The 72,089-nt window shown below is 42.7% G+C and overlaps 3 protein-coding genes and 3 non-coding genes across 6 annotated transcripts; all 6 read right to left on the bottom strand.

The window, feature by feature from the left end:
• Positions 1-17,799: 17,799 nt before the first annotated feature.
• Positions 17,800-24,164, bottom strand: LOC112214505 (40S ribosomal protein S4). Its single transcript, XM_024373294.2, has 7 exons — positions 24,082-24,164; positions 23,484-23,561; positions 22,851-23,031; positions 21,007-21,104; positions 20,341-20,512; positions 19,546-19,703; positions 17,800-17,968 (listed from the first exon to the last, which is right to left on the bottom strand). Exons 1-7 carry the CDS (start codon positions 24,082-24,084, stop codon positions 17,867-17,869), a joined length of 792 nt encoding a protein of 263 aa, XP_024229062.1. The 5' UTR covers positions 24,085-24,164; the 3' UTR covers positions 17,800-17,866.
• LOC112215102 lies at positions 19,320-19,454 on the bottom strand. The gene has a single exon (XR_002948203.1). It is a non-coding gene; the product is annotated as a small nucleolar RNA SNORA57 (small nucleolar RNA).
• Positions 20,825-20,900, bottom strand: LOC112215086. Its single transcript, XR_002948188.1, has one exon. It is a non-coding gene; the product is annotated as a small nucleolar RNA SNORD61 (small nucleolar RNA).
• On the bottom strand, positions 22,534-22,609 carry LOC112215085. The gene has a single exon (XR_002948187.1). It is a non-coding gene; the product is annotated as a small nucleolar RNA SNORD61 (small nucleolar RNA).
• A 921-nt stretch (positions 24,165-25,085) lies between the features above and the next one.
• On the bottom strand, positions 25,086-32,793 carry cited1 (Cbp/p300-interacting transactivator, with Glu/Asp-rich carboxy-terminal domain, 1). Its single transcript, XM_024373293.2, has 2 exons — positions 29,943-32,793; positions 25,086-27,612 (listed from the first exon to the last, which is right to left on the bottom strand). The coding sequence occupies exon 2, from the start codon at positions 27,597-27,599 to the stop codon at positions 27,036-27,038; it is 564 nt and encodes a 187-aa protein (XP_024229061.1). The 5' UTR covers positions 27,600-27,612; positions 29,943-32,793; the 3' UTR covers positions 25,086-27,035.
• Positions 32,794-34,619: 1,826 nt separating this feature from the next.
• Positions 34,620-71,577, bottom strand: hdac8 (histone deacetylase 8). The gene is made up of 11 exons (XM_024373292.2): positions 71,323-71,577; positions 71,161-71,213; positions 70,463-70,593; positions 62,600-62,741; positions 62,258-62,370; positions 61,999-62,076; positions 61,555-61,663; positions 61,015-61,187; positions 59,045-59,139; positions 50,961-51,066; positions 34,620-34,781 (listed from the first exon to the last, which is right to left on the bottom strand). The coding sequence occupies exons 1-11, from the start codon at positions 71,431-71,433 to the stop codon at positions 34,759-34,761; spliced, it is 1,134 nt and encodes a 377-aa protein (XP_024229060.1). The 5' UTR covers positions 71,434-71,577; the 3' UTR covers positions 34,620-34,758.
• Between the last annotated feature and the right edge of the window lie 512 nt (positions 71,578-72,089).

The following is a 72,089-nucleotide window of genomic DNA, read 5'->3' as shown; positions in this document are numbered from 1 at the left end:
GATTGGAAAGCTGCCGCGGTCATCCCCCTCTTCAAAGGGGGTGACACCCTAGACCCAAACTGTTACAGACCTATATCCATCCTGCTCTGCCTATCTAAAGTCTTCGAAAGCCATGTTAATAAACAGATGACTGACCATTTTGAATCCCACCGTACCTTCTCTGCTGTGCAATCTGGCTTCCGAGCCGGTCACGGGTGCACCTCAACCACGCTCAAGGTACTAAACAATATCATAACCGCCAGCCGTCCTCATCGACCTGGCCAAGTCTTTCGAATCTGTCAATCATCGTATTCTTATCGGCAGACTCAATAGCCTTGGTTTTTCTAATGACTGCCTTGTCTGGTTCACCAACTCCTTTGCAGACAGAGTTCAGTGTGTCAAATCGGAGGGCATGTTGTCCGGACCTCTGGCAGTCCCTATGGGGGTACCACAGGGTTCAATTCTAGGGCCGACTCTTTTCTCTGTATATATCAATGATGTCGCTCTTGCTGCGGGCAAATCCCTGATCCACCTCTACGCAGACAACATCATTCTGTATACTTCTGGCCCTTCCTTGGATACTGTGCTAACTAACCTCCAAACGAGCTTCAATGCCATACAACACTCCTTCCGTGGCCTCCAACTACTCTTAACCGCTAGTAAAACCAAATGCATGCTTTTCAATCATTCGCTGCCCGCACCTGCCCGTCCGACTAGCATCACCACTCTGGACGGTTCCGACCTAGAATATGTGGACAACTATAAATACCTAGGTGTCTGGCTAGACTGTACACTCTCCTTCCAGACTCATATTAATCATCTCCAATCAAAAATCACATCTAGAATCGACTTTCTATTTCGCAAACAAAGCCTCCTTCAATCATGCCACCAAACTTACCCTAGCAAAACTGACTATCCTACCGATCCTCGACTTTGGTCATCTACAAAATAGCTTCCAACACTCTACTCAGCAAACTGGATGCAGTCTATCACAGTGCCATCTGTTTTGTACCAAATCACCTTGTACCACCCACCACTGCGACCTGTATGCACTAGTCGGCTGGCCCTCGCTACATATTCGTCGCCAGACCCACTGGCTCCAGGTCATCTATAAGTCTATGCTAGGTATCTCAGCTAACTGGTCACGATAACAACACCCACCCGTAGCACACGTTCCAGAAGGTATATCTCACTGATCATCCCCAAAGCCAACACCTCATTTGGCCGCCTTTCCTTCCAGTTCTCTGCTGCCAGTGACTGGAACGATTTGCAAAAATCGCTGAAGTTGGAGACTTTTATTTCCCTCACCAACTTTAAACATCAACTATCGGAGCAGCTAAGCGATCGCTGCAGCTGGGCATAGCCCATCTGTAAATAGCCCACCCAATCTATCTACCTCATCCCCATACTCTTTTTATTTGATTTACTTTTCTGCTCTTTTGCACACCAGTATCTCTACTTGCACATCATCATCTGCTCATTTATCACTCCAGTGTTAATCTGCTAAATTGTAACTATTTGCTCCTATAGCCTATTTATTGCCTACCTGCTCATGCCTTTTGCACACACTGTACATAGACTTTCTTTTTTCTACTGTGTCATTGGCTTGTTTATTGTTTACTCCATGTGTAACTCTGTGTTGTTGTCTGTGTCACACTGCTTTGCTTTATCTTGGCCAGGTCGCAATTGCAAATGAGAACTTGTTCTCAACTAGCCTACCTGGTTAAATAAAGGTGAAATAAAATAAAAAATAAAAAATATATATGGGGGATACAACCATCCCAGCTCTGCAGATTTTGCTGAAAAGAGACAGAACCATTATTTCATTTGTTTTTGTACTGTACTATGTAGCTTGTTTTTGGTCACAGGTTCAGGAATAGTTGAAGAATGGCAACATTTACCTGGAGCTAACTCTGTAAATAGCTGGGTGATTTGAAAAGTCATAGTCAATCAATCGATCCCTAATATAATAATACTCTTAGCAACAACAACAAAAACATGTATTTTACAATCTTTAGAAACGATGAGAATGGAAAGGTTCAGAAAATATATGGAAGATGTGATGGGTTGAGTGGAGCTGAAGGATGGGACTAAAAATAACAAGATGTACGGGTGCATCTGGAAACTATTCAAACCCCTTGACTTTTTCCACATGTTGTTACATTACAGCACTATTCTAAAATTGATTCAATTCCTCATCCATCTAAACACAATACCCCATAATGACAAAGCAAAAGCAAGTTTTTAAAAATGTTGGCAAATTATCTTTTTTTTAAATATGTGGAATATGTCATTTACATAAGTATTCAGACACTTTACTCAGCACTTTGTTGAAGCACCTTTGGCAGTGATTACAGCATCGAATCTTCTTGGGTATGGTGCTACAAGCTTGGCACAGCTGTATTTGGAGAGTTTCTCCTATTGTTCTTTGTAGATCCTCTCAAGCTCTTTCAGGTTGGATGGGGAGCGTTGCTGCACAGCTATTTTCAGGTCTCTCCAGAGATGTTCGATCGGGTTCAAGTCTGGGCTTTGGCTGGGCCACTCAAGAACATTCAGAGACTTGTCCCGAAGCCACTCCTGCGTTGTCTTGGCTGTGTGCTTAGGGTCATTGTCCTGTTGGAAGGGGAACCTTTTCCCTTTTCTGAGGTTCTGAGTGATCTGGAGCAGGTTTATATAAAGGATCTCTTTGTACTTTGCTAAGTTAATCTTTGTCTCGATCCTGACTAGTCTCCCAGTCCCTGCTGCTGAAAAACATCACCACAGTATGATGCTTTCACCACCATTCTTCACCGTAGGGATGGTGCCAGGTTTCCCCAGATGTGACACTTGGCATTCAGGTCAAATCTTGTTTTCATCAGACCAGAGAATCTTGTTCCTCATGGTCTGAGAGTCTTTAGGTGCCTTTTGGCAAACTTCAAGTGGGCTGTCATGTGCCTTTTACTGAGGAGTGGCTTCTGTCTGGCCATTCCACCATAAAGGCCTGATTGGTGGAGTGCTGCAGAGATGGTTGTCCTTCTGGAAGGTTCTCCCATCTCCACTGAGGAACTCTAGAGCTCTGTCAGAGTGACCATCGGGTTCTTGGTCACCTCTCTGACCAACGCCCTTCTCCCCTGATTGCTCAGTTTGGCCTTGCGGCCAGCTCTAGGAAGAGTCTTGGTGGTTCAAAACTTCTTCCATTTAAGAATGATGGAGGCCACTGTGTTCTTGGGGACCATCAATGCTGCAGAATATTTTTGGTACCCTTCCCCAGATTGTGCCTCAACACAATCCAGTCTCGGAGCTCTACGGACAATTCCTTCAACCTCATGGCTTGGATTTTGCTCTGATATGCACCGTGAACTGTGGGACCTTAAATAGACATGTGTGTGTCTTTCCAAATCATGTCCAATCAATTGAATTTACCACAGCTGGACTCCAATCACGTTGTAGAAGCATCGAAAGGATGATCAATGGATCAATTTTGAGTCTCATAGCAAAGGGTCTGAATACTTATGTAAATAAGGTACTTCTGCTTTTTATTTTTAATAAATATGCTTTGTCATTATGGGGTATTGTGTGTAGATTACTGAGGAATTGTTTTTATTTAATCAATTTTAGAATAAGACTTTAACGTAACAAAATGTGCGAAAAGTCAAGGGGTCTGAATACTTTCCGAAGGCACTTTTGTAAAACAGTACAGTTGGAAAATATATGGCAAGTAAATATCAAAACTGAATGGTCATCAGAGATAGATGGGAGGGGTTGAGGGTAGCTGAAGGATAAACAAAAGAATAAAAAAAGATAACTATTGTAAAATATACTGTGTCCGTAAAATGTATATAGTACGCCTGTGCTGGAAGTAGAAGCCTAAGTGTTGTTCTCCATTAGTTTACTCCAATTAGGGGAGGAGTGGTAGGGTTAGGGGAAAATGATAAAGGAAAATAGATTAAAATATATTTAATTTTTTTTTTACAAATATTTATATATATTTACAAAAAAACATATATGGGGGATTGGAAGTGACGCAGAAAATTACATTGATGGAAACCAAAATCTATCTGCAATATTAAAGCTGATCTACCCCTCTAATGCGATGCCTTGCCAGTTGGCCACATGGTGGCGCTATAACAAGCGATTAAAAAATGCTAACTTTGAAAGCTCACGCCCCTCACCCCGTGTGCCCTAGAGTCATGAAATTCAGTTCATAGTTACCTCTCCTCACAAGGAACAAATGCACCTCAAGGACCTATAAGGTCCGCCATGACGGAATTTGTGAAAAATACTTAAAAAACACAGAATGACCGATTGTCATGGAACTTGATATTTAGCATCTATGGACCAAGGTCTCTCAACGCAATATTTTCCAGGCTAGTACCTCAAACAATATGGCTGCTATGGTCCAATAAGCATTCAAGTGGGCTTGAGCTTAGAAATAAATGCATGTACAATAAATCAGACAGTTATTTGCATCATAACAAAACTTGATGTGCATGTTCAAAACATTGTCAAGACTCAAGAAATGCAAGAAAAGTCATATCTACCACATGGTGGCGTTATAATGGACACATATTCATATCTTTTGATCTGTTTGACCCAGATCAATGGTTCTGTTTGGCTGCATGGGGCTGTGTTGGACAGGAAAAAAACTTAATGTGGGCAGCAGGTAGCCTAGCGGTTAAGAGCGTTGGGCCAGTAACTGAAAGATCGCTGGTTCAAATCTCTCAGCCGACTAGGTGAGAAATCTGTCGATGTCCCCTTGAGCAAGACATTAACCCTAATTGCTCCTGTATGTCGCTTTGGATAAGAGCGTCTGCTAAATGACTAAAATGTAAATGTAATATTGTTTCAGTTTGAAAATGTTTGTTTATACATGCTACATACCAAATTTGGTGCAGCGGTTCTGGAGAAGAAGAAGAAGGTTAAAGTAGACAACATCATTAACCCTAAAAGGGCCAACAGGTATAATTTGTTTAGCCCAAATTGGAAGTGATGTCCAAAAAAAAACACTTTCTGTCAAACAATAATTGGTTTAGCATATTTGAAAAATAGATTTAGCAAGCAGTAGGCATTTAAATGATAATACCCGAGAAGCTGGTGTTTGGAGGATATATTGGCATGGGTATTGTTCGGTCAGAGACAAAGTCGAGGGCTGGTAAACCGTGCCAATATATCCTCCAAACACTAGCACACAAATCTACCCAAGCCAGCTGGTCGTTCATTCTATCGGTTCGGTTGCCAGAGATAAGTATTTTTGTTCTGTATCTATGGACGCGACCCAGTCGTTCATTCTAAATATTCTATTGCCATACTGGCTGGCAATGTTTTTATCCCTTGCTAGCTAGTTAGCCAACTACAGCAAATTTACAGTCACGTCAAACAGTGCAGCCAGAATAACAACAAAGTATCATCATATGCATTTGTTTAAGCTGTTTCCTAGTGATAATTATTTGGATACATCCATAACAATGAGCTAACGATGAGTGTTTTCACCTGGTACAGAAAATGTGCTCTCTTGTCAGGACACTGTTGTTCAGAATAGCTAGCCAACAACACAGCTAAAACAACAACTTCAAACTGAAGCTGGAAAGACTGCAAACTAGCTGCACGTCGTTAAGTTTGACCTGTTTTCTATTGATATGTCTTCGTATATATCCATAAAAATGTATGCTGATTCATGATTTCGACTGGCTGAGAAAAGCTGCCTGCCTGTCTGTCTCATTCCGACTCCCGACACGTTCATCACTATGTGACAGCTGGAGATCGAATTTGAATATTGAAACAATGTTGCAAATGTCAGAAAGACAGAGAGCAAGGTTATTACAAATATCCGCTGTTGAAAACTAAATGTTAGTCAAATAGAAATGTGAGATAATGTCTAGATGCTTTTTATAGTGGAGATGAAGTTTATAAATTGCTTGGCTGGGCTGATGAGACAGTGGATTGCGCTCAGTGGATTTCGCCTTTCCTTCCAGTTCTCTGCTGCCAATGACTGGAACTGATTGCAAAAATCACCGAAGCTGGAGACTCGTATCTCCCTCACTAGCTTTAAGCACCAGCTGTCAGAGCAGCTCACAGATCACTGCACCTGTACATAGCCCATCTGTAAATATCCTATCCAACTACCTTGTATGTGTCTAACTGCTTTGCTTTATTCTTGGCCAGGTCGCAGTTGTAAATGAGAACTTGTTCTCACCTAGCCGACCTCGTTAAATAATGATGAAATAAAATAAAAGTCAGATGGAAGAGAGTATATGGGCATTTTAACGTCATATATTTAGCCGGTGGTAACTTGTGCAATAGACCCCTGGCTGGAATGCGGTTTTAACTAATCAGCATTCAGGAATAGACCTACCCATTGTATAAATAAGCAATAAGGCACAAGGGGGTATTGTATATGGCCAATATACCATGGCTAAGAGATGTTCTTGTGCACGACGTGCCTGGAAACAGCCCTTAGCTGTGGTATATTGACCATATACCACAAATGTCATGTATTGTCATATTATGTCTTGTTCCTGTTCTTTCTCTTCACTCCGTTTCCCTCTGCTGGTCGTATTAGGTTACCTTCTCTTCCTCTCCTTTTCCCACCTGTTCCCTTTTTCCCTCTGATTTAGGTCTCTATTTCTCTCTCTGTTCCTGCTTCTTTCTTTGTCAGATTCTCGTTTGAGTTTCTCATGCCAGAACCAAACTATCGTCTCGTTTGCTTCACCCTTGTCCCATCCTGTCGGAATCTGCCTGTTCTTCTGATGCTACGTGTGATCAGGTACCTCTGTCCGCTACGACCCGCGCCTACCCAGAGAGACCAGCAGTCTGTCGCCGCAACCCAGCTATTCTCCTCTGCTGCTAAGAAGGGGACTCTTTTGTAAATATCAGAAGGACTTTCTGTTTCATTTGTCGCCCTCTCTGAGGGTTGTCTATTTTGCCATTTTCTACATCTGAAGAGGATCTATGTCTTCCCTGTGTTTTTACATTAAAGGACTCTGTTTTTGTTAAACCGCTTTTGGGTCCTCACTCAAGTGCACAACAGAAGAATCTGACCAAGAATGGACCCAGCGATTTCGGATCCTTTCCACTCAGCCGTCGAGATCCAGGGAGCGATGCTAGGCAGACACGAGCAGGAATTGTCTGTTGCTCGACATGCCGTTGAGACCCTGACCGCCCATGTCTCCGACCTCACAAGACAGGTTCACCATCTCCGCCTCGATCCACCGGCCACTTCCAGGGCTTCCGAATCTCCGGAGCCCAGAATCAATAACCCGCCGTGTTACTCTGGGGAGGCCACTGAATGCCGCTCGTTCCTCACCCAGTGTGATATTGTGTTTTCTCTCCAGCCCAACACTTAATCCAGGAGCACAGCTCGTATCGCCTACGTCATATCTCTCCTTACTGGACGGGCTCGTGAGTGGGGCACGGCTATCTGGGAGGCGAGGGCTGAGTGTACTAACCAGTATCAGGACTTTAAGGAGGAGATGATACGGGTTTTTGATCGTTCTGTTTTTGGGGAGGAAGCTTCCAGGGTCCTGTCTTCCCTATGTCAAGGTAATCGATCCATAACAGATTACTCTATTGAGTTTCGCACTCTTGGAGCTCGCGTTCTCCGTTGCCCCCCTCTCCGCATCACTACCATCTTCCTCCGCTGGCTCGGGTGCTGAGCCTATGCAGCTGGGGGGTATCCGCATCTCGACTAAGGAGAGGGAACGGAGAATCACCAACCGCCTCTGTCTCTATTGTGGTTCCGCTGGTCATTTTGTCACTTCATGTCCAGTAAAAGCCAGAGCTCATCAGTAAGAGGAGGGCTACTGGTGAGCGCTACTACTCTGGTCTCTCCTTCAAGATCCTGCACTACCTTGTCGGCCCATCTACGCTGGACCGGTTCGTCAGCTTCCTGCAGCGCCTTGATAGACTCTGGGGCGGAGGGCTGTTTTATGGACGAGACCTGGGCTCGGGAACATGACATTCCTCTCAGACAGTTAAAGGAGCCCACGGCCTTGTTCGCTCTGGATGGGAGGTCTCTCCCCAGGATTCAGCGTGAAACGCTACCTTTAACCCTCACTGTCTCTGGTAATCATAGCGAAACCATTTCTTTTTTAATTTTTCGTTCACCTTTTACACCTGTTGTTTTGGGTCATCCCTGGCTAGTTTGTCATAATCCTTCTATTAATTGGTCTAGTAATTCTATCCTCTCCTGGAACGTCTCTTGTCATGTGAAATGTTTAATGTCTGCTATCCCTCCTGTTTCCTCTGTCTCTTCTTCACAGGAGGAGCCTGGTGATTTGACGAGGGTGCCGGAGGAATATCACGATCTGCGCACGGTGTTCAGTCGGTCCAGGGCCACCTCTCTTCCTCCGCACCGGTCGTATGATTGTAGTATTGATCTCCTTCCAGGAACCACCCCCCGGGGTAGACTATACTCTCTGTCGGCTCCCGAACGTAAGGCTCTCGAAGATTATTTGTCTGTAGCTCTCGACGCCGGTACCATAGTCCCCTCCTCCTCTCCCGCCGGAGCGGGGTTTTTTTTTGTTAAGAAGAAGGACGGGTCCCTGCGCCCCTGCATAGATTATCGAGGGCTGAATGACAAGTTAAGAATCGTTATCCGCTTCCTCTTATGTCTTCAGCCTTCGAGATCCTGCAGGGAGCCAGGTTTTTCACTAAGTTGGACCTTCGTAACGCTTACCATCTCGTGCGCGTCAGGGAGGGGGACGAGTGGAAAACGGCGTTTAACACTCCGTTAGGGCACTTTGAATACCGGGTTCTTCCTTTCGGCCTCGCAAACGCTCCAGCTGTCTTTCAGGCATTAGTAAATGACGTCCTGAGAGACATGCTGAACATCTTTGTTTTCGTTTACCTTGACGATATCCTGATTTTTTCACCGTCACTCCAGATTCATGTTCAGCACGTTCGACGTGTCCTCCAGCGCCTTTTAGAGAATTGTCTTTATGTGAAGGCTGAGAAGTGCACTTTTCATGCCTCCTCCATCACATTTCTCGGTTCTGTTATTTCCGCTGAAGGCATTAAGATGGATCCCGCTAAGGTCCAAGCTGTCATTGATTGGCCCGTTCCTAAGTCACGCGTCGAGCTGCAGCGCTTTCTCGGCTTCGCGAATTTCTATCGTCGTTTCATCCGTAATTTCGGTCAGGTGGCAGCTCCCCTCACAGCCCTTACTTCTGTCAAGACATGCTTTAAGTGGTCCGATTCCGCCCAGGGAGCTTTTGATCTTCTCAAGAATCGTTTTACATCCGCACCTATCCTTGTTACACCTGACGTCTCTAGACAGTTCGTTGTCGAGGTTGACGCGTCAGAGGTGGGCGTGGGAGCCATTCTTTCTCAGCGCTCCCTCTCTGACGACAAGGTCCACCCTTGCGCGTATTTTTCTCATCGCCTGTCGCCTTCGGAACGTAACTATGATGTGGGAAACCGCGAACTGCTCGCCATCCGCTTAGCCCTAGGCGAATGGCGACAGTGGTTGGAGGGGGCGACCGTTCCTTTTGTCGTTTGGACTGACCATAGGAACCTTGAGTACATCCGTTCTGCCAAACGACTTAATGCGCGTCAGGCTCGTTGGGCGCTGTTTTTCGCTCGTTTCGAGTTCGTAATTTCTTATCGTCCGGGCTCTAAGAACACCAAGCCTGATGCTTTATCTCGTCTCTTCAGTTCTTCAGTAGTCTCCACCGACCCCGAGGGGATTCTCCCTGAGGGACGTGTTGTCGGGTTGACTGTCTGGGGAATTGAGAGGCAGGTAAAGCAAGCACTCACTCACACTCCGTCGCCGCGCGCTTGTCCTAGGAACCTTCTTTTCGTTCCCGTTCCTACTCGTCTGGCCGTTCTTCAGTGGGCTCACTCTGCCAAGTTAGCCGGCCACCCCGGCGTTCGGGGTACGCTTGCTTCCATTCGCCAGCGTTTTCGGTGGCCCACTCGGGAGCGTGACACACGTCGTTTCGTGGCTGCTTGTTCGGTCTGCGCGCAGACTAAGTCCGGTAACTCCCTTCCTGCCGGCCGTCTCAGACCGCTTCCCATTCCCTCTCGACCGTGGTCTCACATCGCCTTAGATTTTATCACCGGACTGCCTTCGTCAGCGGGGAAGACTGTTATTCTTACGGTTGTCGATAGGTTCTCTAAGGCGGCTCATTTTATTCCCCTCGCTAAGCTCCCTTCTGCTAAAGAAACGGCACAAATCATCATCGAGAATGTTTTCAGAATTCATGGCCTTCCGTCAGACGTCGTTTCGGACAGGGGTCCGCAATTCACGTCTCAATTTTGGAGGGAGTTTTACCGTTTGATTGGAGCTTCCGTCAGTCTCTCTTCCGGCTTTCACCCTCAGTCTAACGGTCAAGCAGAATGGGCCAATCAGACTATTGGTCGCATCTTACGCAGTCTTTCTTTTCGTAACCCTGCGTCTTGGTCAGAACAGCTCCCTGGGCAGAATACGCCCACAACTCGCTTCCTTCGTCTGCGACCGGTCTATCTCCTTTTCAGAGTAGCCTCGGGCACCAGCCTCCGCTGTTCTCGTCTCAGCTCGCCGAGTCCTGCGTCCCCTCCGCTCAGGCTTTTGTCCAACGTTGTGAGCGCACCTGGAAGAGGGTCAGGTCTGCACTTTGCCGTTATAGGGCGCAGACTGTGAGAGCCGCTAATAAGCGTAGAACTAAGAGTCCTAGATATTGTCGCGGTCAGAGAGTATGGCTCTCCACTCAAAACCTTCCCCTTAAGACAGCTTCTCGCAAGTTGACCCCGCGGTTCATTGGTCCGTTCCGTATTTCTCAGATCATTAATCCTGTCGTAGTGCGACTTCTTCTCCCGCGATATCTTCGTCGCGTCCACCCGGTCTTCCATGTCTCCTGTGTTAAGCCCGTTCTTCGCGCCCCCGCTCGTCTTTCCCCCCATCCTTGTCGAGGGCGCACCTATCTACAGGGTCCGTAAGATTTTGGACATGCGTCCTCGGGGCCGTGGTCATCAGTACCTAGTAGATTGGGAGGGGTACGGTCCTGAGGAAAGGAGTTGGGTTCCCTCTCGGGACGTGCTGGACCGTTCGCTGATCGATGATTTCCTCCGTTGCCGCCAGGTTTCCTCCTGGAGTGCGCCAGGAGGCGCTCGGTGAGTGGGGGGGTACTGTCATGTATTGTCATATTATGTCTTGTTCCTGTTCTTTCTCTTCACTCCGTTTCCCTCTGCTGGTCGTATTAGGTTACCTTCTCTTCCTCTCCTTTTCCCACCTGTTCCCTTTTTCCCTCTGATTAGGTCTCTATTTCTCTCTCTGTTCCTGCTTCTTTCTTTGTCAGATTCTCGTTTGAGTTTCTCATGCCAGAACCAAACTATCGTCTTGTTTGCTTCACCCTTGTCCCATCCTGTCGGAATCTGCCTGTTCTTCTGATGCTACGTGTGATCAGGTACCTCTGTCCGCTACGACCCGCGCCTACCCAGAGAGACCAGCAGTCTGTCGCCGCAACCCAGCTATTCTCCTCTGCTGCTAAGAAGGGGACTCTTTTGTAAATATCAGAAGGACTTTCTGTTTCATTTGTCGCCCTTTCTGAGGGTTGTCTATTTTGCCATTTTCTACATCTGAAGAGGATCTATGTCTTCCCTGTGTTTTTACATTAAAGGACTCTGTTTTTGTTAAACCGCTTTTGGGTCCTCACTCAAGTGCACAACAACAAACCCCCGAGGTGCCTTATTGCTATTATAAACTGGTTACCAATGTAATTAAAACGGTAAAAATAAATGTTTTGTAATACCCCTGGTATAGGATCTGATATACCACAGCTGTCAGCCAATCAGCATTCAGGGCTGGAACCACACAGTTTATAATTAGAATAAAATGTGGAGTGGAGTTTTATACTTAAGTGATGACATCAGGTGCCCCGTGAACCTTCAAAATGATTCAGCAATCATAACTTAGTTTTTTTTTAAATACCTTTCCGTCATAACATTTTTTTCGCAATAAAGAAAGTTAGGTAAAAGATAAATCCACCCCTGTCAAATGGATAAAAGGTTGTTGATCTTAAGAACATTTCTCCTATAGCTGCCATTTCCATTACACGTGACAATGTTTGTTTTGGCAGCATTTTTTGTTGTTGAATAAACCTGGGTCAGTGGAAACCTGCATATTGACTGCAAGATAAATATTTTTGTTGAGTTAATAGCTAGGTTTCCACTGACCCAGATTTTCATGCGAATATTCTAAAATCTGCATAAAAACAATATGCACATGTTCCCACCAAAGATGTTTCCATCAAATTGACTTGTTGTGGATAAAAGTCTGTGCTTGATGAAATTGTGCACATAAAAATAACTGTTGTTAAATTTCCATGAACCGAATAAAAATACAAATTGGTTTCCATCACATTTTCAAATTTGCTGATGGTTCTTTTAGAAGAAATCATACCTTATATATAGCGTATTTTGTTTTGTCGACATTTGGAAAATGTACCGAAAAATGTTGTTTCCATCAGGCTTGTCATGACATTTTTCATCTGACATTAAATACTTTACTTGCATAAAAAGTTTGGATGGAAACCTGGTTAGTACCTCCATCTAATTTACTTGTTACAGCCGAAAGGCTGTGTGTGATGTATATGGTACATAAAATACATTTTGCGGTTAAATTCCCATAAAATACCCATTGCGATTAAATTCCCATGTACCAACTAAAAAATACAAGTTAAATGGGTTTACATCGCGTTCAATTCTACTGATGGTTTTCTCACAACAAAAAAAGTGTGCGTTATATAGTGCGTGTGCACACTGGTATTGGCATGCATGTGCAGCCTACATGATGACATTATTATTATGGACAAAAGAGCAAGATTATTTTTATTTGTCAAATGTCAGCCAAACATAGATTATCATGTCACCAGAATAAGACCCTCTGTATTTATTTGAAAAGGGGGATCAAGCTCATTATCTTGCACCACCCTGTGAAGTTCATCATAATTTATTTCTTCTGTAGAATAATAAACTGCATGGGGGGCATTTAAACATTTAAAAAAAAATTTAGTGTCCGATCCTTTAGATGGTCAAACTATGGATCATTTAGCTATTTTATTTGGACTTTTAGGACCCTTTAGGTACATACTAAAAATGATAATTTGATCAAATATATCCCAATCCCAGAACAAATATATTTTGGCCTTTACTACTAAAGCCCATTGAAACGCAATGAATAACACATTCACGAATGGCAAACAGGGGAGTCAATAAATAAATCACAAGAAAAAAGGTTTTGAAGTGTCTGTCCTAAATCTAGGAGATAAAAAAACTCAGGAAATATATATTTGTATTTAAACATATTTAACACCATTTTGGGGGTAGGCACAAAACTAACTTCATACTTCTATTCATTTAAAATAAACGGTACCGGTTACCTTCAGAAGATTCCCGTGACAATTGTGGGGGTCATAGAGCAAAACAGAGTCATAATAGTTTGTAGGTCAAACCATTCGGACGCTAATGGAAGTTTACTTTCTTTTCTGGATGTCTTATGGTCTGACAATTACCTATGTAGCTCTGCAACCTTTCACCTTTCACCGCAGTTAAATAAAGGTAAAATCAAAAAGTTCCACGTTCATCTGTACAAACAATAGTACGCAAGTATAAACACCATGGGACCATGCAGCCGTCAGGAAGAAGATGCGTTCTGTCTCCTGGAGATTAAGGTAATTTTGGAGCGAAAAGTGCAAATCAATCCCAGAACGACAGCAAAGGACCTGGAGGAAACAGGTACAAAAGTATCTATATCCACAGGGTTCTATATCGACATAACCTGAAAGGCCGCTCAGCATGTGCATATGGGGACAAAGATTGTACTTTTTACAGAAATGTCCTCTGGTCTGATGAAACAAAAATAGAACTGTTTGGCCATAATGACCATCATTATGTTTGGCGGAAAAGGGGGAATGCTTGCAAGATGAAGAACACCATCCCAACACCGGGGCTGCATGACCCCCACACGGGGGCTGCTTTGCTGCAGGAGGGACTGGTGCACTTCACAAAATAGATGGCGTCATGAGGGAGGAAAATTATGTGGATGTATTGAAGCAACATCTCAAGACATTAGTCAGGAAGTTAAAGCTTGGTCGCAAGTAGGTCTTCCAAATGGACAATGACCCCAAGCATACTTCCAAAGTTGTGGCAAAATGGCTTAAGGACAACAAAGTCAGGGTATTGGAGTGGCCATCACAAAGCCCTGACCTCAATCCTATAGAAAATGTGTGGGCAATCCTATAGAAAACTGAAAAAGCATGTGCGAGCAAGGAGGCCTACAAACCTGATTCAGTGACACCAGCTCTGTCAGGAGGAATGGGCCAAAATTCACCCAACTTGTGAGAAGCTGAGTTTAAATGTATTTGGCTACGGTAACTTTGATTTCCCCCCATCTATCTTCAGAGCTCGTGCTGTTAGGTGACCTAAACTGGGACATGTTTAACACCCCGGCCATCCTACAATCTAAGCAAGATGCCCTCAATCTCACACAAATTTTCAAAGAACCTACCAGGTACAACCCAAAATCCGTAAACACGGGCACCCGCATAGATATCATCCTAACCAACCTGCCCTCCAAATACACCTCTGCTGTCTTCAACCAGGAACTCAGCGATCACTGCCTCATTGCCTGCGTCCGCGGTCAAACGCCACCCCTCATCACTGTCAATCACTGGCCACGGGCAGCGTTCGGTACACTAACACACACACATTCATGGCGCCTCCCTGTTCCGTTATCAGCTACGTTAACAATGTGGGTCGACACACAAGTTAACTTCTTTATCTTAGTACATACATTTCACACTTTATTCTTACATAATGGTATACATGGTATAAAGAATATACAGACAAGCGTTCATGTTTAATTTAAGCAACGTTTATTGTACTTTTCTTTTTTTAACACCCTTTTCTCCCCAATTTCATGGTATCCAATTGTTTTAGTAGGTACTATCTTGTCTCATCGCTACAACTTCCGTACAGGCTCGGGAGAGACAAAGGTTGAAAGTCATGCGTCCTCCGATACACAACCCAACCAAGCCGCACTGCTTCTTAACACAGCGCCATCCAACCCGGAAGCCAGCCGCACCAATGTGTAGGAGGAAACACCGTACACCTGGCAGCCTTGGTTAGCGTGCACTGTGCCCGGCACACCACAGGAGTCGCTGGTGCGCTGATGTGATTTTATTTTTTCCTCCTACACATTGGTGCGGCTGGCTTCCGGGTTGGATGTGCGCTGTGTTAAGAAGCTTAGTTGGGTTGTGTATCGGAGGACGCATGACTTTCAACCTTCGTCTCTCCCGAGCCCGTACGGGAGTTGTAGCGATGAGACAAGATAGTAGCTACTAACAATTGGATACCACAAAATTGGTGAGGAAAAAAGGGGTAAAATTCAACAACAAAAAAAGTTTATAAAAAACAAAATTGGTTCTGCAATGTTGAACATTTTTGTGAGCTAATGAAAAAAACTCCCTTTTTTTACCATTTATGTCCCTGAGCCTCCTTTGAACATTGAAATGCTGTCTGATTGTGTGGGAGTTAGGAAATAAATGTACATACACAGCCTTGATTGGCTGATAGGATGGTCTAGAGCCCACCCCCTTACCAAGATGAACAGTCACTGTCCTATTATAATCAAATCAGATGGTGACGTCATGATCTGGCGCAGAAACTCCCGAACAGGTTGAAATTCCAGTTCTTACACAAAAGGGGCATTATCATTTTCATAATTTCAGTGTGATTTCGATGCTGTAGTGTGGACATATAATTTAAAAAAACATTAACTACACTGCCCCTTTAAGAAAAGTGTAAGGGTGCCAAATTTGGTGCTTTTATCACAACGTTTACTATTGTCTACATTTTCAGTTAAGTATACAAGAGATCATTTTTTTATTCTTCCATATTAACACAGAAATCATGGTATACAGTTTTTTGTCCAGTAAGTAGTTGTTTGACAAACTCCTAAAATTACAGAAGGATCAAAATAATATTTGGACATGGACATTTTTGACCAGTTGGGGTCAAAATGTATTTATTGACACTTAGGGTTAAAAGGGTCCATAATACATCAAAGCATATCGCTCAATCTGTTCGATTTTGAGTTTGAGCATTAGCAACATGTGAAGTATTGGTCCCATGTTTTATGAGCTGAAATAAAAGTTCCTGAGAAATTATCCATACACACAAAAAGCTTATTTCTCTCAAATGTTGTGCCAAATTTGTTTACATCCCTATTAGTGTGCATTTCTCCTTCGCCAAGATATTCCGTCCACCTGACAGGTGTAGCATGATCATTACACAGATGGACCTTGTGCTGGGGACAAAAGTCCACTCTAACATGTGCAGTTTCGTCACACAACGCCACTGCCATTTCAAGATTTGTGGGAGCGTTAATTTGGCATGCTGCCTGCGGGAATATCCAAGAGCTCTTTCCAGAGAATTGAATGTTAATTGTGACTACCATAAGCCGCCTGTAATGTCCTTTTAGAGAATTTGGCAGTACGTCCATCCTGCCTCACAACCGCAGACCACGTGTAACCACGCCAGCCCAGGACCTCCACATTCGGCTTCTTCAGCTGGGAGATAGTTGGAGACCAGGCACTAAGGCACAGCTGAAGTAACTGCAGGTTTGTTCATCTAAAAATGTCTGAACCGGCAGAAACCATATCACCAAAGTTCATCTGTGTGCTCATCGTCCTCACCAGGGTCAACTTCAGTGGCTCACCTTTGTTGGCCACTGGAGAAGTGCACTCTTCACAGATGAATTCCGGTTTCAACTGTACCGGGCAGATGGTATTGTGTGGACATGTCAATGTTGTGAACAGAGTGCCCCCATGAGCTACAGACAACAAACACAATCACATTTTATTGATGGTAATTTAAAATGTAGAGAAAGGTAACGAGACCCTCAGGGCCATTGTCGCACCATTCATCCGCCACCATCACCTCATGTTTCAACATAATGCGCAGCCCCATGTCGCAAGGATCTGTACTCAATTCCTGAAAGCTGAAACTGTCCCTAGTTTTTCCATGACCTTCAAACTCAGACATGTCACCAATTGAGCATGTTTGGGATGCTCTGGATTGACACGCACAACAGCGTTCTAGTTCCTGCCAATACCCAGCAACAGCCCAGCGATTGGAGTGAGTCAACATTCCAGGCTACAATCAACAATCTGATCAACTATAGGAGACGTGTTGTGCAGTGAGGCAGACGGCAACACCAGATACCGACTGCTTTCCTGATCCACAACCCCTACTTCTTTAAGGTATGTGAAATCCATAGATTAGGCCCCAATATACCTTTCAATTGACCAGTGTCTTTATATTAACTAACACAGTAGGATCTTTTAAATTGTTGCGTTTACATTTTTGTTGTGTAGCGTGCCCTAGGGCAATGTGTCCTGATGGTGGCACTGTGGGGCCGTAGCTTGAATCCTACCATCGCTGCTTGCAGCCCTCTTCTCCATGGTCTTCTGCAAGGTGAAAACTGGAAGACATCCCCCTAATGACCAGCAGCAATAACATACCACATCACCCAAACCACACCTTCCAGTGCATGACAATGTTCATAGAAGACTGAGTGCCAATATACACAATGACCCGAATACTGGTTTAAGTGAATGTGAATAGTGTTAAATGGCAATTATCACAACATGCTTAGCACATACTGTAATGTTCAGTGAGATGATCATATAAGCACTAGCCTGTGTAAATAACAGGCCTAATTGTAACAAAATACTCATCCACCTCTCACTAGTTTACAAGAAACCTACATAAACATTTCATCAAAATACATTTCCCTTTCAAATAATTTACAACCCCGATAATTCACATAATCAACAACATGGAAAACAATAGTCAAGTCAGGGGTTGGATTTTGTTGTAAATAACATTGTTTTTATTTCAAAGCCAGGATGCCTAGACCTACATATAGGACTTAGCTGCTACCGGCCTTGGCAGCGATTCTCTTGTCTCTCTCCTCAGCGATTGTGAGACGAATACCCTTTCCACGGGGCAGGGACACCCACGGCTTGTTGCCCTGGAGATGGGGGAGGGAGAGAGTAAACGGAAGATATTACAAAAGAATGCCGGTAAAGAGGGAATCTACAAACATGGCACAGGAAGTGGTCAAAAGTAAGTGGACAAAAGATGATGCAATTTAAAGTGAATGCTGATTCTTAGGAAAAAGGAACATTTCATCTTAGCTGTAACAAATACTGATGTTAGTCTAAAAAGATCAAAACCATCCTTGCGAGTGGCACAGCGGTCTAAGGCAATGCATCGCATGCAGTGCTATAGGTATTACTACAGACCCGGGTTAATTTCTCAGGCTGTGGGAGTCCCATAGCACAGCACACAATTGGCCCAGCATCGTCCGGGTTAGACCGGTAGGGCTTAAATTGGCGCTCTAGCGACTCCTTGTGGCAAGTGGGTGCCGGTGGGCTGACCCCGGTCACCAGCTGAACCGTGTTTCCTCCAACACATTGGTGGGGCTGGCTTCCGGGTTAAGCTGGCGAGTGTTAAGAACATGAGTAGGCGGGTCATGTTTTGGGGGACGCATGACTTGACCTTCACCTCTCCCGAGCTTGTTGGAGTTGCAGCGATGAGACAAGATCGAAAATTGGGGAGGGGATTCAAATGAAAAAACAACCAAAACCTGTCTATAACGCTTGGGACCGATAAATTGACCAGGCTGTAGTATTTACTTGTGTTAAAGGGATAGTTCACCCAAATGACGTTTTCTTACCCTGTCTATGGAAAAGGTATGACTGCAATCCATGCTTTGGTTTAGTTGTCATGGCACAGTTTCCAAATGCTAGCAGGACCGATATTAGCATTTTTCGCTTATCATGTCCAAATCATCTGGCAATATCTAAAAGCATGGGTCTCCAACAGGTAGATCGCGAGCTCATAGCCCACCTAGGAGTAGCTCACAGTATATTACGGACACAGGGAAGAGAACATGGCCATTTGAAAGCTAGAAAAACAACACGCTTCATTTTTTAAAGGAGCTCTCATGCCAGGAAAGGTTGGAGACCATTGATCTAAAATGTATTGTGAAGCTCAAAGTCACTTATAGATGAACTAAAATGTATTGTGAAGCTCAAAGTCACTTACAGATGATTTGAAATGGTGCAAAAATGCTAACATTAAATGGGATTTGTGCCACAAATGCTGAAACATTAGTATGTAGAAACAGTGCCAGGGAAACTAAACCAAAGCATGGATTGCTGTCATAACTTGTCCATAGACTGCTTACATGGTAAGGACCAATTGTGTAATTTGGGTGAACTGTCCCTTGAACAGGTCTGTCTATAGAACATACTTCCTATTAAATCTGAAGTTGTGTCGTTTTGGGATGGTTGGTAAAGCTACTGTTCATCATTGTCAAGTGTGCCAGCGATTGAGGATAGAACCAGCAGACAATAACACGCTGGTACCGAAGACATAGCATTGGCTTTGTTCTACCTCCGTACAATCACACATGAGTACTGAGCAACTACATGAGTGTCAAGAAATGGAGGGGATGAGCAATGTCGTCAGGGTGTAGTATAGCTCATGTTTGTATGCAACGGTATGTGTTTGAGTGCGCATGTATGAGTCTTCTCTACTTACCTTGCCAATGATGAAGATGTTTCCAAGCCTGGTGGCGAAGATGTTTCCAGCGCTATCCTTAACGTGCACAACGTCAAACGAGCCAGGATGCCTCTCCCTGTTGGTGATGATACCAATACGCCCCAAATTGGCACCGCCGGTCACCATGCACAGGTTACCTACAGGGAAAAGAGAGGGGAGACAAAAGGGGAGAGAGCGATGAGGGTAAAGGTGGTACTTCAAAAGTATGCCAAATATGATTGGGTAGTATTTTTGCTTTGCATCAGTCAAGTCTGCAAAAAGTTTCAAAGATGGTGCTTAGTGGATCCAAGGGTCTGTATGAATAGACCACCATTTTTTACAATTCATTTTTCCTACAAAGTGTAAAAATGAGTCAACAATCCAGTTCTACATTCACCGTTGAAGAAAATGTAACCCCTACCATGGGATAAGCAAGACTACACAAAATCTTAATTTAGTTACTCTGCCCGTGTAACAGTGTCTGAGATCAACGGTCCCTGCCAGCCGTGGGATGCAAGATAGACAGGGATAGTAGGAAACTAGTTGATGTGTGCAGGGGGAACAACATAACAACATTGAACAAGCTGCACTGTAACTTATCCTGCTTTTCTAATAATTTTTCAATTTGACTAAATTCAAGACAAGCCAGACATTATTACCACCCCGCACACTTAATAGATTTGATATGTAACACTTCAAAAATCTATCAGGCAAACCTTAAAGACCCCTTTCCTAACAGGTATACATTTCCTTTTCAATCACTTTAAAAGTATATATTTTTAACCGTGATGTTACCTGTGTCGAACTTGATGTGTTCTGTGATCTTGCCGGTCGCGAGGTCGATGCGGACTGTGTCGTTGACCTTGATGAGGGGGTCGGGGTAGCGGATGGTGCGTGCGTCGTGGGTCACCAGGTGGGGGACTCCTTTGGTGCCGATGAGGTTCTTCTTCACCTTGCACAGTTTGTACTAGAGGGAAGAAGAGGGGGAGAGTGAGTGATTATTATGGCATGGCTTCCCAAACCTAGACTCGGAAGTGTAAATGCTTAATTAAAAGGGAAAATCCACTAGAATGTTTCATTAGTCAACTGCTGATAGTACAAAAACATTTTACTGCTGACACGTAAAATGTAAGATATGACTTTAAAAAATGGATTACCCACTTGGTTTTGAAGTCTAAATCCTAATGTGATAAACAGGCATAACTACTCCAAATGAAACCACACAAAAGGTTGAATTTGTAACCCTTTCACATTAGGATTCATCCAATTCTTTTGGTTGGAGCTCAGAACTTCTTAGAGGTATTGGTGAGGGTTTTTTCAGCTCGTTGATCAAAACCAAAGACTGTCTTCATTGCTCCCTCCATACAGAATATCATATTGTACTTGTACTGCTTGGTTTAAAAAGACAGGCTTGAGCTGTGAATAACTAGACTCGCAACCATGTGTGACAACGTGGCATACCTGGGCCTCCTCAGCGGTGATGCGGTGAACAGTGAAACGTCCCTTCACGTCATAGATCAGACGGAAATGCTCTCCAGTTTTCTCAATGCTGATCACATCTAGACAGACATCACGCATTCATATCAATGATCACATCCAGAACAGGCCAACACCAAAATAGGACGCATCAGACCAAATTCAATAAAGTCAGTCAGGATCAAAATCTCATAACTGGGAACAAAATGACACTGCACATTTTAGATACCAGTAGTTAGAATGACAGTCAAACCAACTGAATGACAGTCAACCCAACAATATGTAGTCCGTTCATAATAGTAATAATTAGGTTGGTGCTTACATTCCTCATATTTCACATAGGTACACGTGTATTAATACAGGTGAATTGGAAATTTGTTTTTGCATATCTCACTCCTGCGACACCCCCGGAGAGTGGGGTCATGACCAGGGTCTGCCATTATGAACAGAGCAATTAAGGTCAAGTTCCCTTTTCACCTTGTCGGCTCGGGATTCGAAACAGCAACCTTTTGGTTACTGGCCCATCTACCACCCAGGTCAGATACTAACAAAAAGCACAACACAACCCATTCCATTGTACACCAGCTAGCTAGGCAAAATATCAGACTACTAGAGGGGCACAATACAAATCCTCTAGACTCAATTGTGTATCAGAGGAAAACATCTCACACCATTTTTCCATCAAAGCATGTGATCTAGCCTTGTGGTGCACCAATGCGGGAGGGCATGGTCCAGTGACAAATCCACTCCATTGTACATTAGATGGCTCGGCTAACATCCCACTGTATGTTCTAACAGCAGTGTGTGAGCTAGCCTTAAAGGAGAAGTGTTACATGGTCTGCATTGACATAATGTGAGGTTTCACCTAGCCCGGGAAATTAATCACAACACCATCATAGCTCTCTTGGCAGGAATAAAAGTCGTACAGAAGTGTGTGTGCGTGTGTGCAAGATGGTGTGTGCATGAAAGTCTAATGGGGTACATGTGAAGATGTGTGCCTGAGAAACCGTGTGAATATGAGAGTGAATGTCTACTGGTGTGTGTACAAGTTTGCTTGAGCCCCTAGGAGGATATGGGTGAAGATCCAAAAAGAGATTAAATTCCTTTAAGTGGGTCCACAGATGTCCCTCCATCTGATGTGAGGTGTGTTGTGCACTTATCTAACCAGAAGCCATGAAGACCAAATGAGAAAACAAGTGAGGAATAATTTGACAAACGTGATCAAGACACCACCAAAGCCCAGACTAGCTACAACTAAATGAAACTCACTCCAAACACTAAGCGTGCCATCTACCAAATCAGGCTAAGTGCAAAACTCTTTAGATATTTAAAGAAGAAGTCTTCGGTCAGTTCAGTGCCTTGCATCCAACGTGATATGCTCATCACAACAACATCCCATCCTTAGACTGGGACACACAACGAGAAACATTTACATATGCAATTCCACAGCAACGAGGAGATACGTCATATAACCTGCTCAAATACTACAAAATGCATCCCTACTTTAAGTTAGAGCTCAGAACTTCTTAGAGGTATTGGTGAGATTTTTTTCAGCTCATTGATCAAAACCAAATATTGTCTTCATTGCTCTTATTTCCAGCTCTAGTCACGGGCTAGGTGAAATGAGTGAATGAGTGGAACAGTACCCTCACCCTTCTTCCCTCCAGTCCTTCACTTCATTCTCATTACCCTTCACCCACACCTGTCATCTTCCACCCCTCTCCCCTATGAAATCAATAGGGAAGGTCACATCACTGCAAACTATACTCCTCTCCCTTCCTCAGAACATACTCACCCCTTCCCTTCCTCACTCATTAAACCCAACTCACCCATGAAGCCAGTGGGGTAGGTGATGTCGGTGCGGACCTTGCCATCGATCTTGATGAACCTCTGCATGCAAATCTTTTTGACCTCGTCTCCGGTCAGGGCGTACTTCAGACGGTTCCTGAGGAAGATGATGAGGGGCAGGCACTCCCTCAGCTTGTGGGGACCGGTGGAGGGACGAGGCGCCTACATAGATAAAATTGGGTGTGCTATTTTAACTGCTATATGAGCAGTAAACAATGACAGCTATAGACCACATTGGTTCAGCAGACAAGTATACACAGGAAGACATAACTATGCATTAAAACAGCAATGTGTCAAGTAATTTTCAACAAACATGTTATTGCCTATACTTTCTTTGTGTGTCTTATAAATGTCTGTTCAGTTGCAGGTGGTTCGCCATACACCAGAGAATATTCAGAAAGACTACAATCAACGTTATGCACGGAGTGGAGAGTTAAGTCACCCCACCATTTTAGCTTCTTGACATCTTGCATTTCCCAACATCTTTGCAGGAACTAGTCGTTTCTATGCGACGCGGCCATAGATATGCCCCTCAATTTAGCTAATAATCGGCATGCTAGTCTGCAACTAACATTGTGGTTTTATAATTTAGGTATGAAGTAGCATGTACTTACGAACACTCCGGTGAGCTTGTCAAGCATCCAATGCTTGGGCGCTGCAACGCGCTTCAGGTGCTTCTTCGGTCCTCGTGCCTAGGAACCAGAAAAATAACTTGTCAACCCAACTAATGTAGTTAAACTTCCAGCCTAACAACAGACAACTCAGTTTCATTCGAAACACCATGCGACCTGTCTGGCTAGAGTTCGGCGTACAATATATTCATTTCCAACACGGTCCTTGAATGACAATTCCGACCGTGGCCTACTCGATAAAAACACAACAGGGTTTATGTTGACCCAATTCTCTCTGCAAAAAGGTTGTGCTCAGGTAAACACTTTTGAAATAGACTTTTGAACGTAAAAGTATTGGTAACAGAAACATTTGGTTCAAATGGGCAGCATTGACACTAGCTAACTAGCCGATGGTGAAATAATTCGTCTTTTCGAATATCGTTTCATAGACCAAAACTTAAGTCCTTATTTCAATACAGGGACGAGCCATCGCCAAATGTTTGTCTTTTCAAGTTATCACAGTTATATGTGGGATATTATATTCAGAAAAAGTGATGTTTGACGATGATTCTGGCGAGAATCGTTCGGAAACACAGCTCACCATGTTGGAGTCTGCGGGGAAAAGGACCTCCCACTTTCAGGCCTTAGAAAATAAGACCGAGTATTGGGCTGACGAGGGACAAACAGAGCGGAGTTTATATGTTCCGCTCTCTAGTGTCGCGGAGAGTAAACTGCAACTGGATGTTCCTTGAACTTGTTAGAAATACGGAAGATGGTTATTTTAGCAGGCCAGGTACACATACGTCAGTATTTGTATTGTATTGAATGGTACAAATACTAATATGGCTCTCACTGATTCTTATATAATTGTAAATGTTTTATATATTTCGAATGAATGGCAGTGTAGCGATCCTCGCTATATGAGCCATGTGACAATTCTCACCAAGTGTATTAACACTATTGGCGTGATGTGTAGGATGTTTGCCTAACACACCAGAGATCTGGGTTTGCTTCCCGCTCCCTACATTCATTACTATATTCTCAAATTGTAATATGCCTAAGCAACGCACATACAGGTTAACTTATTTTCCAGTCTAGCCTACATGGCCATTCAGTTTATGCGGCGCGATATAATAAAGCTGTTCTGAGGCGCATGTGTTCCCAATTCCCATGACAAATGTCACTAGTGACGTCCTTCTTTCTGGCAGCTTGCTTTCATATGCTTTAAGTGTATGCTCTATTTATCTTCTCATAGTTACAGAAGTTAAGGACTTACACAAAGACACCGCATTATGCTTGACCCCTGGCCCTCAATAAACATGCAACAGTGTGTCTGTTGTAGCCTATCAATGGTGTGTTTTTATATGTTTGACAAATCTTTCTAAAAAATCATGCCTACGAATATTCTGTTCTGTTTCTGTATAGGCCAACAGCCCATTTTCCTTTCATTATAAGACTTGCGTGACCTGTTGATTTGAGAAGTCACCACTAGATGGCGACATGTCATAAAATGTTAACAGTTCTCAGCAATCAAGAGTTTATGAATGAATTTACTAAAATAATATGTACAAATGTTGCATCTGGTCGGCGAAATGACAAATACGATTCAGTTTGGTATTCTTTATTTTCCACCCCAAATGCAGTGAAGTAACAAAAATACAAGCATTTCAATATGATCTAGTACATATTTTCATAAAGATACAAATGAGATGCAAACGGAGAAAGTGCTAAAACAAAAATCAACATCAGTTATGATTCCATCTGTCATTTCAAAAACAAAAAGAAAAGAGATAAAAGAAATAGGTCCCTCTCCTTTTCTAAAATAAGGCCTCAATTAAAAAAAAGGTGTGATTTAAAGAGAGAAACTTAGGACCATACAATCAGTGCAGTAGCTAGACAAGTGATTCATTTTTTTTTCTCCAACATTTTTTTTTCCATTACAAAATCAATAGCAAGAAGTGTTTTTCAAGCTAAAACAAAAAGAACATGACCACAAAAATATCTGAAATGTCATAAGGAATGTAAAACAAACATTTAATGAAAAGTAAATGTTCTTGCTAGCCTGGAAGCTCAAAGGGTTTCTGATTAGGAAATAAGTTGGTGTAGTTATCTTGCATTTCCGTGGAGTCAAAACTTAAAGGGAAACTTACAGGAATATTTTCCCATGCAAGCAGTCACACACACTCGTGCTCTCTTACGATCAAGTGATCCAGCAACTAAAACTACAAAACAATAAGGACCCTGTTTAGATATGTAGCCTACTCCTGCTTTGGTCTACTGTCGGCCTACTGACTGACTAACTCGAAACGGTAAAAACACCAACATATCACATGGTGAAAGAAGCATGATGATGCCAAGTGACTCACACTTGGAACATGGGAACTTAGTCAATTGGAACATTTCCTCTTTATTAAGAGGTAATCTTGTTTCTGGAGTCTTCTGAACAGGTACTGTTCAAAAAAATATATAATTTACACAATCATTAGTTTATAATTAATTAGCCTTCAGCTCTCACAAGTCAACCCCCCTCCAAAAAATCACCCTTCTTTAACCGCCTCATTACATGTAACCCTCAGGAACTATTGTACATGTCCTATATGGCACCCTATTCTCTCATATATATATATACACACAGCACTACTTTTTAACAGGACACACAGGGCTCTGGTCAAAAGTAGTGCATGGGCCCTGGTCAAAAGTAGTGCCCTATTTGGGGAATTGGGTGCCATTTTGGACATACACATTGACGGTACAACAGCAGAGTAGGTAGTAATGGAGCGTCTTGGCTCTAGGACCACAGTGGACAGATGAAGAGACTTATAATAGACAGACAGAATGATGGGGCAGGAACTATGATTCATTTCACCTACAGAGTTACCAGGACACGAAGACCACGGACGTTAAGACTCATTAATTTATTTAGATACAGACACTGACAGCACCATACAGGTCAGGTTACACCGGTCCACCGAGACTACACAGGCTTCTGATGCCTCCTGTCATGTCTGTCTTATGTCACAGGGACCTGAATAATCACACACACACACACCCTGGTGTTCCATCAAACCCGCTGAACTCTCCTGAATGTTGGGGTAACTGAATAAGTGACAAGTGCCTGTTTCACGGCTGCTACTTCCATTACCGGATCGTAATACCATCCATCCCTCCTTCTGCCGGTGTGTGTGTAGGGGGCCCTTGGGAAGTAGAGTGAAATTGACAGACAGGCCCGAGGCTCAGGTTCCCTCAGTAACATAGTATTTTCTGTGAGACACACAAAAACATTAGACCCTGTGTCTATCCTTTCTCCTTTAAATTTAGAACAGGATACAGAGGAAAAACAAGAGAACAGCATGCTCTTTTTGGGTCAGGTTGTGTCCATAACTTGTCCTTTAGAGAAAAACAGAGGGTGACCCCCAAAAAAATGTCTAATTTCGTGTGTTTGGGTGAGCACCCAGCCGGGACATTAGAGTTTATGTCAATCCAACCTAGAGAGTAATGAAAAGGAAAGAATGAGAGAGCACAAATCTCCTCCTTTCATCCCTCCATTTGTGTGGGTCAGCATCCGGCAGGTACATCCGCTATGAAGTCAAACTCGTTCTGTCCTAGCCAGAGTTCAGGCAGCTCGTTAGCCTGGTCCAACCCCAGCTCTACAACCAACGACATCAGAACCTCCTCGTCCACCGGGTCAGAGTCAATAATCCCCCCACAGCCCTGATTCCTCCCTCCAACACCTCCAGGGGTACCCCCCACCAGCTGCCCCGCCGAGCCCAGTGTTGAGGCCCCAAACCCCCTCTGAGGTCCTGACGTAGGCCCAGAGGCTACGCCGCCACTTATACCTCCAGCCAGACTCTGGTAGTGGGAGTTGAGTTTCTGGAGCTGCATGCTGGCGAGGAGGTGAGGGCCGGTCTGGAGGGACTGCAGGCAGAATGGTGGAGGTTTGGAGAGGGATGGAGAGGTGGAGGTGTGGAGGGTGGTGGAGGAGGAGGGTAAGGGGCCACCCCCGGGTGTCTTGACAGGCACTGCCGTCCCGGTGTAGTGGAGGAGGGTGAGGGAGGATGATGGCAGCTCGCGGTCCTTCATGACAACGTGGGTGGGGCTGGAGAACAGTAGTGAGGTCATCACCTGGGGATGCCTGGGAATGAGGAAAAGATGTTACGATGACGTCATCAAACAGGGACACTACACAAGGCGGAAGAGATAACAGAGAGTACTAAAAACATACAAGGTTCTGATAAGAGATATGACATCATAGCGGCTGGATCACAGAGTGATGATAAGATTCATTTTCTTTGCTTTAACAGCCTGAAGTCAATTGTTTTACTAGGCTACCCGCTAAGTTGAGACTGGAGACTGTGTCCCGGCTAAAAATCATTGTCTAATTTAATTGGTGGGTCACACAAACAAACAAAAAATATATATTTTTTTGCTTTTTACATTACAAAGAGAAAGGCTTGTATCCCAAATGGCACCCTATTCCCTTTATAGTGCACTACTTCTGACCAGAACCAACCAAGGTTTGGGAACTTGGGATACAGACTAAGTCAATTAACCATGAAAATACCATAGGCTCAGAGAGAGGGGACTGACTGACTGTCTGGGGTTCATAATAGGGTTAAAAGACAACAGACCCATTGACGTCTGAGTCACATGATAACATACATACATATTGCCCTGAGAAAAGGAGTGTGTATGTGGGTGCGTGCATGTTTGCGTGAAAGGGACACACACGTCCAGTCATGAGGCTGTCATTTTAGGCAGTTAATCGCTTAATTGTATGTGCTGATCCACTGGAACCCCCTTCCTGAGACACACACTCATCCAACCCCCTTCCTGCCCCAGCCCATATTTAGGGAGAGGATAATTGCTACAGGCATGCATGCAGCTGCACTGGGCCTATAGAACACACACACACCCGTCATCTTCTGTGGCCTGCCATTGACAGCTGTTTGGTATTCACCACTTTGTGTGTGTTCTCTGGTCCTTTGTGTTCATTATTCATTGGATGATTACTGTCAGAGGCAGACTGACTGCACATGGTTCCACAACACAACAGCTTTCTATTAAACTGATGATGCTGACGGGAAGACAGACAGACCGATAGGAGGAAGGAGAGACACTGGGCCATGTTCAAATATCAGTGGTGGAACAAGTACCCAATTGTCATACTTGAGTAAAAGTAAAAAGGTACCTTAATAGAAAATGGCTGAAGTAAAAGTGAAAGTTTACCCAGTAAAATACTACTGGTGTAAAAGTCCAAGTATTTGGTTTTAAACCAGATGGCACAATGTAGTCTATTTTTTATTGGCGGATAGCCAGGGGAACACTTCAACAAAGCATTTGTGTTTAGTGAGTCCGCCAGATCAGAGGCAGTAGGGATGTTCTCTAGATAAGTGTGCGAATTTGACAATTTCTGTCTAAATGTAACAAGTACTTCTGGGTGACAGGGAAAATGTATGGAGTAAAAAGTACATTATTTTCTTGAGGAATGTAGTGCAGTAAAAGTTGTAAAAATTCTAAATAGTAAAGACATCCCAAAAAACTACTTAAGCAGTACTTTAAAGTATTTTTACTTAAGTACTTTAAACCACTGTCAAATATCCTTCCATTTATATCCATGATTATGCCTTCCTCAAGGAGAATGCGTTTTGAAAGTATTCCAACAGAGCCTATTGAAGTGGTATGTGTCTCACTAAACTGCTTCATTAAAACCTATTGCCAAGAAGACAAACTTGATTGAATAGCCTACCTTTGTCAATTAGCAAGGCTAGTATATTTAGCCTATATAAACTAATCACATTATGTCAGACAATCACAATAGAAGTTACTTGGAACAGGTTTTCAGTAATATGGTTAATCATATAGGTCTCCCGGTGGACTTGAGGGTCAGACCTGAAAGAGCATAAAATGCGTCTCATCTCTCCCAACAACGGCGGTGTCAATTACCATGCGTGACGAACAAATTGAAACGTCAATCTGCACACACCTTCACCATATGCTGAGGCTTAACATGGCCACTTGTTTTAATTGAATCAACACATTTAACTATGGGGTGGAGGAAACAACGCAGAAAGGATATTTAATCACCCTACAAAATGCCATTAACGTATAGCCAGCCTACTTTGCATAACACGTATAGGCTAACTCATGTTTGTGACCCCATTTGCAAATTTGGTCAAATTGACTAAATAGCTTATTCAAAACCAGGCTTTTAGGAGATGAAAGTTATTGAGTAGTGTCATAAATCGTTCAAATAGCGCGTAAAATGTATTTCATTTCAGGGTGTAGGCAAACTTCAGAATGCAGATCGGAAAACTGTAAAAAAAAACAAGTGTTTGGCGAATACAAGTGCACACTCTGCCTTATTGCTCTGCGAAAGAAAACAAATAGTAAAGCAAACCATGGGCAATGTCAAATAAACATACAAATAGCATTAACAGAAAATGTATACAGGCAAGAACAAACCTTTTAGAAAAAACGCTCAGCACAGCAGAGAAGGTCCGTGTGTGGAGAGGATTGGTGAGATGTCTAATGAACCCAAATCAACTCGCAAAACCACACCAGTAAGTAAATGTTTTGTCGTCAACTAAAACGTTTGTTAATAGTGGTCTATATTTAGCAAGTCATCCGTTAGGTCCTGTTATTAAACTGTAGCCATAAAGTAAACGGTTGTGGATCAGGACATTGTCCCCGTGCAGCGTCTCGCCTTCACTCTCAATTTCTCTCTAGACTGGACGACTCGGGCAGAGTTCCCTCAATGGTGTTGTTACTGAATCTAAAGGATTATTCATTCGCTCGCTCACTCACTCGACCCTCAAGAAGCGGCGGGCGAAGTGCGTTTGTGGCTGGACAGCATCAAAATCCCGGCCAAGAGTATGAAGAGAATCGGACAGACGCACAAGGGCTATCGCCCAACAAACGGTTCGGTTAATTCCAGTACCTTCGTGATCCAGTTTCCACAGTTTCCGTGTGCCCGTCATGAAAGCGCTCAACTGAGGCAGATGTTCTTTATTCTCAAGAGCGAGCGCCTTTCTCTACAATCACAGATCAAATAGTGTTCTATTCTATTCTCAACAGCCATCTCACTGATTATCATTCATGAGGGAACGCATAGACCCAACACCCCTCAATGCACTTGAAACAATAACTGATGATTTGCACAACATAAAATGTGACACCAAAATGAAAAACAGTGTGGGCCAACACACTCGCACTAGCCTACTTAGACAGACACCGTGGATGCTGTCATCAATTAGGTAGGCCTATTTAATATTTTAAAGTCCTCTGTTTCAAGTATAGGTCAAATAACTCATGTCATCGTGAAATAAAATGACAGACCGAAACATTTCCCAAAATTCGAGGTTGTCCTATCAACCCAGACCCATTGATAACACAGCCTTTTTTCAGATCCTCTTTTCATTCATGCATAGATTTTTAACAATTCGTCTCAATATTGTCAGAGAGAGAAAAGAAAACATGCCAAGGCACCTTCTTTTAAAACACCACGCGCCTTAATTCCTTTTCAGTTAACCACATAAAGGCTTGCGAGCATCTGTCTTTATTGTGGTCAAGTCCCGTCAGTGCGCGGGGACAGTTCTCATGTAGATGAGGCTCAAGCATGATGTATGGAAGTAAGGGGAGTCCTCTTTCTCCCCGGTGAGAAAACGTTATGCAAATGAGACGAACGGTTTTCAATTTCCCTCTTGAATGTAAAACTAGAAAAAAACGGGTAAAAACAGACCGACCCACATAAACGCAAATTAACGTCAGCTTGTAATGTTCAACAACTCTCCTTTGATACATTTTTTTTGCAAGCCTAGTTATATTATAGACTGAGCCCTAAAGCAAACACTTATCTTATGACAAAACAATTCATAATCTAAAAAGGTCAACTGATGTCGTATTCAAATCAAATGATGACATCCTATGGAGGGAAACATGATGTTTTGCATAAAATGTCGTTGGGAAGGCCTGATGCAGTCAGTCTAGTCGTCATACGGGACATGGCAGGCAGGTGTGCTATTCAACAGCATGAATAGAGTTGGGAGTTTGATTTCAGGCTGGGGAGGAGAGTAAACGTTCTTATCTATACACAAGGCTCTGAGTTTCTTTAGTGAAGCTGTCAGGCAGATAGGATGTGTATGGTTAATGTATGGAAGCCATGCCTTTTCTCAATTGGATTTGCGCAACTCCTGCGTCCTCTTTACTCTGCCCTCTCTTGCCTCCCTTTTCCTAAGTCAGCAAAACTTAAGCAGCTGGTTAGGATAATTAAGGTAGTAGGTTAGGAAAAGTGTTAGGGTTAGCTAAAATGATTTCCGACTTGACTTGAATATGTAAACTGACATCACTTTCACATTAGCGGCATCCCTTCTAGACATGACCGCGCTTCATCTGTTGAATTACATTTAGTCGTGGAGCCCAAAATAAGTGAGAAGTGATTAAAAACCAATTAAATTAGTTGTGTAGGTCATTTTAAAAGGCACAATAAGTTCCATATTGTTTTTAAACGTGTGTATGCTTTTCTCAACAAAAAAAGAAGCTAAATCAAAAGGGGGTGTGGCAGATTTCAAAACTTACAAAAATGACAACTTGATGAAAGGTGGCTATCAAGGAGGGAAGGACACTCATCTGTCGCCTACTAACGAATTGTCATCACCACCTGACCACTTATCGGTTTCTGGGTCATGGGAGAGAGAGGTGTGGAGGACGGACTTATCTTCAAATGATTAAAGGCCCAATAAATAAAGTGGATTGAGAAACATTTTTGGTTGGCAAAGGACTGATAATTTGGCCATATTGCCAATCCAAAAATAAAGTGATATGCCATGCAACAGCTCTGTCTTTCAGAAATCTGAGGAATTATCAATGTTTTAAATAGAGAAACAGTATGTCTTAAAGCTCCCTAGGCCCTGAAGTTGTCTTGTTCTGGTCTCCATGCAGTCATATGGGGAGTTTGGGGGAGGAGGTGGAAGACAGAACTACCCTACTCTGTCTAAATTCATCCTTTTTACTGAGTCGTTGCGCAATAGGCTGTCACAGAGCTGTTTACAAGATAGGAGTTTCAATCAGTTTCGTCTTTCCTCCGAACCCATAAACAGACTAATGAGTTTCACATGCACTCTGAGGAAAACCACAACTCTGACCACAGAATCCATAAAGTGTGTGTGTGTTTGTCGCTGAGTGTGGGTACTCTGTGTGTGTGTTCTGGTTGTGGTCATAATGTTTAAATGAAATCCATAAAGATCACACAGAACTTCTGTTCCACACATGGAACCCACTTTGATTCCCCACCTCTAGGCTGCATCCAAAATGGCACTATATTCCCATAGGGCTCCAGTCAAAAGTAAAAGTAGTGCACTATAGCGAACAGTGTCATTTGGGACACAGACCTACATTTGGTGAGTTTCCTATACTGGATGTGATTGAAGCTCATGTTTTAATCAGTTTGTATAAAAAATAAAAAAAATAAATGTTATTTACACCATATAGAAGGCAAAGGTGAACCATAAAAAAAGTTGTACTTTTTTGAAACCAAAAGCAAAATTATTTTTAAAAAACTGTTCTACACTCCTAATGACCTTACAGTTGAAAGTAAAACATGCGGTTTGAACAGGACTGAAATCAAATTTGCTCGATGCTTTCGCGTAAAAGATTTAATTAGACAAGAGATCAGATCATTGACATGCCACTTAAAAACACAGTCTGTACAATATATACTGAACAAAAATAAACATGTGTTGGTCCCATGTTTCATGAGCTGATATAAAAGGTCCCAGAAATGATCCATACGCACAAAAAGCTTTTCTCTCAGATTTTGTGTACAAATTTGTTTACATCCCTGTTACTGAGCATTTCTACTTAGCCAAAATATTCCATCCACCTGACACGTGTGGCATATCAAGAAGCTAATTAAACCGCATGAACATTACACAGGTTCACCTTGTGCTGGGGAAAATAAAAGGCCACTAAAATGTGCAGTTTTGTTACGCAACAATGCCACAGATGTCTCAAGTTGAGGGAGCATGCAATTGGCATGCTGGCTGCAGGAATGTCCACCAGAGCTGTTGTCAGAGAATTGAATGTTCATTTCTCTACCATAAGCCGCCTCCGTCAATTTAGAGAATTTGGCAGTACAGCCAACCTGCCTCACAACCGCAGACCTTGTAACCATGCCAGCCCAGGACCTCCACATAAGACTTATTCAGCGTCTGAAACCAGCCAACCGGACAGCTGATGAAACTGAGGATTATTTATGTCTGTAATAAAGCCCTTTTGTGGGGAAAAACTGATTCTGATTGGCAGGGCCTGGCTCCCCAGTGGGTGGACCAGATTCCCAAGAAGGGTGGGCCAATGCCCTCCCATGGCTGCGCCCCTGCTCAGTCATGTGAAATCCATAGATTAGGGTCCAATTTATTTAAATTGACTGATTTCCTTATGTGAACTGTATCTCAGTAAAATCTTTGAAATAGTTGCGCTTATATTTTTGTTCAGTTAAGAAAAATGCCCATATAAAGCTCTCGAAATATACTGCACTCATGTAGTGAAGATCATCTGTAGCACTAAGATCATAAAACAAAGTTCTTGTCAGGATACTCTATATGGGGTGTAAGATTATCTTAATACTGAAGATTATCTTTGTTTTTGGGAAACTCACCCCAGGGAGGCATGAACATACAGCACCAGGGAAGCAGCTAAAGAGGTAACACGAGCCCCCAACATGTCTGCTTTACTCGTTTAGCACAAATCTTAACATAGCCCATCCTAAATGTTTCCCACGCCTAAATATGTACACATTTAAGTCTAATATTACAACCCACCCATAGCCCAGGTTATAAACTGAAAATTTAGAAGCAAAATATAACAAGGTAGGAATTCTGGGCCATGCAATCTTATTCATTATGATCTAAAAGGCTAAAATCATCTTCAAATTCTGATCCTAGTACAGCATTCATACTCAGACCCTTTGGGAATTCTCAGTCTGGTCCATGGCTAGTCATACCAGAATCTCCTCCCCACAGTAAAAAAAAAAAAAAACTATACAAAGACAAAACGGAAACAGCAAACCGGCAACATCAGCACCCTACCCCCTCCTCGTCCCCTACAATAAAACATCCCCCTGGAAACATTCAAGTCATGTTTTTCCACAATTTTCCTGCTCCCCCCCCAACATCTCCCTCTCCTCCCCGTTGGCAAAGGATGGAGCTCCAACATACGGTCTTCATCAGCCTGGTGTGTGTTCATTACCCCAGGAGGCCCTGATTGGAAACATGAGACTCTGCTCTTAAACCACATTCTTCAAATTCCCTGTAAACAACAGAGGGGAGGGATGGAGGGAGGGAAAAACAGGGTTAAATTAATCATAGATACTTAGAAATAAGCACAATGAAAACTCACGACACAAAGTCAAAACACACAGAAGAAAATGCATTAATTTCTCTCACATTGTGTCCATACAGAGCATGTACCCGCACACACACACCTCAGCCTCGCCATCAGTGACAGCGTTAGCATGCCGCTAAGTGTGGACAGAAGTGTTGTCAGTGATAATTCAGATTTATCTGTAGATGAAAGGAGATGTAACCTCCTATTAGCCTGGTTTAGATAAGGTGTGTATGTGTGTGCGGGAGGAGTAGCCTAGCGGTGACTAAGAGTTCACTTGTCTAAATGTAATGTAAACTCAGCAAAAAAAGAAACTTCCTCTCACTGTAAACTGTGTTTATTTTCAGCAAACTTAATGTGTACATAATTGTATGAACATAAGATTCAACAACAGACAAACTGAACAACTTCCAGACATGTGATTAACAAATGGAATAATGTGTTCCTGAACAAATGGGGGGGGGTCAAAATCAAAAGTAACATTCAGCATCTGGTGTGGCCACCAGTTGCATTAAGTACTGCAGTGCATCTCCTCATGGACTGCAGCAGATTTGCCAGTTCCTGCTGTGAGATGTTACCCCACTCTTCCACCAAGGCACCGGCAAGTTCCCGGACATTTCTTGGGGGGGATGGCCCTAGCCCTCACCCTCCGATCCAACAGGTCCCGGACGTGCTCAATGGGATTGACATACGGGCTCTTCACTGGCCATGGCAGAACACTGACATTCCTTTCTTCTATGAAATTGCGCACAGAACAAGCAGTATGGCTGGTGTCATTGTCATGCTGGAGGTTCATGTCAGGATGAGCCTGCAAGAAGGGTACCCTGCAAAGCACAGCGTTGAGATTACCTACAATGACAAGCTCAGTCCGATGATGCTGTCACACACCGCCCCAGACCATGACGGACCCTCCACTTCCAAATCGATCCCGCTCCAGAGTACAGGCCTTGGTGTAGCACTCATTCCTTTGACAATAAATGCGAATCTGACCATCACCCCTTGTGAGACAAAACCGTGACCCGTCAGTGAAGAGCACTTTTTGCCAGTCCTGTCTGGTTTGTGCCCATAGGCAACGTTGTTGCCCATGATGTCTGGTGAGGACCTGCCTAACAACAGGCCTACAAGCCTGCAGTCCAGCCTCAGCCTATTGCGGACAGTCTGAGCACTGACGGAGGGATTGTGCGTTCCTGGTGTAACTCGGGCAGTTGTTGATGCCATCCTGTACCTGTCCCGCAGGTGTGATGTTCAGATGTACCGATTCTGTGCAGGTGTCGTTATATGTGGTCTGCCACTGCGAGGACGATCAGCTGTCCGTCCTGTCTCCCTGTAGCGCAGTCTTCGGCGTCTCACAGTAAGGACATTGCCATTTATTGCCCTGGCCACATCTGCAGTCCGTGTCCTTGCAGCATGCCTAAGGCATGTTCACGCAGATGAGCAGGGACCCTGGGTATCTTTCTTTTGGTTTTTCAGAGTCAGTAGAAAGGCCTCTTTAGTGTCCTAACTTCTCATAACTGTGACCTTAATTGCATTAAAAGCATGGGAAACCATGTTTAAACCCTTCACAATGAAGATCTGTGAAGTTATTTGTTTTTTACAAATTATCTTTCAAAGACGGTCCTGAAAAAGGGATGTTTCTTTTTTTGCTGAGTTTGTTCGTTCAGCGATTCATTGTCTGTCGTAACGAGGAAGAAAGAGAACGTGGATGCAACATGCAACAATTTCAAAGATTTTACTCAGTTACAGTTCATATAACAAAATAAGTAAATTGAAATAAATGAATTAGGCCCTAATCTATGGATTTTACATGACTGGGAATACAGATATGCATTTATTGGTCACAGATAAAAAGGTAGGGGTGTAGATCAGAAAACCAGTCAGTATCTGGTGTGACCACCATTTCGTAAATTCAGCACGACATCTCCATCGCATAGAGTTGATCAGGCTGTTTATTGTGGTCTGTGGAATGTTGTCCCACTCCTCTTCAATGGATGTGTGAAGTTGCTGGATACTGGCGGGAACTGGAACACGCCGTCTTACACGTTGATCCAGAGCATCCCAAACATGCTCAATGGGTGACATGTCTGGTGAGTAAGCAGGCCATGGAAGAACTGGGACATTTTCAGCTTCCAGGAATTGCGTACAGATCCTGTGACATGGGGCTGTGCATTAGTCATACTGAAACATGAGGTGATGGCGGCAGATGAATGGCATTAAGTGCATTCAAATTGCCATTGACAAAATGCAATTGTTTTCATTGTCCGTAGCTTATGCCTGCCCATACCATAACCCCACCACCATGGGGCACTCTGTTCACGTCAGCAAACCGCTCACCCACACAACGCTATACACGCCGTCTGCCATCTGCCCAGTACAGCTGAAACCGGGATTCATCCGTGAAGATCACACTTCTCCAATGTGCCAGTGGCCATCAAAGGTGAGCATTGGCCACTGAAGTCAGTTACGACCCTGGTGAGGAAGGCAAGCACGCAGATGAGTTTCCTCTGAGACAGTTTGTCAGTTTGTGCAGAAATTCTTTGGTTGTGCAAACCCACAGTTTAATTAGCTGTCCGGGTAGCTGGTCTCCGACGATCCCGGATGTGGAGGTCCTGAGCTGGCGTGGTTATACAGTGCATTCGCAAAGTATTAAGACTTCTTCCACATGTTTTCCCCTCAATCTACACACGATACCCCATAATGACAAAGGGAAAACAGGAATACGTTATCTGCGTAAGAATTCAGAAACTTTGCTATGAGTATAGATTGAGCTCAGGTGCATCGTGCTTTCATTGATCATCCTTGAGATGTTTCTACAAAACTTTGAGTACACCTATGGTAAATTCAAACTAATTGGACACGATATGGAAAGGCACACACCGGTCTATATAAAAGGTCCCACAGTTGACAGTGCATGTCAGAGCAAAAACCAAGCCATGAGGTCGAAGGAATTGTCCATAGAGCTCTGAGACAGGATTGTGTCGAGGCACAGATCTGGGGAAGGGTAAGAAAAACGTCTGCAGCATTGAACGTCCTCAAGAATACAGTGGCCTCCATCATTCTTAAATGGAAGTAGTATGGAACCACCAAGATTCTTCCTAGAGCTGGCCGCCAGGCCAAACTGAGCAATTGGGGGAGAAGGGCCTTGATCATGGAGGTGACCAAGAACCCAATGGTCACAGACAGAGCTCCAGAGTTCCTCTGTGGAGATGGGACAACCTTCCAGAAGGACAACCATCTCTGCAGCACTCCACCAATCAGGCCTTTATGGTAGAATGGCCAGACGGAAGCCAGTCCTCAGTAAGAGGCACATGACAGCCTGCTTGGAGTTTGCCAAAAGGCACCTAAAAGGACTGACCATGAGAAAGAAGATTCTTGTTTGATGAAACCAAGATTGAACTCTTTAGCCTGAATGCATCACGTCTGGAGGAAACCTGGCACCATCCCTACGGTGAAGCATGGTGGTGAAAGCAAAATGCTGGGGGATTTTTTCAGTGGCAGGGTCAGGGAGACTAGTCAGGATTGAGGGAAAGATGAAAGGAGCAAAATATGGAGAGATCCTTGATGAAAATTTGCTCGAGAGCGCTCAGGACCTCAGACTGGGGCGAAGATTCACCTTCTAACAGTACAACGACCCTAAGCACACAGCCAAGACAATGCAGGAGTGGCTTACGGACAAGTCTCTGAATGTCCTTGAGTGGCCCAGCCAGAGCTCGGACATCTCTGGAGAGACCTGAAAATAGCTGTGCAGCGACACTCCCCATCCAACCTCACAAAGCTTGAGAGGATCTGCAGAGAAGGGGAGAAACTCTCCAAATACAAGTTTGTAGCATCATACCAAAGAAGACTCAAGGCTGTAATTGCTGCCAAAGGTGCTTCAACAAAGTACTGAGTAAAGGGTCTGAATACTTAGGTAAATGTGATTAGTTTATTTTAAATACATTTGCAAAAATGTGTAAAAAAATGTTTTGCCTTGTCATTATGGGGCATGGTGTATAGAATAAGGATTTTATCATTTAAAAAAATCAATTTTAGATTAAGGCTGTAACGTCACAAAATGTGGAAAAAGACCAGGGGTCAGAATACCTCCTGAATGTACTGTACGTGGTCTGCAGTTGAGGCCGGTTGGACGTACTGCCAAATTCTCTAAAACGACATTGGAGGCAGCTTATGGTAGAGAAATTAACATTCAATTCTGGCAACAGCTCTGATGGACATTCCTGTAGTCAGCATGCCAATTGCATGCGCCCAAAGAACTTCAGACATCTGTGGCATTGTGTTGTGTGACAAAACTGCACAGTTTAGAGTGGCCTTTTATTGTTCCCAGCACAAGGTGCACCTGTGTAATGATCATGGTGTTTAATCAACTTCTAAATATGCCACACCTGTTAGGTGGGTGGATTATCTTGATAATAAATGCTCAATAACAGGCATGTAAAAAATGTGTGAACAAAATTAGAGAAATACGCTTTCTGGGTGTATGGAAAATATCTGGGATATTTAATTTTAGCTCATTAAAACATGGGACCAACACTTTACATGTTGCGTTTATAAAAAAAAAAAAAGTCAGTATATGTGGAGACTGAGCATCCAGTAACAGGGTTGAAAAAAACTACATTCCAGATGCAACAAATGATTTGTGTTGTCTGTCTACACTGCATTCTCCCTCTGTGATGTGTGTGTGTGTGTATGCGCGCGCAGTTCCCCAGACGGACAGTTATTCAAAATGCAAAACGTATAAGTGATGTACTTCCTCAGCAAGAGCAGATATGCAAATGAGGAAACAGAATAGGTAAATACACAAAGGTAACACTTCACTTGCATAACATGGTGATAAGAGCTTATTTCCAACCAATGAATAACCAGCCACACACTTTACAACCTTTGTCTTGGGTCTCCATCTGTAGCTATCAATATCATGTTTCAGAGCGATGCATGTCTGAATATGGTTAGGTAAACACTGTGATTGCATAGCAATGGTGAATATGTGTTGAATAGAAGGGGCAGGTCAAACACGTCAGTGTCTATACGGACAATGCTGCTTTGATTTCCTATTATTAAACAGGCTGTTTCACGTTTAACCAACAAAAGCTATGAGAATGACAATCATACACTCATACAGTGCCTTCAGAAAGTATTCATACCCCTCTTCTTAATCTACATTTTGTTGTGTTAGAGCCTGAATTCAAAATGGATTAAATAGATTCTCACCCATCTACACAATATCCCAAAGTGAAAACATGGTTTAGAAATGTTAGCACATTTATTGAAAACTAAATACAGAAATCAAATTTATCGAAGTATTCACACCCGAGTCAATACACGTTAGTCACCGTCGGCAGCGATCACAGCTGTGAGTCCCTAAGGCTTCGCACACCTGGATTGTACTACATTTGCACATTATTATTAAAATTATTTAAAAACGGACAAGTTGGTTATTGATCATTGCTAGACAGCAATTTAAGTCTTGCCAAAGATTTAAGACAATTTAAGTGAAAACTAGTCCACTAGTTAACTCCAGTATATATTTATATTTGGCTTTGTGTTTTTAGGTTATTGTCCTGCTGAAAGGTGAATTTGTCCCCCAGTGTCTCTTGGAAAGCAGACAATCAGGTTTTCTTCTAGGATTTTTCTTGTGTTTGCTCTATTCTGTTTCTTTTCATCCTTAACTCCCTAGTCCTTGCTGATGACAAGCATACCCATAACATGATGCAGCCACCACCATGCTTGAAAATATGAAATGTGATACTCAGTGATGTGTTGTATTTGCCCCAAACATAGTGTTTTGTAATCTGGACATAAAGTCCATTTCTTTGCCACATTTTTCAGTTTTACTGCAGTGCCTTATTGCAAAACAGGATGTATGTTTTAGAATATTTTTGATTCTGTACAGGATTCCTTTTTTTTTCTTCTGTCATTTAGGTTAGTATTGGAGTAACTAATGTTGTTGATCTATCCTCAGTTGTCCTATCATAGCCATTAAACTCTGTTTCAAAGTCACCATTGGCCTCATGGTGAAATCCTTGTGGTTTCTTTCCTCTCCAGCAATTTAGTTCAGAAGGACGCCTGCGTCTTTGTACTTACTGGGTGAATTGATACACCCTCCAAAGTGTAATTTGTAACTTCACCATGCTCCAAGGGATATTCAAATGTAAGCTTTATTTTTCTTTTTTACCGGTCTACCAATATGTGCCGTTCTTTGTGAGGCAGTTGAAATCCTCCCTGGTTTTGTGGCGAATCTGTGCTTGAAATTCACTGCTCGGCTGAGGGACCATACTGATAATTGTGTGTGGTGTAGTTATTCAAAAATGTTAAATCACTATTATTGCACAGAGTCCATGTAAGCAAATCTTTACTTGTGGATGTATTTAGGCTTGTGATAACAAAGGGGTTGAATACTTACTGACAAAAGACAAAGCTTTTAATTTTTTAATAATAAGTAAATAAAAATCTAAAAACATAATTCCACTTTGACATTATAGGGTATTGTGTGTAGGTCAGTGACACAAAATCTCAATTTAATCAATGTTAAATGTACCAATATGTGGAAAAAGTTCAGGGGTGCGAATACTTTCTGAAGGCACCGTATAGATTGTTTTTTGGCAAACAACCGTTTTATAGAGGCATGGTTTGGTTTCCTATTTGTTTGCATTGTAGTGTGTGTGGTAAACCCATCATTATAGCAAGTCCTGTTGCATATGCTTAAAAGCCAGCCTGAGCTATCAGACTAGGGGGTTTGCATAGCAGTGTGTGTGCGCGCATACACACACACACTTGCACTGCCCAAGCATCCATTCCAATCAGCGCCTGGCAAAAAGCAACCATGTTTTCTATCCCTCTCTATTTTTAAACAGAGCTCAGAGTCTCGTAAATGTCCCCCAGATGTTGTTTGGAAATTCCGGTAAAGTGACGAGGAGTGAGCAGAGGTATTTACTACTTGTGTGTTAATCAATCGCAGCTCGTATTCGACAACTCTCTGGGAGCGAAGTGTTTGTCATGTTATCTCACACACGTTTATCATCTCCTGCAACATTAATGAGAAAACTGTCGGAGCTCTCACAACATTAAAATATACACTACCGTTCAAAAGTTTGGGATCACTTAGAAATGTTCTTGTTTTTGTCCATTAAAATAACATCAAATTGATCACAAATATAGTGTAGACATTGTTAATATTGTAAATGACTATGGTATCTGGAAAAAGCAGATTTTTTAAATGGAATATCTACATAGGCATACAGAGGCCCATTATCAGCAACCATCACTCCTGTGTTCCAATGGCACGTTGTGTTAGCTAATCCAAGTTCATCATTTTAAAAGACTAATTGATCATTAGAAAACCCTTTTGCAATTATGTTAGCACAGCTGAAAACTGCTGTGCTTATTAAAGAAGTAATAAAACTGGCCTTCTTTAGACTAGTTGAGTATCTGGAGCATCAGAATTTGTGGGTTCGATTACAGGCTCAAAATGGCCAGAAACAAAGCATTTCTTCTGAAACTCGTCAGTCTATTCTTGTTCTGAGAAATGAAGGCTATTCCATAAGAGAAATTGCCAAGAAACTGAAGATCTCGTACAATGCTATGTACTACTCCCTTCACAGAACAGCGCAAGCTGGATCTAACCGGAATAGAAAGAGGAATGGGAGGCCCCGGTGCACAACTGAGCAAGAGGACAAGTACATTTATAGTGTCTAGTTTGAGAAACAGACGCCTCAAGTCCTCAACTTGCAGCTTCATTAAATAGTACCTTTTAGCCACGACTGTTTATGCATGTGTACAAACACCTGCACGACATCAGCCTCAGGCAAACCGGCATTAGTTGTAAAAACACTGCCCCTCAGTGTAATTCAAATGTACATTTTATTATTATTTTCTTACTTTTATCTTTGACCATCTTTCTATCTCCCACACAGCAACTCCACTCCCACTTGTCTCCAGTTCCAAATAACAACCCTTAGCCCATTCCATCTATCTCTGCTGGCCACCCACTTCGGGTTTCTACGCAACACATATCTTTCAACTATGCGATGTTGATGTGATGTGATGTTTAACGTACAATTTCAATCCATCTAATCCACAGATTGCGAGTTGAAGATAAATATTTTTACTAAGAGTATTAGTAATTGACTGACATCTCTCCAGATGTCCTAACAGTACTATTTCTTAGGTCAATTTTAGATCAATGCTATGCATTTTCAGCCATTCCTGAACCGGAGACCAGAAACAGGCTACCCGAGGGCAATACCAAAATACATGGGTCTATTGATTCTGTATCCCCAAAATCTGCAGAGCTTCGATGACTTTATGTCCCAAATATTCAACATTTTGTTGGAGGCAAGAATTCTATATAGTAAGTTTAGCTGAAAAGCACAAAGTCTTGAATCTTGCATAGTTTTATATATCAACTCATACACCCTGTACCATGGAATTGGTACATCAAAAATCTCTTCCCAACTATTTTGCAATCTGTATGGCACAGTTGTCAACATCCTGTCCTCAAATGAAACTGGTATACTTCCCTATTTATGCTATTTTTATTCCTCCGCCAATTTTGATCTTTTGTATTGGGCAGACAGACCAGTTCCCTACCTCCTCCCGTTGCCACCTGCCTCCTCCATTTTTGGGGTAATGCTGTAATCAATTGGTTGTACTCTTGGATTGAGCAGACCTTCCCGTACAATTCTGATAACTCCATGAAGGACATAACTCTACCATTCCAATTTACAATATAATTTACAAACAAAATACCCTTTTCAAACATCTTTCCCATAAATACAGGTATTTTATCAACCAACACATTTGAGTTCAGCCATAATATTTGTTGTATCTTTTCAGGGGGATGAAATTGAACTTGTAGCCAGCTCTGCAATGCTTGTTTGAAAAACTGAGAAAAGTATCATTTTCAATTAAATCGAAAATGAGACATGGCAATCTGCACAAAGGCAAATTTCCCAAATAATGTTTAAACCTTTAACTAGGCAAGTCAGTTTAGAACAAATTCTTATTTTCAATGACGGCCTAGGAACAGTGGGTTAACTGCCTGTTCAGGGGCAGAACGACAGATTTGTACCATGTCAGCTCGGGGGTTTGAACTTGCAACATTCTACTTGAGAACCATTTAGGGTTCAAATAAAAGTTTTGAATGAGTGAGGCTTTTAAAGAGGTTAAGTGTTTTTATATTTAATAATCTCAACCCACCAAATTCATATTCATTATATAGATAGACAAAATAAAACGTGCATGGTTTAGTGTCCCAGATAAAGCTAAATATTTTTTGCTCATATGATTTGAAAAACGAGTCATCAGGAGTAGGCAGCGCCATAAGCAAGTGAGTAAACTGATAGGACTATGGAGTTAAATCAGGGCAATTGTTCCATAAATAGACAGATATTTACCTCTCCATGGTTGAAGGATCTTGTCTATTTTTACAAGTTTTCAACTAAAATTCATTGTGGAGAGCTTATTTATCTCTTTTGTGATATGAACGCTGAGTATGTCTACTTCACCATCAGCCCATTTTATAGGTAAACTGCAGGATAATGTAAAAGTTGTATTTTTTTTAAAAGATCCAATACGCAATATTGTACACTTATCATAATTAGGTTTTAGTCCAGAGAGCACAGAAAAGTTATCTAGATCTTTAAACGAGACATTGCAGGGATCTAGCTTGCGGACTTAATATAAAACTTGAGTCATCGGCATACCTTTGTTTTTAAGCCTTGGATTTCTAATCTTCTAAATGTTGTTATTGGATCTGATTTTAATAGCTAGCATTTCAATGGCCAATAGCTAGCATTTCAATGGCCATTATATGGTGACAGTGGACACCCTTGTTTAACTCCTCTTGACAATTCAAAACTCTGAGAAGTAGCCGTTATTTACTATTTTACACCAGGGGTTGCTATACATTATTTTTACCAATTTCATAAGAGAATTATTGAAATTTTAAAAAATCCATGAATTTATAAATAAAATCCAGTCTTTATGAAATGCCTTTTCAAAATCCGCTATAAATACCATTCCAGGCTTCTTATACATTTCACGATGTTCTATTATTTCTAGTAGTTGTCGTACATAATCTCCAGTGTATTGTCCATGTAAAAAACCTGACTGATCAGGATGAACAATACCTGGTAAAACCCGTTTAATTCTGAGTGCTATGCATTTCACTAGTATTTTCACATCACGAGATTGAAGCGGAAGGGGCCTCCAGTTTTTTTATTTTTTAGATAGACTGGGTCTTTATATTTGCCATCTGGGTCTTGTTTTAATAATAGAGAAATCAGACCTTCCAGCTTAGTACCTGAGACTACCATTTCTATAGGAGTAGTTAAAACAATCAAAAAAATACTTGATATACCTCCACTGGTATGCCATCAATCCCTGAGATTTTTCCAGACTGAAAGTATTTAATAGCCTCAAAAAGTTCTTCCTCTGTAATTTGGCCATCACACTAATCTTTCTGTACATTTGTTAATTTTCCATTTTTTATATTATTTGGAAATAATTCCTAACCATAATCTTCATTCAGTGGGAGGATGAGACAGAAAAGAGAACATCTGCCTAAAATAATTATCCAGAGAATATTGTTTTTCATGGTCTGAGAGTCCTTTAGGTGCCCTTTGGCTAACTCCAAGTGGGCTGTCATGTGCCTTTTACTGAGGAGTGGCTTCTGTCTGGCCACTTGGTTCTTGGTCACCTCCCTGACCAAGGCCCTTCTCCCCCGATTGCTCAGTTTTGCCAGGTGACCAGCTCTAGGAAGAGTCTTGGTGGTTCCAAACTTCTTCCATTTAAGAATGATGGAGGCCACTGTGTTCTTGGGGACCTTCAATGCTGCAGAAAGTTCTTGGTACTGTTCCCCAGATCTGTGCCCCGACACAATCATGTCTCGGAGCTCTACGGACAATTCCTTTGATCTCATGGCTTGGTTTTTTCCTCTGACATGCATTGTCAACTATGGAATCTTACATAGACAGGTGTGTGCTTTTCTAAATCAGGTCCAATCAAGTGAATTTACCACAGGTGGACTCCAAATGAAATTGCAGAAATATCTCAAGGATGATCAATGGAAACAGAATGCAGCCGAGCTCAATTTCGAGTCTCATAGCAAAGGGTCTGAATACGTATACAAATAAGGTATCCGTTTTTACTTTGAATAAATATGCAAACATTTCTAAAAACCCGTTTTCGCTTTGTCATTATGGGGTATTGTGTGTAGATTGAAGAGTGAATTTTTTAAATCCATTTTTAGAATAAGGCTGTAAGGTAACAAAATTTGGAAAAAGTCAAAGGTGTCTGAATACTTTCCAAATGCACTGTATGTCTGCTGCAGAGGGATGAGAGCCATGAGAAAATGAGTTTTGATCAGTTATAAATTCAAATGCTGAAAACAAAATTGGCTCCTGTTTAAAAAGATGGAGAACAAGCTATGAAGGAAAAACAAGTTCTGGTGCAGGTTCAGTCAACTAGTGACAAAATAATATTGCGATATTGTCAAAGAGATCAAGTCAAAAAATAACATACTACTATGCATCTGTATCAATTATTTTTCCACCATCACTACTGCCTGCCAGTCTCCCCAATGTAGGCTACATGTCTGCATCCCAAATACACCTAATCCTTTATATAGTGCACTCCTTTTGACCAGAGCTAAGGGCAATAGTCAAAAGTGATGCACTAGATAGGGAAAAGGGTGGATTGGTTTATCCGTGCCTTGGGAAATACACTACATGACCAAAAGTATGTAGACACCCGCTTGTCGAACATGTCATTACAAAATAATTTGTAAAAATATTTTTATTTTACCTTTACTTAACTAGGCAAGTAAGTTGAGAACAAAATCTTACCTACAATGACGGCCTAGGAACACTGGGTTAACTGCCTTGTTCAGGGGCAGAACGACAGATTTCTACCTTGTAAGCTCGGGGATTCAATCCAGCAACCTTTCAGTTACTGGTCCAACGCTCTAACATCTAGTGGAAAGCCTGCCTGCCGCCCCTCATGGTCATTTCTGGAGTTGGTCCCCCCTTTGCTACTATAACAGCCTCCACTCTTCTGGGAAGGCATTCCACTAGATGTTGGAACATTGCTGCGGGGACATGCTTTCATTCAGCCACAAGAGCATTAGTGAGGTTGGGCACTGATAATGGGTGATTAGGCCTGGCGTGTAGTCAGCGTTCCAATTCATCCCAAAGGTATTCAATGGGGTTGAGGTCAGGGCTCTGTGCAGGCCAGTCAAGTTCTTCCACACCAATTTTGGTAAAACCATTTCTGTATGGACCCCGCTTTATCAAACAGGAAAGGGCCTTTCTCAAACTGTTGCCGCAAAGTTGGAAAAATAGAATTGTCTAGAATGTCATTGTATGCTGTAGCGTTAAGATTTCCCTTCACTTTTCACTAAGTGGCCTAACCATGAAAAACAGCACCAGAGCATTGTTCCTCGCCCACAAAACTTTACAGTTGACACTATGGATTGGGGCAGGTAGTGTTCTCCTGGCACTCACCAAATCCAGATTCATCTGCCGGACTACCAAATGGTGAAGCGTGATTCATCACTCCAGAGAATGCATTTCCACTGCTCCAGAGTCCAATGGAGGGAGCTTTACACCACCGCGGACGCTTGGCATTGCACATGATCTTAGGCTTGTGTGCAGCTGCTCGGCCAGAGGTTTTATGCACTATGCACTTCAGCGGTCCCATTCTGCTACCACTTGACGCCGTAGCCACTGTTGCTCCTAGACGTTTCCACTTCACAATAACAGCACTTACACAGTTGACCGGGCAGCTCTAGCATGAAGGAAATTGACCAACTGACTTGTTGGAAAGGTGACATCCTCTAACAGTGCCCCGTTGCAAGTCACGGAGCTCTTCGGTAAGGGCCATTCTACTGCCAATGTTTGCCTACATAGATTGAACAGACGTACAATCTTATACACCTGTCAGCAATGGGTGTGGCTGAAATAGCCGAATCCACTAATTTGAAGGCTCATAAACATGACTGTGGTAAATAAATCGGAGAGACGGCTCCTGCCGCCGCCATCATGCGGTAGAACTAATGAAAACGCTGCTTAATTAATTAATCTCAGTCGGTAATTTGGCAGTGAGCCCAATAGACGGCAAAGGAAACGGTTTTATTCCCTCCTGACTGTTGAAATCTTTCCAAAATGGCCACCAAGAACATTGGACAGACTTAAAAGTGTGATTTAAAGTTTGGTAATCATCTTCAGAAGGAATCTTCTGCGAGGCAGTCAGTCTCACACACACAAACAAGTCATTTTAATTCAGACTCCCCACGGGGCTCATAACTGCCCCTGGTCGCTCCACATAAAAGCTATTAAAGCAAATCAACCTAAACGGCAAGACATGGTCTCTGTTGATGCTGTGTTAACTACAGCTGTGCAGTGGTGGTGATAGATGCTGGCATGCCATGCCAGGGAAGTAGACCTCATTGTTAGGCCATAGTGTGCATTCGTGTGTCAAGACTCAAGCTCCCGGTTCATGGCGTGATAACCTAAGCCTGTGTGGTGCTGTGCGTCTGTTTCCAGGCCTGACAGACACAGTTCAAATGGTTTCCCTTGTTTGGGACCAATGGTTGTAATCATTGGTTTCCCTAGATTGGAAACTGCGGTAAACATTAGCTTCCAGTCTGCACTCTGGCACAGCTGTTTAGCAACCACATCCTGCTCTCAACTAGTACCACAGTTGTCTGTATGTGGTATGTTTCTCTCACACAACATGGTTGAAGGGGTGTGTGTTTTGTCGTCACATACACTTGGTAAAACCAAGAGCACCTGAACCCCCACAGAAAAAAATAGAAAGAGCGGAGAGAAAAGAAAGGAACACGGGGAAGGAAGGACATCACCTTCATTTAAATGTATGGATTGAAATCCCATCAGAATAGGAGGAAAGGAAACAAGGGATCTCTGAACTGAAGGAGCAGATGTGACACTAGACCGACCGCACATTGTCTGCCTTTCATTTTACCGCTCCATCCACTGATGGATCCGTGTTGTTTTCAACAGGTCAGTGGTCTGGTTCCATTTGGGTCCCTAGACCCCATACGCTAGCTCCTACTCCCTAGCCAGCCCTGAAGACAGAGACACCCCCATAATCACCCTGCTTCTACTCCCTAGCCCATAGTCTATCCCAAACAAACTACTGCTGGTCCCCCTGGAGTAGTGTAGTGTGGCTGTCAGCAGCATATACACCAAGAGACCACCACACACACCCCCTATCCAGAGTGAACGACAGGGTAGGAGGTGAGACAGGGGTCAACACTCCAGCACACATATACACAGACAAATCCCTAACACGTGTGCAAATGTGTGTATATCGAAACTTGTTCATCCACATACAGAGGTACTATAAAAATTGGACAATCTGAGTATTGAGTACGTTTGACTGTATGATGAATTTGTCTCTAACATTTCACCCCCCACTATTCGAGTCGTAACAAAGAGAGTAGTGTTTGACATTCTGATTAACCGGAAACATTAAAAACACACATCCGTGTTTTCACCACAGCCAGAACAGAACACACCAGGCCAGCAGGCTGACAAATGTTGGGCCTGTGCCCTCCCAAAGAAGAGGGGGTCAGGGAGTGTGTGTATATGTGGAGGTCGGGTGACGAGTTTTAGGTGAGGGGTAGATTTATCTCCTTGGGGTGCTGACAACACCCCCTGCTGTGTTAACTGTGGGGGCACACAAACATTTGTCACAACCCACATTTTTACTTCGATACCAGGTTGAGTATCATGACACTCTATATCATCACGATTTCATGGGGGAAAAAATGCCAATGTCACAGATCAGTCATCATAAAGGAGGACCAATGCAATCTTATAATTAATTAAAGTGCCTTTATTTGATCGAGACATCTTTTGAGTTCAATAGAATTATATTTGAAATGTTTGATGTCAATTTCTCAAAAGAGCCAGGTATGCATTAATCAATCAATAATACAATCAATTTGAATTTTTACCAATCTAACTACACAATTGTAAATCTTTATTGATAAACTAGGTAAATCAAGACAAACTAAACCAATTCACTAGGAGTGTTTGCAGGCACTGAATTATTGAGCTTGTTTTGGCTGTTTTCACGGGGCTACAGATGAAAAACAATCTGTTTTCCTTCCATTTGGGACTCATTGTATTGTACTGATCAACACTTGCATAGATGCAATCTCTTCTTTTGTTAAAGTGTGCACTGTCTCTAAGACCAAATGACATCATTCACACACAGTGAGAGAGAGACAGGAGAGAAGAAGTGAATTAATAACGTTTTCGGCAATACATTTGGTTTTTGGTGACAATCAGCTTTCAAATCAGCTTATTTTGCAACTTAATTACAAAGTATGAGGGTAGTGAACTGAAGCTAGCTTCAGCTGTAAGCTAGCAAGGAAATTTAGCCTACAAACGCTGGAAGCTACCAGTATCTTCTTGCATTGTAAAGTGTCCTAGCCTGTAATGGACATTGTTTTGCAAACTGTAATTAATAGTTGCAAAGTTTATACATGCCGTATTGCATTATTCTAGGGCGTTTACTTCTGAGCAGCATGAGTGGGGAGCCAACATGATGCAGTCTAGACTCCCAGTGAGTGCAGTGGTTCCTCAGGACAGGCTAGAGCTAGCAATGAGTAAGTGGAGCAGGCACAACGCAATAAGAGGACGGCTGCGCTATAAGAAAGAGTTGATCATCTTTATCAGTAGATATGAGACATTTGACAGAAGTACTGAAAGTAAAAAAAAAAAAATTATAGTACTGTACCGTTTTCATGTTCTAGTATAAAAAAAGGTGAGGCTTTGGTATACTGTGCAACACTAACACACACACAGCGCTCTGGTCTTTTAATGTGTCTAAATAAACTGATGGTCTGGACGTTTAAATAAAAATAACCCTGTCCTTAAACTAAAGCAGTCCCATCTGGACTCAACAGTCAACAAAAGACACCATTTGGTGTATGTGTGAGAGAGTGGTCAAAGTTTGACCATTTGTTGCTTGCGAGTGGTTTCTCTAACTGTCTGACCGTTATGTTTTTTGGTAGTGGTTGTGACGTAATTGCTAACGCTAGGGTGTGTGAGTTTAGACTGTGGTTACGCCGTCTGATACCTTTGATGGTTGAGATGACCTTGTCCAGCTGTTTGGTCTCATTGCGGTCCGGTCGACAGCTGGGACTGATCTCCAGAGAGTAATCGGGACCGTACTCTGTGAAGAACTGAAGTAAACAACAACATAAACAAAAACAGTGAGAGTAGCGTGTTAACCACAATGTACAACAGATTTAAACCAAATACAACAAGACTTGGGTTCAAATGTAAGAACTGGTACGGGAAACAAAGAGAGATGGTGCTAAATCAATGATTAGAACTGGTCTAGGAACCAAACGTCCAGCTGCAGAGAGAGGAGAGTTAACGTGTAAGAACTAGAGGTCGACCGATTAATCGGAATGGCCGATTTCAAGTTTTCATAACAACCGGAAATCGGTATTTTTGGGCACCGATTTTTGTATATTTTTATACCTTTATTTAACTGGGTCAGTTAAGAACACAGGCCGTCATTGAAAATAAGAATGTGTTCTTAACTGACCCAGTTAAATTGCAGTAAGCCACGGTAAGTTGCTAGCTAGCATTAAACTTATCTTATAGAAAACAATCAATCATAATCACTAGTTAACTACACATGGTTGATGATATTACTAGATATCTAGCGTGTCCTGCGTTGCATATAATCTGACTGAGCATACAAGCATACAAGTATCTGACTGAGCGGTGGTAGGCAGAAGCAGGCGCGTAAACATTCATTCAAACAGCACTTTCGTGCGTTTTGCCAGCAGCTCTTTGTTGTGCGTCAAGCATTGCGCTGTTTATGACTTCAAGCCTATCAACTCCCGAGATGAGGCTGGTGTAACCGAAGTGAAATGGCTAGCTAGTTAGTGAGCGCTAATAGCCTTTCAAACGTCACTCGCTCTGAGCCTGTGGTTGTTTCCCTTGCTCTGCATGGGTAACGCTGCTTCGATGGTGGATGTTGTCGTTGTGTTGCTGGTTCGAGCCCAGGGAGGAGCGAGGAGAGGGACTGAAGCTATACTGTTACACTGGCAATACTAAAGTGCCTATAAGAACATCCAATAGTCAAAGGTTAATGAAATACAAATGGTATAGAAGGAAATAGTCCTATAATTCCTATAATAACTACAACCTAAAACTTCTTACCTGGGAATATTGAAGACTCATGTTAAAAGGAACTTTTAACTTTCATATGTTCTCATGTTCTGAGCAAGGAACTGAAACGTTAGCTTTCTTACATAGCACATATTGCACTTTCACTTTCTTCTCAAACACTTTGTTTTTGCATTATTTAAACCAAATTGAACAGGTTTCATTATTTACTTGAGGCTAAATTGATTTTATTGATGTATTAAGTTAAAATTAGTGTTCATTCAGTATTGTTGTAATTGTCATTATTACAAATTTTAAAAAATTATGTACATTTTAATCGGTATCGGCGGTGAAAAATCATAATCGGTCGACCTCTAGTAAGAACTGGTCCAGGAAATGAACAAACAAGAGATGCATTAGCCACAGTGCAGAACTGGTCTAAGAATCAAACATCCACAAACACGCATTGAGTTGTGAAGATCTGGTCTAGGAACAGAAGCCAAACACTACAAACACCACTTCAAAACAACTGAAGGGAGTAAAATTTGACATGTTAAGTTAAGAACTGATTCAGGAAAGACAAAACGGAAGCAAACACAGAGCCAGAATTAACCACAACAGAGTCACTTTGAGGGAACTTTGCAAGTGAAAGACGTGATGAAGCAGCAAGACATTATTACATTTCAAACAGATGCTATCTTATTGAGACAAACAAAGACACACATCAGTGTAGTCTCGATAAGACCCTGGCTAGCCACCTAGCCCCCCCCCCCCCACCCCAGTGAAGTATCATGTAAATCCGGCATAGCACTGGTGGAAAAATGAACAATACATAATGGCTCTATAAAGGAACATTAGGAACGCCAGGAGACATGGAGTGTACACACACCTTAACACAAGCTCACGCACACACACTCCCACAGCTGTGTGTGTGTGTGTTCCTGCTCATTTGAAATACACTGGGTGCTTTGTCTTTGTCAAATAGCTGTTTCATAGTGGTTCAGGCAGAGTGTGTGTGTGTATCAGTGTGTTTGTGTCTGTGTTTACATTTTAGTAATTTAGCAGACCCTTGTGTGCGCGCGTCTGTTCCCAATTAGCCCCATTGAGTTTCTCCGGTACACCTCCCCCCAGTCCTGACGCAACTCAACATGCAAGGGATTACTAAAAACAGGAAACACAAAGATGACCAATTTTCCCATGAACCTAACGCTCCCATAGTAGTACAGTCCTGTCTCCTGCTGTGTGTCTCTCCTGCTGTCAGGATATTTGGGTTGGAATGGAACTACAGTACTGAGATGAGGGGGGACAGAGGAGAGATTAAGAGGGAAACTGGAGAGGAAGAACTGGGGGAGACTGGAGCGGGGGGGATGGGGTGAGGTCAAGGAAGACAGAAAAGGGGACTGACTGACAGACAGTTTGGAACGGATCATAACCCACAGATGGGGATAGGGGGAAAGGGACTGAATGAGGGTGACGAGAGACCAAAAAGATGGGCAGAAAGATGGGATGAAGAGATACAAGTATATAAGGGGATAGGGTAATATGAATGGGCTGAGAGCCCAAACCCCATAGGCTCCATGTCAAAATACCTAACATGCTCAAATGTCATATCATAGCCCAGATAAATGTACCATACTGTAACTAAATCCCCCACACCACACTCTCTCCCCTGTATGTCTCTCCCTCCATCTGTCTCCCTTCCCATCTTTCTGTGTTTGGTGGTTTGGAGAGAGACTAGCCTCAGCCAGAATAGAAAAGGAATCCAACCCTTGTTTATTGTTCCTGTTCTCCTCTACATCTCAGAAATGACTACAACTCCAGATATAAAGAGTCAATGTTGTGGAAAAAGCTCTGGGAAAACAAATCGAGAGAGTTCCTAAATAAATTGTCAACCCAGTCACATAGCGCACGTAGGCTTGTCTATCTTTCTCTGCAGCCCTACAACGGAGGTCTCTCCCTCGCTGTCTCGATATCCATATTTCCTTCTCCCACCTCCCCCTCTCCGCAGTCCTGAAACTAATGTCAAGCACTCTCTGTAGTCATTGTCTCTCTCTCTACCTATCCCCATTCTCTCACTGTCCTTCCTAAATGACCCCCCCCCCCTCCAATCCAACCACCCCTTTCTCAAGTGGCCTGGACTTCTACAAAAAGGTAATACAACAGAGAAAACACTCAATCAGTCACCAGGTCAGGGCCCACTGATCCTCATTGTCCTTGGCGGCCCATCCTAAATGGGACCCCATTTCCTTTATAGTGCACTACATTTGTGATGTACCTCTTCTGTTCTATTTAGAACAGGCTGTTTCTCTCTCACACTCACATCCTCATCCCAGCTCAGTTTTCCGGTGATTGAGGCCAGTATTCCGGGAGCCTAGTACTTCCCCACGAGCAGACGGAAGGGACACGCGCCAGAGAGGACAGGAAGTACCAAGGCTGAAAACAGGAAGTACAGGGGCGGGACAGGCTAAGCCTATAGTACTTATCCTATGTTCAAATGTACATACTAGAATACTACTAATGCATGCTCAATACATGGTTTCATACTAAGTAGTATGTTGTTAGTGTGGATAATGGAACACAGCCTATTCACTACAGCAGGGCTTTCCAACCCCAGTTGTAACTAACCTGATTCATCTTATCAATCAGTTAATTGTTAGAATCAGGTGCGCTGGATTAGGTTTGGAGTGGAAACATACAAGACGGTAGCTCTCCAGGAACAGCAGGGTTGGAGAACGCTGTACTAGAAATACCAAAAACCCTGGGATTTTTCTGTCCTAATAGCCCTTCTACTTCTTACCCATCTCATTTATTTTCTACTGAACTCTGTTTTGGGTATCACGGAGGGGCCTTGGTCATACACAGTCTTGCTGCGGTGAGAGAGAGAAGGGAGGAGGAGGATGTGAGGGACAGAGGGTGAGAGGGCGGGGTATAAGAGGGGAGTCTGAGTTCTGTGTTTGTTTTTGCATGGGGCTGTGCTGGGAATCACTCAGTGTAAATCTGAAAAAACAGACTAAAGAGAAAAAGAGAGAGGAAATAAAGATGTTGAATGGCTGGAGACAGACCGGTTCCACACACACACTGAGCTGGCCAAAAGCAAGGCAAGTTCAGGCCTATAGAACCCCTCGAGTGGGTTGGGTCCAAAATAAACCGTTTCCTCAATCGAAGATAAGAACTGAATGTGAACAAACCCACAGGCCATGTCCCAAATGGCACCCTATGGGACCTGGTCAAAAGTAGCGCATTACATAGGGAATAGGGTGTCATTTAGGGAGAAACCCACAGCCTTCAAAAACAACCGACTCAGCTAATCTCGGCTAGATGACCTTTGACCCTAATTAGTATTTTTAGGTGTTAAAGACTCAGTCAGAGATTAGGACATCGGGGTTAACAGACAATACAGGTCACCTAGCCTTGTTCCTGTAGCCAGGTCCCAGACCGATTTGTGCTTTTGCCTACTCCATTGTCATTGTCAAGCCAAACATTGCATGACAATTCCATAAGGACTTGGCAAAAGAGCAGAAACAGACGGGCACCCGAAGCTACGGGCATCTATTAATAAAAGCCATTTAGCAGCCACTTCTATCCAAAGCGACTTACAGCCATGCATGTATACGCTTTTTAAATTTATTTTTTTATTTTGAACTCTCCCTCCATTGATGAAAAGAGAATAGACTAGGGAGATGACAATAACATTTGATATCGGACTCACCATGTATTCACAGTTAAGTTTAATCGGGTCCGCTATCTCTTCTACGCTCTTCAACAACCACCCTTCCCACACTTTCAGATATGGTGGTGACTCTGGAGGTTCTGCAATGTCACTGTTTGTATGTGTGTGTATATGTCTCTCTCTGCCTGTGTGTGTGTGATGGTCTGAATGGAGGCCCTTGTGTGTCTGGCCAATAGCCCCTAGCCCTGGCACAAACTCCATTGTTCCAGGGGGGTTGGGGGTAGAGGTCGACCAATTAATCGGAATGGCCGAGGCTGATTTCAAGGTTTCATAACAATCGGTACTAGGCATTTTTGGACACCGATTACATCGCACTCCACGAGGAGACTGCGTGGCAGGCTGACTACCTGTTATGAGAGTGCAGCAAGGAGCCATGGTAAGGGGCTAGCTAGCATTAAACGTATCTTATAAAAAAACAATCAATCTTAACATAATCACTAGTTAACTACACATGGTTGATGATATTACCAGTTTATCTAGCTTGTCCTGCGTTGCATATAATCGATGCGGTGCTTGTTAGTTTATCATTGAATCATAGCCTACTTCGCCAAAAGGGTGATTTAACAAGTGCATTTGCGGAAAAAAAAGCACTGTCGTTGCACCAATGTGTACCTAACCATTAACAACGCCTTTCTTAAAATCAATACACAAGTATAGATTTTTTAACCTGCATATTTAGTTCATATTGCCTGCTAACATTAATTTATTTTAACAAGGGAAATTGTGTCACTTCTCTTGTGTTCTGTGCAACAGAGTCAGGCTATTTGCAGCAGTTTGGGCAGCCTGGCTCGTTGCAAACTGTGTGAAGACCAACTTCGCCAAACGGGGGATGACTTAACAAAAGTGCATTTGCGAAAAAAAGCACAATCGTTGCACGAATGTACCTAACCATAAACATCAATGCCTTTTAAAAAATCTATACACAGAAGTATACATTTTTAAACCTGTATATTTAGTTAAAAGAAATCCAGGTTAGCAGGCAATATTAGACTAGGGAAATTGTGTCACTTTTCTTGCATTCATTGCACGCAGTGTCAGAGTAACAGTTTGGGCCGCCTGGCTCGTTGCGAACTAATTGGCCAGAATTTTAAGTAATTATGACATAATATTGAAGGTTGTGCAATGTAACAGGAATATTTAGACTTATGGATGCCACCCGTTAGATAAAATACGTAAACGGTTTCATATTTCACTGAAAAAATAACGTTTTGTTTGCGAAATGATAGTTTACGGATTTGACCTAAGGCTCATATTTCTGTATGTTTTATTATATTATAATTAAGTCTATGATTTTACGTTTGATACAGCAGTCTGAGCAGCAGGCTCGTAAGCATTCATTCAAACAGCACTTTCGTGCGTTTGCCAGCAGCCCTTCGCTGTGCTTCAAGCATTGCGCTGTTTATGACTTCAAGGCTATTAACTCCCGAGATTAGGCTGGTGTAACCGATGTGAATTGGCTAGCTAGTTAGCGGGGTGTGCGCTAATAGCGTTTCAATCGGTGACGTAACTCGCTCTGAGACCTTGAAGTAGTTGTTCCCCTTGCTCTGCAAGGGCCGCGGCTTTTGCGGAACAATGGGTAGCGATGCTTCGAGGATGGCTGTTGTCGATGTGTTCCTGGTTCGAGCCCAGGTAGGAGCGAGGAGAGGGACGGAAGCTATACTGTTACATTGGCAATACTGAAGTGCCTATAAAAACATCCAATAGTCAAAGGTTAATGAAATACAAATGGTATAGAAGGAAATAGTCCTATAATTCCTATAATAACTACAACCTAAAACGTCTTACCTGGGAATATTGAAGACTCATGTTAAAAGGAACTACCAGCTTTCATATGTTCTCATGTTTTGAACAAGGAACTTAAAACATTAGCTTTTTTACATGGCACATATTGCACTTTTACTTTCTTCTCCAAAACTTTGTTTTTGAATTATTTAAACCAAATTGAACAGGTTTCATTATTTACTTGAGGCATTATATTAAGTTAAAATATTAGTGTTCATTCAGTATTGTTATATTTATATTTATAGTTATCATTACTATAAATAATATAAAAGCGTTTAATATAATATTTTTTTTAATTAAACAATTTTTATTTTTTTCAAATTAAAAATCGGCCGAGTAATCTGTATCAGCTTTTTTTGGTCCGCCAATAAATCGGTATAGGTATCGGCTTTGAAAAATCATAATCGGTCGACCTCTAGTTAGGAGCTGTACTGGCAGCCCAGAAAAGCTGCAGCCTGTTGGGGAAGGAGAGGGGAGCTCTGGCCTCTCTCAGTCTCAGGTACAACAAAGTGCTTTTTGTTTTCCCTTCTCAGAAACTCACTTTGCTTGGTCATTGTGGATAAATATTCCTCTCCGGCGCACGCACACACACGACGATACTACTACAAGTCTCTCTCATTTTTCGCTCTCTCTCCTGCTCACCCTCTCCATCCTTTTCTCTACCTCATCCTCTCCAGACCACAGCAGGCCAGAGTTAAATAGTGTTTTGTTTGGGTAGTAGTGGAGACACAATAACAGGAGGTAGCTGGCTGTGGAGAGTATGTGTTTGACGGAAAAGGGATACCACTCTTTGATGGCCAGAGCAAGAGGGTCAAAATAGGGGAGACTTTTGGGGGTATTTGATTTTGTGTGGCTGTGTGTGTTGTAGCAGCTGGTTAGACTTGTTTGCTGTAAGCCCCTTCTTAATGAGGTTAAAGGTCACATGATGTAACAGCCCGACCTGGTGGAGGAGAAACAAAAGGTGCCTTTATCATGGCCCACGCACGCGCGCACACACACTACAGAAAGACCCTCTTTGTCTCAGGAGAGTAAGATAACTACCCCTCACTGTACATGGAACACAAATCTCTCTCTTTGTAGCTCTATCCCTCATTTGCTCCCTTTTTCTACTGATGTAATTATATGGGAATTCGCCAACCTTTCCGCCAAAAGAAAACCAGCCCCCCCCCCGGAATAAAACACACAAGGTCCTTCTAAGAAGAAGACGAAAAAAAGATGAGGGCAGAGATTAATAGAGAAGCACAGAGAAAGAGAGGGATGGAGATGGAGAGAAAGAGAAGCACAGAGACCCTCTCTGTCAGGTCTGGACGGGACAGAGTGGCATTGTCCCCTCTCTCCTCTCCTACTCCCTCCATCCCTCCTGATTCACCTGGAAACAAGCCCTTTGAGGGCGGGCGGCCATCTTTTATTAGAGGGAATGACTCAGCGAAGACTGACCGAAGGGTGTGTGTGTCAGCGTATTTGAGTTTGTGCATGCATGTCTGTGTGTGTTTGGGGCTATGTATGGTGTGTGTGTTTACTCTCACCTCATGGTCAGGTATCTCAGAGGCCAGTGTTTGTCTCAGTACGGCCCCAGTCAGGTAGGTCCAACAACGGGCCGTGTTGGCTAGGTTATACCCACCTAAAGAGAGAGAAGAGAGGAAAGAGAGAGAGAGAAAAAGAGGGAGGGAGGAAAACGAGGGATTGTAGTGAGTAAAAAGGCTTCATTGTACTGGTGTAATTAACAGGTATCATCTGGTACAGGGCTGAGGGGTCTGGAGCTTGGGCTGTGGTTTCAGATGTGTGTGTGCCGTTGTCTTTGTGTAAGTGTGCGTGTGTGTGTCGGTGTGTACGAGCGGATATGAGACCCGCCTCCTCCCAGCAGCAGTGTGGGTAGGTGCTAGTCTAGTACGTGGCGTAGACACTGGGCTGTGGTTTCAGGCGGTGTGTGTGTGGGGCTGTGCGTGTGTCAGGGTTTCCGTTAGGATTGCGATTCTTATTTATCGGATATTTGAGATCGGTCATACATATATGCCTTGGGTGCGTAATCCATTAAGGGCGTCCACCCACACAGCCAGCGCCATCAATAAATGAGGATATTTGCCAAATTAATTACATTCATGTGTCCTCAAAAACATAAATGACAAAAACACTGTTTTTGAAGTGTAGCATATGGAAGACTTTATAGCCTATTGTTTTCTTGGTTTTACTTTCCTTAAACAATAATTGTCCACCTCACGGTCAGCTGTTGGAGATTTGAGCACTAAATGCATCAGGGCATTGCATGCATAAGCCTACGCGCTTAGGCATCCACTGTATGATATGAACATTTTAAATATAAAAAAGAAGCTTAGGACTAGCCTCAGAGAGAGAGAGAGAGAGAGAGAGAGAGAGAGAGTTCAAAATATGCCAGCAGCATGCTACGACATCGACATGCATTTATTTATCCTTGTCAGATAGGCTACTGCGTCTGTTATATAGATATAGGCGTACAGGAGCCATTCATTTTTCTTTCCGAATATTTTTTCCAATAAAATATAAGCATTATATTGTTAGATTACAGGAGTAATTCTGGTAGACTTAAAAAGAAATCCTCACCTCAGTGCGCTGGGCACACTGCCTTCATATAATAGGCCTGCAGTATAATAGGCTAATAGCCACACCTTTGCAAAAGTTTAAACTTTATTAAGTTAATATCAAAAGTCAAGCAATTGTTCATTGGGGAAATATGAGCAGGATATTATATTGCGGCAATCACAATATTACAGTTGGAACTTAATTTGGCCAAAGAAAATGTCTCAACAGAATAAAACAAAACGCATGCTAACTGGCTTAAACCTTCACAAAAGTTTTGAACAGGCTATATTGCAGCAATTACCAAGAAAGGCTAGTGCCTACCTTACCCAACAAACAGCAGCAATATGGTAATAATATTTATTTTACAACAGGCCTACTTCTAACCTAGGGAGCACAATTAAAAAGACAGATCGAACTTAATTCAGCCAAAGAAGAAGTCTAAACAAAATACGTTTGGTACATTTAAAAACCTGGATTAAATGAATAAATAGGCCTACAATAACAATGGTATAAAATAATAATAACGGGGGAAAAAAGGCATCCTACCTGAATAGCGAGTTGCCCAGTAGCCTGCTGTTGGCAGCGCCAACTTTCTTGTCATCTTTGTCCAATTCAATATTAAAACTTGTCCCGTTGTAGGGGACTAATCTAACTTTTGTTTTACTTTAATGAAAAAGGCTTCCATCCTCGCAATCAACAGTAGCCCAAGGCCCCTCTCTCGATCTCTCCCTCTCCTCACTAGCAGGTGCATGGACGTTAGGCAGCGGGCACGGAGTGAGAGAAAGGTGCTTAAGCATGATTTTGGCATGTATGATATGCAGCCCCAGACAATTTGGCCGGCTACCATTTTATTTATCAGCTTTAAAATGTATTTTTTCAGCCCAAAGCCGACAATTACCAGCTAACAGAAACCCTGGTGTGTGTGTGTTGTCAGACCCACCTCCTCCCAACAGCAGTGTGGGTAGGTGCCAGTCTAGTACGTGGCAAAGACACTGGGCCACCCCTACAGGGGTCATGTTGAAGGAGCACATGGGGTCCCCGGCCATGGTGTCAGCTCCCAGCTGCATCACTACTGCTTCCGGGTTAAACAACGCCTGCACTTCCTGCATCACACTGATGGGTACAACAATCATCAAAACAGAGGTTAAATATTAACACAACAATTATAATATAAGACGGTTACAGTTAAGACTATGTACTGAACACAATGTTTTCATTTGACTTTGAAAATGGTTGTTTCCATAGCATATAAGATATACAAAGACGATATCACGGTTCTGCAACAAGAAAAACAGTTGCAGAGTATCAACAAAACTACTAACATACAATTCTAGCTTATTAGGTCTGTAAATCTCCGTTACTGAGAAAGCAGAGGACATGCAGCATGTCTCTGATGTTGCTGATAGTGTTAACATTTAAAAGATTACATGTATCTTATGTCATAACCAGCGTAAATAAAAAAGTAACTAGCTTTAATAACCTGGTGAAGACGTGGAAATATCTGTCGTCTTTGATGCCATCATCCAGAGGGACGTTGACAGCGTACCATCTTCCTTTGCCCATCCCTGTGTCACACAGGTCCCCTGTACCTAAAACAGGATGGTAGGGTTACTATGACAGAGAGAGAGTGGGAGTATGATGTATCATTGTTTCTCAAACTAGTTGGTTGATTTCTCAGATTGTTAGCGGATTTCACACCTATTTTAGTTGTACAGTTTTAATGCAAGCGGTCCCCCAAGGAGGAAGGACCGCAGGTAAAGGAAGCTTATGATGAAATGGAGGGTGATATGCACATCCTAAACTTGAGAATACCAGTGCTAAGCTAAACAATAATACTGAAATAAAGTAATGAGAGGCCCGCACACAGAAGATTTCCAACTGTAGTAGAAAGGTCGTTAGTACTGTATTAGGTGTAGCCACTGACCTGGGAAGAATCCGGGGGAGAACTTGTGCAGAGACACAGTCATCACTTTGGAGGTAAAACTGAAGGCATCTTCCACACCTGAGAAACATTACATTGTTCTCTAAAAACACAATGATTTTGTTCCTTGACAGACCAAAACAATTAATCGTAGCAAAACATTTGTATCCACATACTGTACTCATATGGAGATAATATTTACACAATATCAATGCACATTTAGATGTGAGAATTCAGGTAAAGGATAAAGGGGTGTGTGTACCATCTCCATGATGAAGGTCCACATCCACATAAAGAACTCTCTCATATTTCTCTCTCAGCTTGAGAATCCCCAGCACAGCATCATTCACATAACAGAAGCCTGATGCCTCATCCCTGCGAGAGAGAGCGGGGAAAGAGAGAGAGAATGGACGAGAGAGAGAGAGACGCAGAAAATACTTAAAGCATTGCTGTCTTTTCAATGACTTAGAGGCCTTCTGTGTTGACGATCATTTATGTCTAACATAATTCAGTGTGTCCTCCTGTTAGGAACGCTTTGGTAACACATTCATCAACATGTCACCCTGGTCCTTTTCCGGTCACCTCACACACAGTTTAACCTTACTTCTTGGCGTGGTGCCAGCCTCCTGCCCAGTTGATCGCCACCTCACCCCTCTTATCCAGCAGGCACTGGGCAGCAGTCAGGGTGGCACCACCGACCGCTGCAGCATAGTCATAGATACCCTCCACCACCGGGCAGTCATAACCTGGCGAAAGGAGGAAAGAGAAGCAAATGACAGAAAAGTAAATAAGCAAAAGAAGTGGAAACATATGCGAGGAGAGAGAGAGAAATACACTATGGAAAAAGGAACAGCACGTCAAAAATCAGCTCAAAGTAATTTAAGAATCCATAGACTAACCACTTCTGGGAAAACAAGTGTGTGGTTAAAATTGGCAAAACACACACACACATCTCTTTCCACAGGCCCGGAGGGTGAGACAGGGATGCAGCTTAAGCCCCACCCTCTTCAACATATACATCAATGAATTGGTGAGGGACTAGAACAGTGCGCAGCACCCGGCCTCACTAGTAGAATCTGAAGTTAAATGTATACTGTTTATTGATGATCTGGTGCTTCTGCCACCAACCAAGGAGAGCCTACAGCAGCATATAGCCCCAGATTAGAGGTCGACCGATTAATTAGGGCCGATTTCAAGTTTTCATAACAATATTTTACACCATTATTTAAATCTTTATTTAACTAGGCAAGTCAGTTAAGAACACAGTCTTATTTTCAATGACGGCATAGGAACGGTGGGTTAACTGCCTCGTTCAGGGGCAAAACGACAGATTTTCACCTTGTCAGCTCGGGGGATCCAATCTTGCAACCTTTACAGTTAACTTGTCCTTGTGCACGCCACAAGGAGACTGCCTGTTACGCGAATGCAGTAGGCCAAGGTAAGTTGCTAGCTAGCATTAAACTTATCTTATAAAAACAATCAGAATCGAGTTAACTACACATGGTTGATGATATTACTAGATATTATCTAGAGTGTCCTGCGTTGCATATAATCTGACTGAGCATACAAGCATCTAAGTATCTGACTGAGCGGTGGTAGGCAGAAGCAGGCGCGTAAACATTCATTCAAACAGCACTTTCGTGCGTTTTGCTAGCAGCTCTTCGTTGTGCTCAAGCATTACGCTGTTTATGACTTCAAGCCTATCAACTCCCGAGATGAGGCTGGTGTAACTGAAGTGAAATGGCTAGCTAGTTAGCGAGCGCTAATAGCCTTTCAAACGTCACTCGCTCTGAGCCTGTGGTTGTTTCCCTTGCTCTGCATGGGTAACGCTGCTTTGAGGGTGGCTGTTGTCGATGTGTTCCTGGTTCGAGCCCAGGGAGGAGCGAGGAGAGGGACGGAAGCTATATACTGTTACACTGGCAATTCTAAAGTGCCTATAAGAACATCCAATAGTCAAAGGTTAATGAAATACAAATGGTGTAGAGGGAAATAGTCCTATAATTCCTATAATAACTACAACCTAAAACTTCTTACCTGGGAATATTGAAGACTCATGTTAAAAGGAACCACCAGCTTTCATATGTTCTCATGTTCTGAGCAAGGAACTGAAATGTTAGCTTTCTTACATAGCACATATTGCATTTTTACTTTCTTCTCCAACACTTTGTTCATGCATTATTTAAACCAAATTGAACATGTTTCATTATTTATTTGAGGCTAAATTGATTTTATTAATGTATTATATTAAGTTAAAATAAGTGTTAATTCAGTATTGTTGTAATTTTCATTACAACAAATATTTTTTTATACATTTTTTATTATTATAAATCAGACGATTTAAAATCGGCATCGGCTTTTTTGGTCCTCCAATAATCGGTATCGGTGCTGAAAAATCAGTCGGTCGACCTCTACCCCCAGATGTTCCAAAAAAGGTCCACTTCCCAGGACCACAAATACAAATTCCATTTAGACACCGCTGCCCTAGAGCAGTAATTCCCAAAATGGGATACACGTACCCCCGTCGTGGGTATGCCAAATAACAATGCGAGTCACATTTAGTTTTTTAAATAATTTACCATTTTCAAACAGTCCATTTACAGTGGGCTCCAAAAGTACTGCCACCCCTGACTGGCAAAGCACAAACAATAATTTAAAAAATAAACAATATAATTAGAGAGAAACTCAATATCAACATGAGAAATACTGTACTTTATTAATGTTTCAATGGAACCAACCAAAATCATACAAATATTTAATACAAAACACATTTCACCAAAATCAAGCTTTCATAATTATTCGTACTCCTCATTTAGTACTTAGAGCAACCACCTCTTCCATGGATAACAGCATGGAGTCTTTCCCTGTAATTTTTTACATGGTTAAGGAACACATTTGGAGGAACTTTGGACCATTCCTCCATGCAGATCCTTCACATTCTTGGGTTTGCGCTTATCAACTGCCCTCTTCAACTCAGCCCACAGATTATCGATTGGATTGAGATCCGGCGACTGAGATGGCCATAGCAGAACATAGATTTTGTTGTCACTGAACCATTTCTGTGTGGATTTTGAGGTATGTTTTGGGTCATTGTCTTGTTGGAAAGTCCACCTATGGCCAAATCCATGATAATCGAAAATTTCAACAAGCATTTCTCAACGGTTGGCCATGCCTTCCTCCTGGCTACTCCAACCTCGACCAACAGCTCAAGCCCCTCCGCCCGCAGCTACTCGCCCAAGCCTCCCCAGGTTTCCGAGACAGTCACGGGTGCACCTCAGCCACGCTCAAGGTACTAAACGATATCATAACCGCCATCGATAAAAGACAGTAATGTGCAGCCGTCTTCATCGACCTGGCCAATGCTTTCGACTCTGTCAATCACCATATTCTTATCGGCAGACTCAGTAGCCTCGGTTTTTCTGATGACTGCCTTGCCTGGTTCACCAACTACTTTGCAGACAGAGTTCAGTGTGTCAAATCGGAGGGCATGCTGTCCGGTCCTCTGGCAGTCTCTATGGGGGTGCCACAGGGTTCAATTCTCGGGCCGACTCTTTTCTCTGTGTACATCAATGATGTTGCTCTTGCTGCGGGCGATTCCCTGATCCACCTCTATGCAGACGACACCATTCTGTATACTTCTGGCCCTTCATTTGGCAACAGTGTGCTATCTAACCTCCAAACGAGCTTCAATGCCATACAACACTCCTTCCGTGGCCTCCAACTGCTCTTAAACGCTAGTAAAACCAAATGCATGCTTTTCAACCGTTCGCTGCCTGCACCTGCACGCCCGACTAGCATCACCACCCTGGATGGTTCCGACCTAGAATATGTGGACATCTATAAGTACCTAGGTGTCTGGCTAGACTGTAAACTCTCCTTCCAGACTCATATCAAGCATCTCCAATCTAAAATCCAATCTAGAGTTGGCTTTCTATTCCGCAACAAAGCCTCTCTTCACTCACGCCGCCAAACTTACCCCTAGTAAAACTGACTATCCTACCGATCCTCGACTTCGGCGATGTCATCTACAAAATAGCTTCCACATACTACTCAGCAAACTGGATGCAGTTTATCACAGTGCCATCCGGTTTGTTACTAAAGCACATTATACCACCCACCACTGGAAGCTGTATGCTCCAGTCGGTTGGCCCTCGCTACAGATTGGTCGCCAGACCCACTGGCTCCAGGTCATCTACAAGTCCATGCTAGGTAAAGCTCCGCCTTATCTCAGTTCACTGGTCACGATGGCAACACCCACCCGTAGCACGCGCTCCAGCAGGTGTATCTCACTGATCATCCCTAAAGCCAACACCTCATTTGGCCGCCTTTCCTTCCAGTTCTCTGCTGCCTGTGACTGGAACAAATGAGAACTTGTTCTCAACTATCCTACCTGGTTAAACACATTTTAAAAAGTTAAAAAGATTGTCAGCCAAAATTTCCTGATACTTGTTGGAATTCATTATGCCATCAATCTTAACCAGTGCCCCTAGACCTCTGGAATTAAAACAGCCCCAAAACGTCACTGACCCACCACCATATTTCAATATTTCACCGTGTGTATGAGGTACCTCTCCCTGTATGCATCTCTGTTTCGACGCCAAACATGACAATGCTGTATCTGACCAAAATGTTCAATTTTGGTCTTCTGACCAGAGCGCCTTCTTCCAGTCATAATTTAAATGACATTTGGCAAACTCCAAGCACTTGCTTCTGTGTCTTGGGGTCAGAAGCAACTTTCTTCTGGCAACCCTTCCAAAGAGCCTGTGGTTGTGGAGGTGGCAGCCCTTCCAAAGACGCCACCAAGGCCTGCAATTCTTTCAGTGATTCTTGGGGATTTTGTTGCTTCTCACCATCCATCCTCCTCCCTATCCTGGGGGGCAAAATGCATTTGCGTCCTCTACCCTTGAGGTTTTCAACTGTTCCATATCTTTTTTCTTTTTTTTCTTTCATAATTGGCCTGACAGTGCAAGACTTACCGATATCTGAACAAGAGAGCCTCATCGAAATTGCAACAAGCGGTCCTGTGAAAATTGAATTTAAATCAGAAGCCACTGACAGATTTCTGGATTGGGCTGAGCTCAGAGTATCCTGTCTAGGCAAATCGCGCTGTTAAGACACTGACGCCCTTTGCAACCACGTACCTATGTGAGAGTGGATTCCTGGCCCTCACTCGCATGAAAACTAAATACAGGCACAGATTGTGTGATAAATTATTTAAGACAGACTCTCACCAATACAACCCAACATTGCAAGTTATGTGCATCCTTTCAAGCACACCCTTCTCATTAACTTGTGGTGAGTTATTCACAATATTCAATGAACAAATAAGTTTATGTAAGATGGCTAAATAAAGAGCAAAACTTGTTTATTATTATTTGTGCCCTGGTCCTATAAGAGCTCTATCACTTCCCATGAGTCGGGTTGTGACAAAAACCTCACACTCATTCTTATGAGTAATAAATGTATTGTATAGTGTGTGTGGCAGGCTTACAATGATGGCAAAAAACAACATTTGAGAGGGCACTGACCCTGGTGCTAGAGGGGGTATGCAGCTGGAGGTTGAATGTTTGAATGGGTACGGGACATTAAAAGTTTGGGAACCACTGCCCTAGAGCACACACACAAAAAAAGATACATACCTCGGCCTAAACATCAGCGCCACAGGTAACTTCCACAAAGCTGTGAACGAGCTGAGAGACAAGGTAAGAAGGGCCTTCTATGCCATCAAAAGGAACAAAATCTGACATACCAATTAGGATCTGGCTAAAAATACTTTAATTCGTTATACCCATTGCCTTTTATGGTTGTGAGGTCTGGGGTCCGCTCACCAATCAAGAATTCACAAAAAAATGGGAGAAACACCAAATTGAGAGTCTGCATGCAGAATTCTGCAAACAACATAAAACATCAAATAAAGCATGTAGAGCAGAATTAGGGTGATCACGGTATTTATCAAAATCCAGAAAAGAGCCGTTAAATTCTACAACCACCTAAAAGAAAGTGATACCCAAACTTTCTATAACGAAGCCATCACCTACAGAGAGATAAACCTGGAGAAGAGTCCCCTAAACAAGCTGTTCCTGGGGCTCTGTTCACAAACAGACCGCACAGAGCCCCAGGACAGCAACAATTAGACCTAACCAAATCATGAGGTACAAAAAGATAATTACTTGACACATTGGCAAGAATCAACAAAAAAACAGAGCAAACTAGAATGCTATTTGGCCCTAAACAGCGAGTACATAGTGGCAGAATACCTGACCACTGTGACTGACCCAAACTTAAGGAAAGCTTTTACTATGTACAGACTCCGTGAGCATAGCCTTGCTATTGAGAAAGGCCGCCGTAGGCAGACCTGGCTCTCAAGAGACAGGCTATGTGCATACTGCCCACAAAATGAGGTGGAAACTGAGCTGCACTCCCTAACCTCTTGCCAAATGTTTGACCATATTAGAGAGACATCTCCCTCAGATTACACAGACCCACAAGGAATTTGAAAACAAACCCAATTATGATAAACTCCCATATCTACTGGTTGAAATAACACAGTGTGCCATCACCGCAGAAATATTTGTGAACTTTCGCCACAAGAAAAGGGCAACCAGTGAAGAACAAACACCATTGCAAATAGAACCCATATTTATTTTCGCTTTTGTACTTAACTATTTGCACATCGTTAAACACTGTATATAGACATAATATGGAGAGAGAGAGCGAGAGAGAGAACCAGACAGAGCTGTGGAGAAGAAACAAAGAGGAAGCAGAAGATAGAGACAATGAAAAGGAAAGGTGGTGAAGGGAGGGATCATTGGAAAGATGGAGATGAGGTGAGATTATGACGTTTTTAGAATAGAAAGGTTAGCAGAAGAGGAGTGTTAACCCATTAAATAACAACAGAAAGGGGTTGCATCTTTCCTGTCTCCCACCCACAGCCCTAGAGTGTTGATAACATGCTGACCTAGGGAGAATCTAAATTCTATTTCCTTGATTCCTCATGTCCTCACCTCCCTCTCAAAACACATAAGATCTTCTGCGCCAATGGGCTTTGAGGAGACAAGGAGAGGACACAGGGAACCAATACAATAAAGGAAAAACAATTGAGATTCACCCTTGGTTGATATTTACTATTGAGATTCACCCAAAATCTTAATTCTGAAAGACACATATGGGGTGAAGTGTCTTCTGTCAGTAGGAATGCCAATCTGTCATTTGTATATATTTAAGCATCAATGGAGGTTTTCTAATGTAAATTGATTATGTAACCATATTGTGTTGCCAAAAACAGCCGTGTAAACCTTTCGCCCGGTGGTGTGTCGTTTTCTTTTCCAGATTTAGAGCACCCTCTACTGCTAGCATGAATGTACTCTCCCACTTCCCTCTCAGTCATTGATTTCAAAGTTTTACTGTTAACCTACAAAGCATTACATGGACATATTCCTACATCTCTCTCCAAGTTGGTCCCGTCATTCATACCTACAGGTACACTACGGTCACAAGACGCAGGCCTCCTTACAGACCCCCACAGTGGAGGTGTCATAATACCCATAAAACCTAGGGGGTCAAACAGGGAAATGGTTCCAATTGTTTTTCTACCATTTATTTTTCCCCATAGGGGATTTTTTAGAAACATTTCAAATAAGAGCCTGGACCCAAAACCCAGAATCTCTTGTGGCACAGCTAACACTGCGATGCAGTGCCGTGCCACTTGGGAGTCGTTTAGGTTTTATACTGCAAGGTCTACACCTTCACTCTTACAGTGAAACATTTTGTCCAGCAAATTGTCTAGAAGGGATTGAATTTGTTGTTGCCTAATCATTTCTTAGTAAGTTTCTACACTACTTTCCTTCCATCTATAGAATTTATTAATATTATTCCTTTCCTTTGGCTTTGATGCCTCATGATTGAGTATTGTTCTGTTTAAGTAGACTGATTTTGCTGTGATCTGTTAAGGGTGTCAGTGGGCTGACTGAATGCTCAGAAACTCTCGGTTGAGGTCAGTGGTACAGTACTACTGCCAAGAGATGAGCTATAGGTTAATCTACTGTAGAAGTCCCCTCGAAGCCTACCATTGACTATGTACATTCCTCTCCCCCTCAACCCCCCCCCCCCTTCTCTCAATCCCCTCCCCTCCTCTCTTGAGCCTGCTGGTCCTCTATTAATGTTTGAACATCTTGAAATACTATATAGCCTTAATGGCCATGTACTCTTCCAATCTCCACTCAGCACAGCCGTGAAGAGGACTGGCCACCCCTCAGAGCCTGTTTCCTCTAGGTTTCTGCCTTTCTAGTGAGTTTTTTCTAGCCTCCGTGCTTCTACTTCTGCATTGCTTGCTCTTTGGCATTTTAGGCTGGGTTTCTGTATAAGCACTTTGTGTCAATTGCTTATATAAAAAAAGGGTCTTTATAAATACATTGGATTGATGCGTGTCAACGTAAGTAAAATGAGATCCTGCTCTTCCCTCTCCTCTTACCCAGGCCAAAGTCCCCAGACTGGGGGTCATCATTGTCTCCATCCTGGCTGATTTTGTGGAGATGCTCCAGGTAGGCGTCTGTGTGGAACTTGGCCATCTCCTCAATGGTCGCAACACGGGGCTTCACAACACTGAAAGAATGAACGGACCATAGATACTGAAGGACTGTTCTTGAGTTTGTATTTAGTTACTTTACAGGATTCCAATCCATATTGTTCGAGAACTGTAGATAGAGTTCAGAATGTGGTACTGGCATTGGAGCAGGATGGTAAGGTTAGCTATTTAACTAGTTGGTTTATTCTAACCGAAAATAATAGCAATAACTTCTCAAATGTCCATATAATGTAGGTAAAACAAGTACCAAGTTCAGTTGGTTAAACAAAGTAAATGGCTTAGCTAACGTTAGCCAACATAGTTAGACAGCGCACTAGCTCTGGTCCATACGCATACGTTCTGCACTTCGAGCTGCATGCTAATATAATGCGCGTTGGCCAGCGCTAGACTGGGGGTAAAAGTTGTTTGTTTCCTATTTTGGAGAAATGACACCAGGTGCACTCCATACAGCATTCTACAGTCTAGTCAATCATTTAACAAACTTACCCAGTGCGAGAGTAGAGGGCAACAGAACAACGCCCTGCCAGAGCTAACGTTAGCTAGCTCAATCCCTTATTTTTGACAAACATGCAAAGTTAACTTACCTCATGTGTTGAAGTAAACCATAAGCTTCTATGAGTGAATGCACCATACTTGCCTAGAGACACGGAGTAAAAAAAAAAATCGTTCAGTACTTGTAAATAATGACCAAAGTATTGCCTCTCTGGCGAGCATCCATAGCTAGCTAGCGTTCCCATTCAACTCACCCGGTTGGGGACTTTTGATAGCGAGTCGCATGTCTCGGTGTATTGAGGACTATAGACATACACAACTTTGCGTTTGGAAGGAGAGTCATTTGAGTCTCCTTTACAACTCATTTATGTTAGTTAGTGTACTTCTGTGGATAAAACGCTTGAAATAAGTAAACATGTATATGAGACAGCTAGTTTCTGCACAAATGCAGATGGTGTCCCACTATCAACATTCCCCGGACAAAACGGAAACCGTGCTACCCGGAACATATGTAAAGAAAAAGCTTCATTAAACCAACGATTATGGATATACTGACAAGATACATGTCTCTCCGCCCTAACAATGAGAGTCGTTCTCCACAAAGTGGCACGACGGGCTTGGTGGATTAGTGGATACATCTCATTACTGTAATCTATTTTGGAAGTAGGTTTGTTGACATCAACCGCATGTTTCAATGGAGAGAGACGTTAAACTAGCCTCATACTATGAATAGACAACTCTCTATGTCACATGTCCTACTTATTTCAGTACATTAATTCGTGTAACATATCAGTTTGCAAACAATGTAAAAACAATATATATATATATATATATATATATATTTTATATTATATATATATATATATATATAATTGAGTTAATAAAGCTGCATACAAACATACAAAAATAAATGTAGAAATCTATATTATTCAATTATTGCACCCACACTACTCACGCGCGCCAACGAGCGTCTGCGTTGCCATGGGCTAAAATGTAAATCAGTTCTATTTCTGACGCAGAT

This window comes from Oncorhynchus tshawytscha, linkage group LG15 (assembly GCF_018296145.1).
Source record: "Oncorhynchus tshawytscha isolate Ot180627B linkage group LG15, Otsh_v2.0, whole genome shotgun sequence".
NCBI lineage: Eukaryota > Metazoa > Chordata > Actinopteri > Salmoniformes > Salmonidae > Oncorhynchus > Oncorhynchus tshawytscha.
This window is presented reverse-complemented; position numbering and strand designations above follow the sequence as displayed.

What these genes read in the sequence shown, in the direction of transcription:
- LOC112214505 (XM_024373294.2), bottom strand. An exon ending in ACAAGCTCACCGGAGTGTTC is followed by an intron (nt 23,032 to 23,483) that starts GTAAGTACATGC and finishes TTATCTATGTAG; the next exon opens with GCGCCTCGTCCCTCCACCGG. An exon ending in TCACCGCTGAGGAGGCCCAG is followed by an intron (nt 20,513 to 21,006) that starts GTATGCCACGTT and finishes TCTTCCCTCTAG; the next exon opens with TACAAACTGTGCAAGGTGAA.
- cited1 (XM_024373293.2), bottom strand. Translation starts at nt 27,599, where the DNA reads ATGACCTCACTACTGTTCTCCAGCCCCACCCACGTTGTCATGAAGGAC.
- hdac8 (XM_024373292.2), bottom strand. Translation starts at nt 71,433, where the DNA reads ATGAGTTGTAAAGGAGACTCAAATGACTCTCCTTCCAAACGCAAAGTT. An exon ending in GGTTTACTTCAACACATGAG is followed by an intron (nt 70,594 to 71,160) that starts GTAAGTTAACTT and finishes TCATTCTTTCAG; the next exon opens with TGTTGTGAAGCCCCGTGTTG. An exon ending in CTGAGATACCTGACCATGAG is followed by an intron (nt 51,067 to 59,044) that starts GTGAGAGTAAAC and finishes TGTTTACTTCAG; the next exon opens with TTCTTCACAGAGTACGGTCC.